The 70,781-nt window shown below is 46.2% G+C and overlaps 5 protein-coding genes, 1 non-coding gene and 1 pseudogene across 6 annotated transcripts; 5 read left to right on the top strand and 2 right to left on the bottom strand.

The window, feature by feature from the left end:
* Positions 1-1,957: 1,957 nt before the first annotated feature.
* Positions 1,958-2,817, top strand: LOC127319204 (uncharacterized). Its single transcript, XM_051349432.2, has 2 exons — positions 1,958-2,135; positions 2,245-2,817. The coding sequence occupies exons 1-2, from the start codon at positions 2,046-2,048 to the stop codon at positions 2,641-2,643; spliced, it is 489 nt and encodes a 162-aa protein (XP_051205392.1). The 5' UTR covers positions 1,958-2,045; the 3' UTR covers positions 2,644-2,817.
* A 1,065-nt stretch (positions 2,818-3,882) lies between these two features.
* LOC127319203 (protein ENHANCED DISEASE RESISTANCE 2) lies at positions 3,883-14,217 on the bottom strand. The gene is made up of 21 exons (XM_051349431.2): positions 13,645-14,217; positions 13,480-13,533; positions 13,218-13,283; positions 12,856-12,962; positions 12,033-12,106; positions 11,827-11,943; positions 11,715-11,755; positions 11,535-11,635; positions 11,341-11,436; positions 10,915-10,979; positions 10,734-10,805; positions 10,472-10,627; positions 8,193-8,419; positions 8,079-8,118; positions 7,848-8,002; positions 7,632-7,733; positions 7,065-7,109; positions 5,167-5,307; positions 4,913-5,008; positions 4,512-4,613; positions 3,883-4,429 (listed from the first exon to the last, which is right to left on the bottom strand). Exons 1-21 carry the CDS (start codon positions 13,873-13,875, stop codon positions 4,331-4,333), a joined length of 2,187 nt encoding a protein of 728 aa, XP_051205391.1. The 5' UTR covers positions 13,876-14,217; the 3' UTR covers positions 3,883-4,330.
* Positions 14,218-23,987: 9,770 nt separating this feature from the next.
* On the bottom strand, positions 23,988-24,840 carry LOC127319193 (uncharacterized). Its single transcript, XM_051349420.2, has one exon. The coding sequence runs from the start codon at positions 24,706-24,708 to the stop codon at positions 24,022-24,024; it is 687 nt and encodes a 228-aa protein (XP_051205380.1). The 5' UTR covers positions 24,709-24,840; the 3' UTR covers positions 23,988-24,021.
* Positions 24,841-35,674: 10,834 nt separating this feature from the next.
* LOC127319212 (uncharacterized) lies at positions 35,675-36,886 on the top strand. The gene is made up of 5 exons (XM_071824449.1): positions 35,675-35,722; positions 35,831-35,941; positions 36,084-36,152; positions 36,402-36,681; positions 36,753-36,886. The coding sequence occupies exons 1-5, from the start codon at positions 35,675-35,677 to the stop codon at positions 36,884-36,886; spliced, it is 642 nt and encodes a 213-aa protein (XP_071680550.1).
* Positions 36,887-43,512: 6,626 nt separating this feature from the next.
* TRNAY-GUA (transfer RNA tyrosine (anticodon GUA)) lies at positions 43,513-43,596 on the top strand. Its single transcript has one exon. It is a non-coding gene; the product is annotated as a tRNA-Tyr (tRNA).
* Positions 43,597-46,500: 2,904 nt separating this feature from the next.
* LOC127319171 (putative 12-oxophytodienoate reductase 2) lies at positions 46,501-48,087 on the top strand (annotated as a pseudogene).
* Positions 48,088-49,115: 1,028 nt separating this feature from the next.
* Positions 49,116-50,220, top strand: LOC127319225 (uncharacterized). The gene is made up of 3 exons (XM_051349458.1): positions 49,116-49,284; positions 49,433-49,642; positions 49,790-50,220. The coding sequence occupies exons 1-3, from the start codon at positions 49,147-49,149 to the stop codon at positions 50,003-50,005; spliced, it is 564 nt and encodes a 187-aa protein (XP_051205418.1). The 5' UTR covers positions 49,116-49,146; the 3' UTR covers positions 50,006-50,220.
* Positions 50,221-70,781: the final 20,561 nt, after the last annotated feature.

The raw sequence follows: 70,781 nt of genomic DNA, 5'->3' as shown, positions 1-70,781 counted from the left end.
TCGCGCTTTAACACCTTTGAAACACCATTTAGCCAGTTCACAAATATACAATGCAAGTCTGATATCCACTGCACCTTGTGAGCATATAGCACATTGCGCATTCACTTTAACGTGTTTGTGAGCCAACTCTATTTGTTCTCAACATTTTTCGTCTGTGCTGGTGATCCCACTCTACATGATACGCAGATCTCACCGAAAAAATACTCAAATTAGAGTATTGCCACTCCATGAAGTCCTCCATCCCATCTGACAATGGTATTTGCAATATACGCATGGCATCAATCGGCCAAACAATATTCCTCACCATCGCTTCATCCCATTGACCCGTACTTGGATGAATCAATTCATTCACGTGTGTTAACACAACCTGTCCTTTTGGAGTCAAAACTTTCCTTGAGTTTCTACTTGGAATCCATGCGCATCTTCCGATATATATATTGACCTTGTTCCCATCTCCAATTCTCCATATGCAAACTTTTTTCAAACATTGTACCCCACCCAAAATACTCTGCCAAGTAAAAGATGCTCCCATCTTTAATTTCATATTTAGGAGCTCTTCATCCGGGAAATACTCAGCCTTCAATATAGTTGCACAAAGTGAATCTGGTTATGTTATTAGCCTCCAATCTTGTTTAGCTAACATGGCCAAGTTGAAACAGTGGATATCACGAAAACCCATAACCCTTTTTCTTTTAGAACACACATCTTCCACCAAGCAAACCAATGCATTCTCTTTTGGTTTTCCTCGTCACCCCACCAATATAGAGACATCTATAATTCCATTGCAAATGGTCGTTTTGCTGGGGAGGTGGCATGCGGTTGCGGCGTGATCCTTTGATTCCGCCTTTGCCTCCTCCACCGTCGCTTGGCGGAGTGGGGGAACGGTGCGGAGGTCGATTGCTTCCACCTCCATGTCCGCTACTATGACTGTGGGGAGTCGGGGATCTACGAGAGGATCTCCTTCCTCCGGCTCCTCCGGCATCCTTGTCACTAGGGGGTGATGGAGAGCGGTGCGGTTGCCTCTTGGAGTTTCCACATGGCGAGTCTCTGTTTTTCCGCTTGCTTGTGCTTTGGCGACTGCCCCTGTTATCTTTGCCTTGCTTATTGTTTCCACCATCATGTTGCCGCGGATGTTTATTCCACCCGGGCCATGTGGCTGGGCGTTTCCAGCTGGAATTCGGAGGTAACTTTTTTCCAATATTTTTTTGACATATTATACGTTTTTTTCGACGTCGTATGCAAAAGTTGTTGCGGTTTTACCATTTTTTAAACATTTTTTGCAAAAAAAGTGAAAATTCAAATTTGTTAATTTTCCCTAATAGTAGGTTGAATAACATACAGGAATCTCAAAAGATTTTATTTTTTGAATTTTCTATCATTTTCTTTTCTATTTTACAGTGTTAAAAAATGCGATCCACGGGGGGGGTGGAGGTACCCCTTTAGTCGCGGTTGGTCCGCCGGCCGCATCCCACCATGGCCCTTTAGTCGCGGTTGGGGACACCAACCGCGACTAAAGGGGTACTCTTTCGGCGCGGATGGAGCATTAGTCGCGGGTCACCTCCCGAACCGCGACTAAAGATCGCTTTAGTCGCGGTTCAAAGTATTTGGCGACTAATGGGGGTGGACGGAAGCCTCTTTTTCTACTAGTGATAGATGCATTCCTTTTTTATCTTCGTGCACCATTTTTGTTTGGTGATTTTTTATGATTGATGATTTAATTGACATATGTGGTATCCCAGTAAAAATGGGGGCCAAAACTAAATGGCATGTCCAATAACGAGCATGCATGCTGTATTTAGTATCTTCTCTGTACAATGCAATGCAAGAAATGAAAAGATAAACGTGCGCATGCCTCCACAAACAGCTTGTTATGTTGGCCAAATTTAGCCTCCCTATATTTAGTTGTGGCCCACAAGTTAAAAGATGAATCACAAATTAAAATTTCTCCTAACTTCTATTCTCCTCCCCTGCTACCTCCTTCCCCATCTTCTGCGAACGAGGAAATCGGGTGTTGGAAGATCAAAGCAGGATCACATTTGAAGGAAATGGGGGAACCCTTGCCGGCCTTGGCGGTAGGGTTGCTGGGACTGGGAAGCTGCACATGTGGGTTCATCGCCGGTGCCACAAGGCTCAAGGTAATTAAGTAAGCACACACATCGCACCAAACTATGGTGTTATATAAACCACACACACGTACGTTTCCCTCGTGTTAATTTGTCTGATTGACAAAATGTTAATTTGCAGCGGGATGATATCATCCTGCAGGGCGGCGAGTGCGTGTACCCGACGAACCCCGCCTTCGCGCTGGGGTACGTCGCGGTGTCCCTGCTGCTGCTGACCATCGTGTTGATCACGGCACGATGTTTCTGCAAGTGTTGCAGCTGCGGTTGTAATATGCTTTCGGTGGTGGGCATCCTTAGCACCGTCATGGCATGGTACTCCGCGTTGCGCGCGGGATTACTCTTCTTTCTAGCCACGGAGGCGAACCGTCCCGGGGGGCGTGGTAATGCCCCTAAGTGCTACGACTATGTTCGCGTGGGCGTCCTCTTCGACCATGCGGCCTACCGGGCCTTCCAAGTCACCTTCTTCGGACTCCTGTCCGGCGGTGCGCTTCACAAGGGGGCCCAGGTCCCCGCCTCTTGATCACTATTCAACATCTATGTACAATTTGTGAAGGACTACGATTTTTTCGTAGCTGCTATTTTCTTTCTTTTAAATTCTCAAAGCAACACAACATTTTAGGCCGGCTTCTGCATGAGAGGACGATATGTATGGCAAATATAATATATATATTCTAGGGGCCTCTTTTGGATCGCATGATTGAGATCGATCCTGGCTGGGTCGCTCTCGTATGCATGTGTTAGCTAGCCGATGCATTCTCAAAAACAACCCAGCATTCTGGGGTCCCCTATGAAACGCTGCCGCCGGCCAACTAGATATACCTCTATAAATCTGATGGATGATGGTGTAATCAACCAAACCAAGCCACCTCTCTTAACTCTCGCCGCCGCACCCAACAAGAAATCAACGATGGCCCTCATCAGTGCCCTGCCAGTCCGCTGCTGCTACTCGATCTGCCTCCGCCGGCGCTGGCGCCGGCGCCGGCACAAGCCACATGGCTAGCTAGAGGCTGATGAGCCGTGCTTGGGCATCGGCACCAGCAACAAGTCGATGGCTCAAGCTGCTTTGAACGAGTTATTTTCCAAGTGGATTGTGCTGTGTTGACCAAACACTGGCAGGATAGACGCACAGATTGATCTTTGAGCTGTCCGAGTTTTACAAGAGATTAGCGAGCATAGTGTTAGCCCTCATACATTTAGCATTTTTCATAACCGACGTGAGGCAAACATGACAGCTCACTGCATGCTTAGTCCATGTCATGGAACGCCGAGCCTCCAGATTTCTTAGATCACTCTTCATTTGACTAACTGTAATCCTGTTGTGGATCTTTTATTTTAATAAAAGTGTGATTAGTTCTGAGTTAACTAAACAGTAACTAAATTCTCAATAAGATGACGTTATTAAATTTTAATTGCAGTTTATATTGCAACTCATGGCTAGCATGAATCAATGTCACGATCATTGTTTTCAGTGCTTGTAACTAAAAAAATCTCTGTTGCAACCCCACTTACATTTCATACGCACGGATCACAATGCAATTGAACAGTGTAAAACTTGACTGCGCACTAACTTAGTTGAACTAGCAAAACACTTGAATAATGCCCACAAGTTCTCAAAAAAGGGGTAAGCTACACCCACAGAAATAGACACACAAAATAATGCAAAAGAGTAAATACAATAAAGTGTACATTTTATATACTACTAATAATTACAGCATGGTAAAGGGTATAATCACAACAAGAAAAAAAAGATACTGATCTCTGTGGCTCACAAAACACCAGGTGAGCATCCTGCAAATCAGTGACATCTTATATTGTAGTCTCAAGTATCATTACATGAATAACGGTTTGTGTGGTTTTCAACTTTGAACTTGCAACTATCATCCCAGCCCATTTCCTACAAGTTCCATACGAAGCAAAACATAGCTGTTTATTCACCTGGGCCTGGGTCTTAAGTATCCTAGTCCTAATTTCGACATCTTTTTTTCTTTGCCAACATTAATCTAACAACTACGAGATCGTCATCACATCACAGAAACATGAGGTGCAATACATAATTACATACACGATAAAATTAGCAGTATCTTCATGTACGTTCGGTGTGTTGTTTGGCATGGCGCGAGCTGGTCTCTGCCTGTATGTATGTATCCTACTGTCCTGTCAAGACTGAAATAGAGTAGATGGATGCTAACATTGCGAGCAGCACTTGGTTAATCCTCAAGAACAGGAACAACTGCAGATGATAACTCTATGTGCGACATCCGAACTGCACCAATCAGTCGTTCCGGGAGATCCTCATATGCGTTGCCCTGCCAAGAATAGTCGGTTTAGCAATGATTACATCCTGTGTCAACCAAGTGATTGAGCATTTCTTAGATGGCCAATCTGTACCTGGACAAGAAAAGCCATGTCGACAACTAGAGTTGTGATGACGCCACAGACGAGCCCCAAGACACCATTTGCCACTGTAGACGAACCAATGTCCACATCTATCTGCACGGATCAATCAAAATATTGTACCATAAGACGTAGTGGCGGAGCTAGAGCAAAACTAATCGGGTGCACTAGTCCAGGCAAACCTAGAATTATAAACAAATTTAATCTACACGGGTGCACATATCACACACTGGTAACTTCAAGTAGCTCCACCCCTGGTAAGACATTTATTTAGCCAGACCATGTTCTAGTTTATTTGCCTATTCTTTCAAGAAATACAGGGCAAAACCATATCCTAATTTTTATTCTAAGAAAGGAACCCCGAGGAGGAAATATAAGATGTACTGAAATCTTACTTCCAAGTAATTTGCACCACGGATATAGGTGATGTCAACTGCTTTGCCTAACAGACATGGTGTGCTGCCAACGCTTTGTCGGACAATCCATGAACCCTGAAATGCAAACTGCAGAGTTAGACACAGACTATAACCTACCACACCAGCAAGTAATAAGGAGACATCTTACCCTTCCGTCTGTTCTACTAAATAGAGCATTTATTAGTTATATATTGCATCAACCCATAGAGCATTAAGGATGGCCAGACACATACCTTTGGTACAGATGGGATCAACTTGAACCTACTATTGCGGAATTCATCATCGCCATCAACAAAGCGTTGCAACAAGGAGTTCGGTATCAGTTTCTTTGTAACAAAGTAGAAAACCATACTATAGTTTGTTGTGCCAGGAACCTGCAATAGCAAACTTAATCAGCAAAGAACTATATATGAAATGCAACAGTATGGAGTATTGTCTATTATTACAGGCTCACAGTAAAGGCAAACAATGATGGTACAAGACATCAGTGGAGTGACAGTGTTATGTGGGTCAGCCCATCAAACGTGGTTTTCTATCCCTTAATTAGAGTCCTAGTTGATTAAGCAACTTTGTTAGGAAAGAATCCAATCAGTTTAGATATCGAATTAGAGTTTGAATAGATTTACCTTCTTGTTGATCAAGTCTTGTCTACTATATAAAGGGATCGACCCCTCTCAATAAAGCAGAGAAGAATATTGTCATTTACTTTTATCTACTTTTCAGAGCCAGGTGAAAATGCAGTAGTGTCACTCTCTTTAAACTCCATGGACTAATCCGTAAATTTTGAGAAACTTGACGGCTCTCTAAAAAGTTGTAGGGCTGACTAACCCCACAGATTACACGTACTTTTGTCACTGCAAGATATGCTGATTAACTGCAACCATGGTTAGCAGATTTTACAGCTCTTCAGCTCTGGGATTCGCCACTCAGAAGTAGAATTCGTCAAGGGTATACAGCTCCGACTCACATGTGAGAGAATTATTTTCATCATCCGGAAAATGGGGCACCAAAGCATCTAGTAAAGGTCAGATGAAACAAAAACAACCCACATGGTTTATTACCCATGCTAGTTCCCCATAGAAGGGAAAAGGTAAAGAGATAGGCCCGATCCACCCATCAATAACCCTTCAAGGGGGGTGAACTATAAGGTAACAACATAGCCTTCACTCCCCCCAACGTCAGCACCACAGCCACATGTTGGCTCATGGTTTTTCGATGCAAATAAAGTCTTCTGATCTGTTCCATCCTCTACAAGTTTATGTCGGTCATTTGACTGTAGGATTGTTCTCCCTCCGTCCTGATGGAAGTGGCGCAAAATTTGAAAATATTTTTCCTGCAAAAGCATGGCACAGGCTGACAGGACAGCCCTCTCTGATGCTCTGTTTTTCCAGTTCTACCCCTAGATGTGTGGTGAGAACTGTGGCTCTGCATGCAAGGAAAGGCAGTAAAATACGGAGCCATTATTGTCTTACAGCAGCGTGCATGCAGACTGATTGCTTCCTATAAAAACCCTGCGGACATGCTGAGAGAGAGAATAGAGAGAAATTTCGCAGAGGGTGGAGAGCCACTGGGATTGAACGGGCAGGGCATGTGAAGCAAATGCTGCTACATTGTCTGATCAATGGTATTTAGCTCCAGTTTTATGCCCCAGCTTGCTTTACTTGGTATTGGCAAAAATTATTTGTGTGCCACCTGCAGTGGGACGGAGGGAGTAATCGATAGGAAATTTTATAATGAAAAGTAGGAAACATTCTAAAGTCCAACCGCTTGGAAAGATTCTTATGTTGTTTCGCATGGTGTACTCAAACAAACTGGTGGAAATTCAAGCGGTAATCGATCCTATATATGATTCAAGATGGTTTGATTTTGCAATCTATGTTTTTTTCTTATTCCCGCATATTCAAAACCATGCAAATTAGAGGCCGTAATAAGAAATGGCCATACATACCTCTATTATAAGACATACTACATCAACCTAATCCCTCCGAAAGCATTGAAGTAGGCATATAAAGTGGAAATGATGCAATAAACAGAATCATTGGTTTCCTCAAAACAGGAATCTGAAACAGGCTAGCGAGCATGGGGACAGCTATACTGAAAAGGGAGTGGGAAATTTTATAGGAATGCTTACTTGTAGATTTATTGCCAATGAAAAAAGACCCTTCTCAGCGGCAACCTAAAACAGAAGCAAAAGGTTATAAAGAAGAAAAGGATCAACTAGAAGGTGACCAGTTACGGACTTCACCTCATCTATCATTTTTCATGGTTAGACAACATAAGAAATCTACAAAAATGAAGCAGTCTGCAACAGAAAATATTGAGGATATAGATACAAAATATACATTTGCACAATAAAACATGACATTGTTATTGTAATGAATGGCTCTTGGGAGTTTATTTTCTTCTTTGTTATTAGACAGCAGGCAGAGCTGTTATCTTCGTTAAGAGAGTTTTCCACTGACTATCAAATATGAAAATTAACTCTTGGTACTAAGAAAATGACTACCATCTACAACCCTGACACACATTATGCAGAATACAAATCCATGAAAGGCTGCAATGTTTAGTTCTTCACGTGCTAATCAATATACTGTCCCGGTAATAATCACATCAAAAATTCAGATTCACAAGCATATGGTTATTTATTTTCTTTATCGTGGACTAATCAATAATTTCAAGACTCGTATTTGAAACTCACTTGAACAGCGCATCCTTTTCTTCTAGAAACATGATCCATTCGTTTCACGTCTTTAAACCAGTCAACAGCAACAAGCTCCATAAGAGGTTTTCCAGCAGGAACCTACAAATAAGTAGTAAAGATTCATTATAATCATAATCTAGAAACAGCCAAAATTATTTTAGAACACTAGTAGCAAGATGATGAGTGTGGTCTACTGATGGGGAGGATCAGAACCTTGCTTTTATCATATATAAAGTTCTTGCTCCGCACTCTGAAGTTATTTCCATCAGATATTCTCCAGCAATCACGACTGTTATCACGGTCATCCCGGCGTAAATTTCCAGAAAATACAGAAAAATCAATCTCATCTGAACCCTCCTCATCCAACCCTGCAATTGAAGATTTTTATATGGAAACCAGCCCTGTTTTATAGTAAACCTCAAGAAAGATGGAATTACAACATACCTGGCAGTTTACCATCTTCATCCAGCCCACGAGTTGATGGCTGCATAGAAAAATGAAGGGTTTTTAAAAATGCAAGGAGAGGGGAACTGGAAAATGTATCAGCATGTCATCAACCTCTTGCTCAGATTCAGGTAACTGAAAATCTTCATCATCATCTTCATCAGATTCCTCCTCAAGCTTGGTGGAATGTCTACTTTGATCCACTGGAAGGCTGGTTTGCACAGTATTATCCTGCGCTTTTGTGCCTTTCTTAGAAGAAACTGATAGGGCCATATTATCCATTACAGGAATTCTAGGGAGTATTTGACTTTCATCACTTTGTGAAAACCATTCCCTGAGCCCTGGCAGCAGTAAAAATGCGGCAAAATGTAAGTGGTAAAGCATAGATCAGCTACCCAGAATATCATAATTCATGTTGGACATCCACAAATGTGTAGAAACAAAGGAAAGGGGTAGCCAAAGTAACAGCAGTGACAGTAAAATATGTACCAAAATTCTCTTCAAATAGACATATAGTACCAAGTTACATCTTGAAAATGATATGCTAGATGATTCCAGGATTAAGACATCAATTTCAAGTTAATCATATAGTAGAAAACATGGAAGATGCCTTTATGTCATGCACAAGTTTCTTATTGCAAATATCTAGCAAGCAAAAATATTATTCTTAAGTCTTAATCCTCAAGAAGTCAAGATAAAAAAGGGCCTTAGTTGTCAGATGTAGCCAGTGAATGTTAGTCTACCACATGATGCAGAATGAGAAGCCTATGAAAGCTGTAGGAATTCTACAGTGATGATCTGATGAGACCAAAGGTGGAAATATAGACTTGGAAATATCTATAGCAAGCAGATTCTCAAATTGAACGATGAACTAGCTAAGGTAAGAGGACCCCAAAGCATAACTCAAAAAGAGAAGACACTGCTGGTGTGAGTAAGACAACATAATTTTCGCAAACATCGCCACTTCATTCAACCAGGACAGAAGAGATTTTGTCGACACCTTACAATCACTTAAGTAGCAGGTAGTATAAACTGAATATAGCCATCCATACAAGGGGTACTATGGGGAAAGTAGCAGCGTGGACCAGGGTATGTGTGCTCTTGGTAAGTTATCTGATTTGTAAGTTTCAAAAGGTAATCTGAAATCAATTGTGGATGTAAATTATCTGATGACTTGTGAAGCTGCAAAATTTCATCCAACAATATGTCCACTTTCATCAAAGTTTTAAATAGCCGGCTATAGCCTGGCTATAGCCCGGCTATAGCCTTTCGGGAGACCTGCCGCTGCGGCTATGCCAGTTGTAGGCTAAATGAGAAAAAACCGCTAATAGCCGGCTATAGCCCTATTTAGCCTCAAATTTAGCCGCTAAACCTCCCGCATTTTGAATTTCTCTTCTCTTTTCTTTTTTATTTCTTGTTTTCCAAATTTGCATTCAATATAATTAGATAAAACTTGTGAATTGAATAATTGAATATTTGTTTGCCTTGAATAGTTGAGTAAGTTGTATCACAAATCGTATTTGAGTCATAAGTTTCCTATCTTTTGGTAATATATGACTAAAATATTCTAATTTTTTGAAAAAAGGCTAAATGGAATAGCCCGCTATAACCCGGCTATAGCCTTTTATAGCCTCCAAAAAAATCGCGGCTAAATGAGATAGCCCGCTATTTTAAACTATGCTTTCATGCTCACGCAATAAACGAAACAAGTACATTTGTGCCAAATCCTAACAGCACAAACATGTGTCTCATAACTAATATTTGTGCCAAATCTGACATGTCTAACCTAAAGATGAATCGACCGCCACCACCAATTGCATCTTTATAGGAGTAAAGATATGTTCAATAGGAACTGAATATTTGGTCGTGTTATGGAGTAAACTAAAATGTGTCATGTGTGAAACATCATTATCATGCATGAAGACATCATAGAAATATAACTTCAATCTAGCACAGGATGACGAAAGTTGTACCCTAAAACATAGCATTCAATATTTGGCTGTGGCATGAAATTTAATAATGCTTCTACAACTGTTCTACTATATAAAATGCCTTTCTTGTGCAAAGATATGCTTAAAATGAAGATGTGCGTGCACAATATGAAGTGGTTAGTGCAAGGAGGCATGCATAGTGCCGTTTAAAAAGGATCTAAATTCAAGTGTTCTTGATAATGCATAAGTCAATTAAAATTTAAAAGGAATTACCCAAATGTCTGGACACCAGTAGCAGCCTAAGATACCGTTCTAATCAAAATCACTCGCTCAGAATATTTACTCAAAATGCTAAACTATGCTGCCGTACTGCATTACTTCTTACAAATTATGGCACAAAAACTTATAAGGATATCTTGGAAATGTTGTTCAAAAGTTTATTCCAAAACAAAAGAACTGTACCAGCAACACTGTTCAACATATGAAGGAGGCAATGCTGCTGAAATGAAGGTAAGTAGCCAACCCCCCACCCCTTCAAATCAATCTGCATAAGATGTTGTACTTGTGTTCGGACTCTCCCATTACGGGATTTTAGTGGAGAAATATTGAATCCACCACCTAACATAAATTAAAAAGAAAACATTACACATAGGAAATCTAGAACCTACAGTAAATCAACATACAAGCAAATGTTTTATTGAATTCATCAGAGCCAGTTCGTTACTCTCAATGTGTGCCCTCACAAATCCTGGTTGTGGACCACAGTTTGGGTGCTCTCTGGATTGAAACAGCACAACTGCAGATGAAAATTATAAGATGCAGCCATTAATGGGACTCGCGAAAATGGGTTACCATATGTCCAGTGCAACACATGATGATATGGGTAAAAACACAAGAATACAAACCATAACTTCCATCATCATTACGCCGCCAATATCGTACATAACAAAGATCGCGAGGCCAAACAAACCTGTTAAGAAGTTCATCAAAGACGTGACTTCAGTAATTAAATAAATGGCTGAAATTTATCAAACTGAGATATATGGTTTAATGATGAAACATAACAGTAACCCTAAATCTTAAAGACACAATATCAGAAAATGTGAAGTTGTATTAGCCCTAGTTTCCCAAACTACATTCAATTAACTTAGACAAGAAATCGTCATAGTTAGCCTAGATACAATTACAAGTATCAGCTGCACGACAAAGTAGGTGTCTGTTAAGGATATAAGATAATGACATCAGCATTTGTAGATCAAAAAAGAATTTCTTGTGACGTTCATCTTTCAAGTGGTTCACACTCCTTGTGCATAACAAGAGGTACAACATACCCTGAAAACCAATCCAATTGTAGCCTATGGTATAGTATTGCGGTGTGGCCGTCGACCTCCTCCACTAGACTACCATACTGGAAGCTGCAGTCCCACCTTAAATAACAAAGAGAAAAACAGCAAGTCATCTTTTTGTAAGGAAAAGGGGAATACACAATTGATGAGTTGATTTGTCAAAAAAACAGAAAATATACTCAAAGCGGGTGGTGTCCATGCTCATCACAAGCTGAAATATAGCCTCACACGAGGCCTCAACCACTCCAACAGCCTTCATTGCTCTACTACAGCTTCTTGCCTATGAAAGGAACACAAGCATACATGGTTGACGCCAAAATATTACAACTACCAGTTCATGCCCACAACAAACAACTTACAAGGTAATCAACATCCTGGAGCTCCTCAAAAATGCGGAGACCTGAAGCAAAATTCAAATTTGACATCCCACCAAACAAGCAACCAAGTTACAAAGAAAGATCATGATCATACCATTCTGGCATCTAACAAGGCGCCAGTGTCCTCTAGAGAAAACTTGGGCAGGGCTTCCCTGATCAGATATTCCCGTATCATTTCCACGAGTCCAATCATGCAATGATTCCGGGGGACCTACAAATGGCAAGAATATAACAATCATTTAAGCACTGGAACAAAAAGCATATATGGAGGGGACAATCAACAAGCACCATGTCACTGACCATTCCCAATTGTTGTTCTCCGCATCAATGCTCGGTGATTGTCCTCCTCCTCTTCTTCCTCTTCATGACTATACCTGACAAAAGAAATTAAGGAAACTGTCATTTCATAACAAATAATATTCCACCACGTTCTGATTGAACAAATGTAAACAAAGCTACACAGCAGAAGCATCACCAGATATAAATGAGGTGTGCACAAACTTGAAGTGTTCAGATGTTTTTTAGAATGGATCGACAAAGGGTTTATAATGAATTTTCTAAAAGAAACAAATTACTAAAGCATTTTAAAACGTTTCCAAGTCCTGCTTCCCTTCTTTCTTCAGCGTTGATCAGATCCTTAGGTTAATAATTTCATAAACTACAGAAATAACTGCTAGAAGAGATAAGAGATATAACAGCCCGTATGACCACGTAAAAAGTTGACAAGGTTAGATCACAATAGTATTTCACAACAGGATATCATGCAAATGTACCATGGAAGTGCAGAATCAAATTCCTCGACCACTAACAACAAACATTAACAAAGAAGAGAACCATCGAAGTGAATCATGTGCTAACTAGAATACTAGTTGTCAACTGACAGGAAGACAGGTGACACAGCCATTGCATTTATTAATTGGTAACAAGAAAAGGCGGGTAAGTGTGCATAAGAATTATCTATCAGGAGAAAGCTCGTTATAGTATAACAACAGAAACTAAGAACACATAGAAGTACAGCAGAAAAAAACTAGTATAAAGGAACTAACATGGACAAAGTGTACAACACGTAGAGTACAAACAGAGGGCGTATCAGGCAAAAGAAACACGGCAATCTGCTACTTACTGACTGTCACGATCAGAGGAAGAAGATTTCCTCCCACTTTCTACGTTAGCCTTTTGATGCGCTGAGTTAAAGGTTGCATTACCATCAGGCAGAACCACACCTTGTTGCTGCATCAGTTCAGGTAAGACGAATCAATTTAGGTGCATTTGGGCACATGCAACGAATTCGAAGGTGTGGAGGAAAAATCCGGTAAACAAATAGCGTTTGCCACAGCCTCCCGATTAATTTCATAAACACCGATGTGGGTGACAATATTGCGTATGCCTGCATGTTCTTATTTGGGGGCCCTTAAGCAACAAAGAATCTCTGAGCAACTGGCAGAAGCACATATACGCGAGGTTCGGGATTTGCGAATGTTAAACCTGATCGATGACCGACTCGATTTTCTCCTTCCAGATCAGAGCCTCCTGGATGTTGAATGCCGCCATCTGGTGTAGAAGTCACAGAAAGGTAGCGTCAACTAGTTGCAGGATTATTGACTTGGGCATCATGTAGAGTACAAACAGAGGGCATATCAGGCAATCAATGCATCGCACTTGTTCTTTTTTCTCGTCGATAACATAAGTTCCTCTAGACGGATAAATCATACAGCAGTGGCCGATGAGAGGAACAAGGAATGGTTACCGTGATGCGGTGGTGCTTCTCCCTCTTGTTGTAAACGCTGAGGACGTAGAGCATCTGCGGTGAGCAAAGAGAATAGCTGGAGTTCAAGGTCGCGCCGAGACTAGAGGAAGGAGGTGCGAGCAGTAACAGAAGAAGAGGAGGAGATTGGGTGGCGTGCGTGCGTACATGGCCGTGGTGCATCTTGAGGCCCCGGTCCTCGACCCTGCAGTTGCCGTCGATGTGGAGCGACTTGATGGGGAGCTTGGGCGCCTTGTGCTGCGGCTTGCGCTTGAAGTAGGACAGCAGCCGGGTCTCCAGCACGAAGTAGCGCATGTGGATGAAGGAGCGCCCGATCTTGCGGCGGCCGTGCCGGACCATCCACCCCTCGTAGACCACTGTCGACGAGGACGACGACATCTTGGAGACGAGGGCGGGGAGAAGGGCTTGGGGGACGTCAAGCGGGAGAGGAGAGGGACGGCTGGCTGGGACGGGGAGTTCTTGGGGCCGCACGCGGGCGCCGGCCGGGGTCGTCCAGATCCGGAGATCCGCTGGCGAGGCCGCGCGGCGGGGTTGACGCCGGCGCGCGGCACGGAGACGGGGAGGAGGGAGGGTGGAGGGAGAGCGTGGTCAAGTCCAAGACGGGAAAGGCCGGAGCTTGGGCGGCGCCGGGAGGTAGGGGGCGGCGACCGGCGGCAGGGGGAATCTGTTTGACAATTTGCCCTCCCCTGCCACTGTGATTGACTACCGACTCTCTTTTTTTTTTTGGGGAGAGAGACTAGTGTGACCCGATTTAATTTTGGTTTTGTCCCCAATTTTGACTTTTGATAATTTGCCCCTTCTGAGTTTTCTAAATCCTTTGACATTATCTCACTATTTGAGGCAACATTTCAAAAACAAAAATCTTCCTAGGTGAAGAAATTTTGTGTTGCTTGTGTAAAAGAAGCAAGCAAAAAATGTTGGAGCACCGAAAATCCATAGGCCAAAAGAATATCATTTTATGGAGGAAATTATGGCAGAATATGGAATGTCCCAATGTGCATCTAGATATGTAGTTGATCAATTTAAAATATGGTTTTTGGTTAATGAGTGTATGTACACCTACGAGCTAAAATGGCATGCCCTCCCACAAAACAAATTAAGGGTACCCAATGTCTCCTAATTGTGAACGAAATAGGTGGGCATCCCACCATCAACAAGCTAGCCAGCTATGAGTGCTTAACCTGCACTCACTCTCGAGATTGTTGGTGCCCTGGCCGTCTTCGATTGAGTAGTCGTTCGAAGAAGAGGATCTACAAGTCGTCTATCAAATCTAACCAACTCTAGCTGAATCATTGTTCCTGCTCTAGCAGAATAATCCTAAAGTCAAATATTCATGTTGACTCAATTAAATGCTTGGGTTATTTCGACTGGTTATACTGTACAATTTTTACTTTTTTCCTTGAACACTAAGTTGAGCAAGGATTTACCTGATTTAGGCCATAAACATGGTACGTAGACACTGCCGGTAATTGCCAAAAAGTAACGACCGCGTGCGCCCTCTAATTTCAAATTAAGTGTCGCAACTTTAGTGTAGGTTCGATCGTTTAAAAATATGGATAATTAATTTGAAGTAGAGGAATTACAAATCATGGCGTGCAAGTGAGCGCAAGTGAAGTCATTTTATATATACTTTATTTTGCTTTGTGTTACCGTCGATAACTTATGCTTCTGCCTTCTTAATTCCGGGTCAAGAATAAATAATCCGTTTTAAACATGAGTTTCCATCGAGTGGCTCAAATGCGAGTCAATAGCATAAAACCACCACTTTGATGGTGAAATTTACCGTATGGTACCACTTTGCGTTTGCGGGACAAAAAACCACCACATTTTGCTCTGTTTTTTCGGGAATGCACTAAACACGAATTGAACGCGAATTGACAGGGAATTTGACAGGTGGGTCATATTGTCAGCGCTGAGGTGGCAACACTATGCAGTAAGATGTGGACACAGGGTCCACATGTCCCAGTTATCAGGCTGCTTTAATAAAAAAATCCCCAAAAAAAAACCCCCATCACCTCCCCCACCGGCTCACCCCCACCACAGGTACCCGCCGCCTCCCCTACTGGGTCACCCCCACCACCACCGGCGCTCGCCGCCGCCGGCGAGGTAAGACGCCACCCTCCAAGCACGACGGGAACTGCCCCTACATCTCCCGCGCCGTCGCTCCCCTGCATCTCCCGCGCCGCCGCCCCCTGCAGCTCCCGCGCCGCCACCCCTGCATCTCCCACGCCGCCGCCCCCTGCATCTCCCGCGCCGCCGCCCCTGCAGCTCTTGCGCCGCCGCCAAAGTGGTGAACCCGTCGGGCGGTGCACATGGGTTCTTTCTCCGAGGCGGCCGCCGCTGGGAGCCTAGCACCGTGTTCGCGCCATCCGGGTCGCGACCCCTTGCTCCACGGCCATGCGCCGCCGCCGCGTCCCCGATCTCGCGGCCAAGCGCCGCCGCCGCGCGGCCGTGCTCGTCGACGACCCCCTCGCCCCATGCTCTTGGCGTTGTGGCGAGCTCCCCGACGGGGCCGGGAAGAGGACGGCCGGGGGCTCGGCGGCGGGAAGGGCCTCGGAGGAGGGCGGCCGGCGCGACGGCGGGCACGTCCATGGCGCGACGACGGTGGTGGCCAAGAGAGCGGCGCCGCCGCTCGACTCCCAGCAAGGACGAGAAGGGGACGACCTCCCCATTTTTGTTTTTAATGACTTTTAGATTTTTTTAATTGATCTGACACCTAGGACCCAGTCCAGATCAGCAAGTTACTGCGTTATGTTGCCACCTCAGCCCTGACTAGTGGGCTCTACCTGTCAGATTTCCTGTCAATTCGCGTTCAATTCGCGTTTAGCGCATTCCGGAAAAAAACTGAGCAAAATGTGGTGGTTTTTTGTCCCGCAAACGCAAAGTGGTACCATACGGTAAATTTCACCATCAAAGTGGTGGTTTTATGCTATTAACTCCTCAAATGCCAGGCTTTAGTGCCATGAGCAACTAAAATACTCGTGTTGTCCGGTTCTAACTTAGCAACCATGTTGTGCTTAGTTTACACAGCTCTCATTGCGTTGGACACACGTGTTAACTGAAAAAAAAAGTTCTGAGTCATTGGAGGTATATGCAGGACAGAGATCAAGTGCCTTGTTACGGTATGCCTCGTCTCTAATATCCAACGTCCAAATAAATCCAACGGATGACAACCATTCGAGACCAAAACAAGGTGAAGAAAATGCATGTACGCTGCAGCTGCACATCTCCGTCAACTGTCAGTCGGGCACTTTGGTTCATGTTCCTTTATCAGCGAGCTTCCTCCCTTCCACAACTTCTTCATGTGTGAGCTGTGCGTGAGACTTATGCTCTGAACCTCACTCCTATGGTGACCCTAGTTTTCAACCGGCGACGACGTGCCTATTGCAATTTCATTTTTTGTCTCTCTGGATGTCTCTCTCATTCTAAATATATATTTCATGCCTTTAATTTAGGTGTCACCATGAATTTTTTTCTCCCTTGCTCCACCCAAATAAGGTGGCCACGACAGCTACTTCCCAGGCACGCGTGGTGGACCTAACATCGTGAAAATAAACTACACAGAACAAATTCAACAATTAGGAGAAAGAATCGAAGATAATGGAGAACGTCGATACTATGGAAAAATCATGTTAGTAATTATTTTTAAAAGTTTGGAAGTCCCGAATAAAATGGAATAAGGTAAAGGTACTAATCGTTTATCATTCTAACTTTTCTTGTTTTCCAAAATTTTCCAGTTCCCTAGTTTTAGAGTGTTTTCCTGTTAATTCGGTACTCAAAATTTTCCTGTTAATCGTTTATCAATATATGGTACTCAAAATTTTCCTGTTAATTCGGTACTCAAAAATATGGTACTGTATATGATTTCTTTCTTCCAGTTACCGAAAGGAGTCCTACATAGATTGGATTATTTTCGATCAAAATTCTTTTGGCAAGGGGATAGTGAGAAGAAAAAGTACCGGTTAACTAAATGGAGTGTTGTATGCCCGTCCGAAAGATCAAGGTAGACTTGGAGTTCACGATCTTGAAGTTAAGAATAGATTGGATTTTTCTTTCAACAATTTTGACTACCATATATTGATATCTGAGATATTAAAACAGCCACAGGTAATAATAAATTGCAATCGCTATTTCAATTTCACTAGTACTACTACAACAACATGTTAACTATGGTAATAAATTGTCTACCGCATCGTCCAGCAAGAACAAATCACACAATTAGTAATCTACTTCACATGATTCAAACAGAAATAAAATCACCTACTTGGCTACTTTCCCATCATCCAGCAAGAACATAGTCACCTTCAATGGACGGGGAGAACAAAGGTGAAGCAGATGCAAGTCCACCTGACGTTCTTCGAGGTGCGCCGGTGAAGCAAACGTAGCTCTGGTAGCCATCCAAGTTCCTACCAAAGGGGCCCGGCGGTGGTAGATAGAGGGATGCAGACGGCACACAGGTAGAGAGAGAGAGGGCAGAGGGTGGCGCACGGTGTAGCACGAGAGAAAGGACAAAGAGACGGCACGGGCACGAGCGGAGGAGAGGGATAGCCATGGGGAGGACGAGATCTTCAGCGCCATGGACGGTCATGGAGAGGGACAGAGGGGGTGGCGCGCAGGAAGAGACATGGATGGAAGACGGTGGCGCACGAGATAGAGGGGCCAGAGCGCTAGCTCAAAAAGCCCGGGCGGCAGAGGAGGCATGGGAATGCAGCAGACGAGGGTGGCTTAGACTGGTCCTAGTGGGGAGTAACTTAGACTAGTAACATGGATGTTGTAGACTCATCTTGCCTTGAGGTGTGTGATGTTATGGTAACATAGCTAGTTACCACCACACTCGCTTTCTTCATTTATTAGCATGCCATATCACCAAGATGCCTTAAAATGTGTGATGTTACTAGCTATGTTACTCCCACTATGAGCAGTCTTAGGAATGGGGCGTGCTATTTTTCATCCCTGTTCCAACAGGTAACTATATGTGCCGGCAGATAACTAGATAAGATGCCACCATACGTATAGAACAATGCCGGCAGTCAATTGCCCTTGTTACTGTATTTCCGCCGGCAGCAAACGTGCCTTCTATGATCTATACCGGTAGTTAACATGTCCCGGCAGTCTAATTGCCTAGTTAAGTACGTGGATTTTTGCCGGCAGTTCTTTGCCCTCTCGTTTGGTCCGTGGTGTCTCATGCTTATATGTGTGCATTACCATCCATTAATACTAGGATGAAAGCTTCTATATATATCCCCAAAGGTTTCATCGTATACTTTATTGTATGTCAAGACCTCCAGCTATGTTATTCTCCACCATGTTATTATTTGGTTGTACTAGTATATTCTAAATGTTGAGTTGAGAAATTGGAGAAAACCAAAAGGCAATCAACCCCATTCTTCCCACCGCTCAGGGACGGCTTGCCATACCCTAATGGCGTCGCGGTGAGCCACGGTAGGATGTGCGTGGTTGTGGCGCAAACCGGGGGCCGGCCAGACGAGTTGCTGGTCGATCTGCCAGGCTACCCGGACAATGTGAGGCCCGACAGAAAAGGTGGTTAATGGGTTGCCCTGAACCAATAGAAGGGGCAATTAAACGGCTCTAGTGAAGAACTTGGTGGGAGTCCAGCTTGATAGCAACGACGTATAGGCGGCGGGGCTCTTGGAGGTCAAGGGTGTGACGCTCAGCGAAGTGACCAAAAGGAATAGGACGATGTTCTTGGTTCTCTCGAACACGACTACATCGAACTAGTTTCACAATTTCAGGCATTATTGCTATGTTTTAGCAACATCATTGTTCCTGCTCTAGCAGAATGATCCTAAAGTCAAGTGCTCATGCTTACCCAGTTGAATGGTCGGGATATTTTGACTGGTTATACTGTATAATTCTTATTTTTTTTCCAAAACTCTAAAGTTGAGCAAGGATTTATCTGTTCTAGGCCGTAAACATGGTATCACAGACACTGCCGAAAATTAATGACCGCGTGCCCCCTCCAATTCCAAATTAAGCATCGCAGCTTTGGTGTAGGTTCGCTCATTTAAAAAATGGACATTTAATTTGGAGCATAGGAAGTACAAATCATGGGGTGCAAGTGAGGCCTTTTTATATATTTTTTCTTTTGCTTTGCGTTACTCGGGTCAAGAATAAATAATCCTTTCAAACATGAGTATTTCCATTAAGTGGCTCCGGAAAAAAAAATGCCAGGCTTTAGTGCCATGAGCAACTAAAATACTTGTTGCCCGGTTCTAATTTAACAATCATGTTGTTCCTAGTTTAAGCAGGTCTCATTGCATAGGACACATGTGTTAACTGGAAAAATGTTCCGAGTCATTGGAGATATATTGCATAGGATACGCTTCGGGACAACCTGCTGGCAAAAAGAAAAGGAGAGAGGCTCTCGGCTCGAGGCATTCCCGCTGCAGGCCCGGCAGGCGCCAGGTTATCCGGCGTGGAGGCCGGTGGCGCCGGGCGGGCCGGCGTAACGGCCGGTGTCGCCGAGCGTGGCGTCGACCTGGACTTCTTGTTTTCTCTCCTTCGCACATGCCTCCCTCTCCTCTCTCGCGCGTCCATGGGATGCCTTCATGTCCAGCTCATGTTCAGCTGCTCCTCTCCTCCTCGTATGATGCTTGCTCCATCTTCGTGCCTGATCATACATAAGTAAAAGGATTTAGACAATATAAAGTTCTCATCGATCAAAATACCATTCAGAAGCGAATTTACCTGTTTTTTAAGTAGCTTCGTACGAGCCTTGTAATAGGTCCAATCCTAACTTTATTGGACTTGAGCTTCACATCAGCATCATTTTTATCTTGCAATGATAGAGGTAGTAGTCCGGTAGGGATGTCCTCATCAGTCGTGCTCGGCAGCTGCTGGCACGTGGGTTTGGGATCGTCGTAGGAGATTATCTTGGTCATGACACGCCCGACCGCTTGCTCTATATATATGTAATAGGACGTTGCTACATAGTGCTATAGCACCGGATAGTCTACCAGAGTGCCCACCCAAAATAGAAAATAAAGTAGTCCGACATCCCCGCGCTCTGAAAATAGAAACATTCCGATCCAACACGTCTTCTCCTGCCGTGTGCGAAATGCGAAAAGTTCCGATCCAACACGTTTCCTCCTGCCGCGAGCGAAATGCAGGAAACGCTTTCCTATTCCTTGTCTCCGTCGCAAATTCATGACCAGAAAGCCAGCTCGTCTTCCATGTGCAAAATTCACACATAGTAAATGCATCTGCCATCTTTTTTTCTCCCTTTAGTTCATAACAAATATTGACATGTAAAAAATTAAAGTATGACATTCAAAAAAAAAATTAAAGTATAGTTACACAAAGTTGATTCCTAGAAAAAATAGCAGTGTTTGTGATTCTAATTGGGGATGTACAAAAGGGCAGCGTGAAAGTAGAAAAAAGAAAGAAATTACATCTAAAATCTGGGGAAACCTGCTATTTTCAAGATCTGGATGTAAAAAAAGAAAGAAATTACATCTTAAATCTGGTGAAATCTGCTATTTTCAAGATCTGGATGTAGAAAATGGAAAAAAAAATACATCTAAAACATGGGGAAACCTACTATTTTCAAGATCTGGATGTAGAAAATGGGGGAAAAAATTACATCCACCGCTGCCATCATTTCGGATGTAAAAAATAAATAAAATCAAAAAGAATATCCCAGCTCCAACATTTACAACTAGAAATGTAGAGAACCTACTATTGTTACATCCTTTGAGCCAGCGAGATGCGGGAGTTGAGGGAAGACGAGTCGATTAGTTGGCAGGGCCCAACGGCGTACTGAATCCAATGACGCGCGGTAGGGCGAGGCCCTTCCCGGCGGCACGCCATGGAGATGAGGGGTGGGAGGGCTGCAGCGCGAGGTGGAGGTGGGCATCCTCCCAGTGGCGCGCCATGGAGACGGGGCCAGCAGGGCGCGGTACCCTTCCCGTCAGCGCGCCATGGAGATGGCCCCAGAAGATTCGTGTGGTGGCGCCGCCCCTCCCATCTCCCGTTGAGCTCCTCCCCAGTCCCCACCATATCCGGAGTATATTTAGAGAAGAGATGGGGATTTAGACGGGATTGACAACGAGACTAAAAAAAGCACGGACATCTCGTGATGTGGTGCTCCCGTGGGTGAGAAACATCCCACGCACCAAAGATGCCACAACTTGCGGACCGTCAGATCTTAATCGAACGCACGCTGGAGGTGGGCACCCTGTAAGACGCCAGAGTGCTCTAGCACGAATTAGAAATCGGGTATGTAATAACTAGGTTAACTAGATTTTTCTGCTTCTGGTAGTATAATCGATTTAGGAAAAGAGAGGTTGTGTGGCTGTATGTAGAAGTAGGCTGCGATGTACGTAGGCAAAGAGAGTTATATTTACTGAGTCCGGCTGGTGTACGTTAAACTTCTCACTTGGGTATAATTATTAGGTCCGTTCAGTAACATAGTCGAATACGTTTAGTCGTTTAGAAAGCAGCTTCAGATCCGAGCTAATCAACTCTCCTTGTCCAAACTAGATAGCTGGAGTACCACCCGTGACCCGTCTACCTACGTATTTGATGCGTCCCTTCTCACCCTATATGGTGCCAGGATCAACGGGTCGTCACCAATTATCCATCAACATCATTTTGATCGTCAGCGGAAGGAACGGCCTGCGCATACTAGTCCAATGTAATCAAGTTCGACGCGACGGATCCGAGCCACAACTCCTCTTGGTCAATTCGTTGAGCATTACCTCTAAGAAAATTATAAAATTAGTCCGATGTAATCAAGTTCGACGGATCCGAGCCACAACTCCTCTTGGTCAATTCGTTGAGCATTACCTCTAAGAAAATTATAAAATTAGTCCGATGTAATCAAGTTCGACGGATCCGAGCCACAACTCCTCTTGGTCAATTCGCTGAGCATCACGCCCTTATCCGTTGTGGGCTCCTCCACCTCCATGCCCTAGTTGTCAAGCTGGACTCCCACCAAGCGCTTCACTAGAGTCGTTCGGCCACCCTTCTCCCACCTTCTAGTCGTGCCTCATATTCTCCGAGTAGCCAAGCATATCGGCGAACAGCTCATACTAGCCAACCTTTTGTCCCTGGAGATAGTACATATGTGCTTGGCACGCGTCGTCGTTTGCCACAACCATGAACGTCCCATCCTAGCTCACCGCGACGCCGTTAGGGTATGGAAGGCCATCCTTGAGCAGCGAGAGGAGAGAGCTTTTAGCATTTTGGTTTCCTCCAATTTCTCAACTCCCATTTAGAATATACTAGTACAACCGAAATATAACATGGTGGGGAATAACCTAGCTACCCAACTTGACATACAATAAAGTTGAAAATGAAATCGGTTGGGGATACATATATAGAAGCTTTCATCCCGGTACCAATAAATGGCAATGCACACATATAAACATGAGCACAGAGAAAAGTGAAGTGCATAGAGCATGACAAAGTCTAAATTACATGAGTACATCACACAACCATCCTCCAATAAGGCGATGCTGATTAGATGCGAGAAACTAGCCATCATTACTCTACAATATATATATATCACCCTCTTCGTACTTCTTCTTTGCTTTCATCCAGTTCATATTTCAACACGGAAGTGAGACATGCGATATACATGCAAACACAATGTATGAGAAAATAAATTACTCTCTCCGATCCAAATTCATTGACTTCACTTTGTCTAGATATGAATGTCTCTAGTTAACAAACGAATCTACATACATTCGTATCTTGATAAAGTGGAGTCAATTAATTGGGATCGAAGGGAGTAACAGATTTCATTCCGCAATGTATCATTAATGACAATTGTATAACATTTTTATGGGATGTCTTGTATATGTACATGCATTGATGAAAGATAATTAATTCAATAATGCAGTTGCTTTTGTCACCATAAATCATGATCTATGTTGGCCGAGATTTTAAATTCTGTATTGAACAAAAAATCGAGCTCAGCCCAAATTTGGGAATTATCACAATCAAATTGCATCATGGTAACCTAGAGTTGTAGACACATAATACTTTCTAGGGACTGAGATCGAGTGCCTTGACATAGACAAGGCACCTATGAACAGTACAGTGCCTTGCTTCTACTTCTAACCGTTGGATCTAAAATCAATGGATGGATGGATATGAATAGTTGACTGCTACAGGGGGCCATCTACAGGACTTTTGCTACAGCGTGTTGTCCACAGTACATGCGCTACAGGACATCTACAATGCATCCGCTACAGTACTTAATCATGTCTCTTCGTTTTTCATCTAACAGCCAAAACAGCAAGGCACCATACTGTTCATTTGTGCCTTGATAGAGGCAAGGCACTGGATCTCAGTCCACTTTCTAGATACATCAAAATTTAATCAAACTTGAGACAATTATTATGGGATAGATAAGTGTATCTCAAACTTAGACATGCAGACGAACGGCAAGACAACATGCAGCAGGAACACGTTCTTATGCATAAACTGTGAAGCACATAAAAAAAATACACACAAAGTAGTCTCTTTTTATTTGAGGAGGTTTTTTACAAGTACTCCCTAAGCACGTAACTCCTCGACGACTTTGATCTCCTCGTGGGTGAGGTCGGCGAGATTGCTGATGCCAACAATGCTATCATGGACCCCAAAAGTGTAGCCGACGTTGTGCCGGTCGACCTCGCGTAGGGCGTCCTTGAACGTTGCGTAGCGGTGCTCCTCCTCGGCAATGGAGCTGTAGGTCTTGCCGTTCCTAGCCCTCCACTCCACGAAGATCCGCTGCGCCTCCTCCTCGCTCCTCTCCCTGTCCCAGGACCAGGCAGGGTAGCCGGCGTTGTGCCAATGGAGATCGATGCGTTGGAGGTAGTGACAGAACCTGTCGTACATGAACCCTTCGTCGAATTCGTCTCCGCCGCTGATTCCCTGCTCCGCGCTCCAGTCCGTGAAGATCCGTCGCATCTCCTCCTCGCTCCTCTTGTTCGTCCAGGCCCAACCAGGCAGGGCGGGGTAGTCGTCGTTCTGCTGGTCGAAGCGGCGGAGGCGGCGCTTGAACAAGGCGTAACGACGCTCCTCCTCAGCGGCGGAGGTGTCGGTCTTGCGGTAATTGGCACTCCACTCCGTGAAGATCCGCCGCATCTCCTCCTCGCTCCTCTCCCTGTACGGCGTCCCGCTGCTGTCCGATGTGGTCGTAGCCGCCGCCGCAGCCAGCGACACCAGTAGCAGCAGCGCTGCCGCCACCATGAACCTCATCGACGCTAGCTATATCGAAAACTGATGGTGAGTACTATATATAGATGAGGTATGTGCAACGAAGAAAGCTAGCTCGATCTCGCGCTGCCGAAACACTCACGGCGATTATTAATCGGTAGATCCCAGCCGCGCTCGATCAATCTATTTTTTGGACTATCGATGTGGTCGGTGTCGTATTTAAAGGCCTGGAGAAGGGACGTACGTAAAAGAGACCGAGACGTACACGAATCGCATGCACATCAAATACGTAGGTAGACGGGTGGTACTCCAGCTATCTAGTTTGGACAAGGAGGGTCGATTAGCTCGGATTTGAAGTTCCCTTCTTTCTAAACGTATTCGACTATGTTACTGAACGGACCTAATAATTATACCCAAGTGAGAAGTTTAACGTACACCAACACCGGACTCAGTAAATATAACTCTCTTTGCCTACGTACGCCGCAGCCTACTTCTACATACAGCTACACAACCTCTCTTTTCCTAAATCGATTATATTACCAGAAGCAGACAAATCTAGCCTAGTTAACCTAATTATTACATATATATAGAGCAAGCGGTCGGGCGCGCCATGACCAAGATAATCTCCTACGATCCCAAGCCCACATGCCAGCAGCTGCCAAGCACGGCCGTCGCCGCCGGCGACCAGCTTCAACGATGGAGGGAGCCAAAGAGCAGCCATCCTCGCCTCGCCTCAACGACAACAACAAGTACATGATTGTCAACGCATTTGATGCTTCACTTCTACTTCATCTCAGTCTTAATGCTATGGTGGGTAGATTACCATGAGTTCGCCATCACCACCATCGCCTTCCTCTACTCCACGGTGATGCTGAACCTGCTGTTTCTCCAACGCCGCAACGAGGCCATAAAGAAACGCGAGCTTCAAGAATGCGCGTGGATTACCACGGCCAAAACGCCAGAGGTATGCTTTTGCACATCAGTCAACGTTCCACTGATAGCTTTCCTAATTAGCATGGCTTTCTTGTCAAAACGCCAGAGGTATGCTTTTCTTGTCCATGCAGCCGACATCGATATTGATGATGGTCGCCACAGGGATCACATTAACATCCTTGGGGGTCATGGTTTTCGGAAAATAATCCTATACGACCCTGGTCGTACAGGCCGATGGCTGGACCAACTCCCGCGCCTGACGCGTGGCAAACCCAATCTCAAATCAATCAGCCCACGGTACTCCCAATTAGCAAATAACGATTTCCTCGAGCAGTCGTTCCTAATTGCATATCATTCATCTCCGGCGAGGGTGGCAGAGCGCGCCGGTGCCAAAGTTGATGTCTCGCTCCTGCAAGACTGACTCCTCCGCGTGGCGGCGGATGGAGAGACCGACGGGCATGAAAGCGGCGCCGTCCCGAGCTTCGGCGACATGGCCATATACCTGGTCCTTATTGGTCTTCGCCTTTGATCCCATTGCCTGCAGATTGATTGAAAATCTGGCCGCGGTGGTCCGATGGCAACCAAATACTTCTCCTAGTCTGTTGTGCCGCGCTACCAAGGTTCAGCAGCGATTCTTGAGCCCCTTATGTGCTAGTCTGCTGTACGGCGCTACCATCATCGTGGGTCTGTGATAGAACTATTTTAATTGAGAATCGAAGGAAGAAGACAACAATTGCTTTGAGATTCGGTTTGCCACGCGTCAGGTGCGGGATTTGGTCCAGCCATCGGACCTGTACGACCAGGGTCGTATAGGATTATTTTCCATGGTTTTCTTCTTCCGGCCTAAGTGGCGTGAATTGGCTCTCATCACGCCAATAAGACCATGATATACCAGTGGGTATATTTTCGCTGCGAGAGTCTAATAAGGTCATAGGCGGACCCAGCCATCCCTAAGCTCGGGCACGCGCCCAACCTTCCAGCGGCGGCGCAGCCTATTTTAATGAAAATTTGATGAATATTTTGATAAAAATTTAGCCAGGCTTACAGTGCACCAGGCTTGATAAAATCTTTGAGTCCGCCACTGAATAAGGTCATCTCTCTAGCGAGTTCACATAGACAACACTATCCCGAATTAGGAAGTGAACAAGATATGAATTTGAAGATTAGAGGCAGGGCGTTCTTCAGTAAATGGAGCCATTCTACTTTCCGATGTTGTCAATCTCCATAGGCCGTCCTTGTTCCACTGTAGCGCCGACTGAACTTTCAGCTGCTATGAAGCACACCGTGCACGTACTCTCCCATGTGCATCTACGTTGCATCAACTCTCGGACAAACAGCTGGTGTTCAAAGAAGCATGTACAGCGAAATAAAAAAAAATATTGAAGCAACAGCATGCATGGTACGGTAGGGTGACCACGCTCCGGCCGGTACAGGAAGAGCATGTCGTCGCAGCCGTAGCAGGAGAAGACAACCGATGAGGTGTTGGCGTGGACACGAAGCACCAGCGGGAATGCCCTCCAAGAAAGAGAATAACATCTGAAACCTGTCATGGGCTCTGTACCCGTTCGGGTTTCGTACTCCAGGCTCTAGGGCGGCGAGTTTGTGGCGATCGCTAATACGATCCGATCTCGTCCTGGTTTCCTCTGTTGATTCCCTCTCCGGTGACTCCCCCTCGGTTACAAAGGTCGATCGCGATCGTCCCTGACCGGCTGGGTCTTCCGCGACGGTGAGGTTAGGGTTTTTGCCAGAGTTTTCACCATGTCTGAGTCGAAATCGAGCTCCAGCGGGGCTGCTGCTGCGGCTGCAGGGAACGGAGGCGTTGGTAATGGTACTGGAGGGGAAACCCTAGGTGGAGAAAGCTCGGCGGCCAGTGGCCCCATGAGGGACAATGGAATTGACGCCATGTTCGAAAACCTTGAGATCGGCGAAGAGGAGTTTGATGATCTGGTGCTGGAAGAAGAGGATGTTGGCCTGGCCGAGAGTACACGATGGCTTGCTGTGGCGAGGGTGCACTGTGGAAAAAACTTCAGCCACGAGGCGTTCTTTCAGCAGATGTATTATGCCTGGAATTCGGCGAAGGAGGTCAGTATTCGGCCTGTGGGAGAAAACAGATTCGTGATTCAATGTCAATGTCTTGGCGATTGGGAGAAGGTTACCCAGCGGGGTCCATGGTTGTTCCGGGATTGGGCGGTGCTCATGGCACCCTATGATGGAGTGTCTGACCCTTACTCGGTGGAGCTCGAGTTCATGCCTGTGTGGATACAGGTGCATAAATTGCCGGAGGCGTACCGTAAGAAGGAGGTGATCACTAAGCTAATTGAGCGTACCGCGGGAAAGGTGACCACAGTGGAGATGGTACCGGCGGGAGCTTTTCGTGGTGACTTTGTTCGTCTACGGATTAACCATGATGTCCGGAGGCCACTGACCAGATTTGTATCCATCGTTATGAGTGGTAAAAGATATCTCTATGCAGTCAAGTATGAGAAATTAGGCCAATTATGCTATTCTTGTGGGCTGATTGGACATGAAGTTAAAGAGTGTGGTGATGGTTTACATGAGGAGAAAAACCTCAAATATGGTGAATGGATTTACGCAAATGGGCGTGGGCGAGGTAGCTCTACATCTATGCGCCGTGGTACGCGAGGAGGATATGGTGGCGGTCGTAGTGGCAGAGGTGGTTTTGGAGATGACCAGGGAAGAGGCAGGGGCAGCTTTGTCGACTGGCGAATACATCCAGAGCGGAAGGCCCAAACTGATGTTGGCGCCCTGGACAGTGATCTAGCAGATACTGCTTCAAGCCCAATCAAAACTGGTGACACGGTGATGACAGAAGCAGAAAAGCAAGCTAAGAAGAGGTTGGCCTTTGGGGATGATACGGATACTGACCTGGGTAAGCTCACTGATATGAATGCAGCCATGGCCGTAGACGGAACTCTGTCCAACATGGAAAATGTAAATAAGAGAGGTGATGAAAACACTAAAAAGAGGCACAAGATTACTGATGGAACTTCAGTTTCTACAGACACCGGATCGGCGGCATCCTTCGAGGATGACCGCCGGGCACAATGAGTTGCCTAAGTTTGAATTGTCGCGGTTGCGGGAATGCTGCGACAATTCGAGAGATTGACGTCTTGACTAAGACGCATATTCCCAAGGTGGTATTCTTATGTGAAACTAGACAGAAAAGTGAACGGGTGGCTAAATTGAGGAATCGGTTGGGCCTCCGAGGATTTACTGGTATTGATAGCGATGGATTAAGCGGGGGACTTGCCTTGTTTTGGGACGAAAGTATAAACATTGTTGTCCAACAAGTAACTAGCAGATTCATACATGTTCATGTGAGGTTGGCTCCATCAGAACCAACATGGCAGGCGACATTTGTGTATGGGGAGCCGAGGACCGAAAACCGTCATCACATGTGGAGCACGTTATGTGACCTCAAAGCGACTACAACATTGCCCTGGAGTATTATGGGGGATTTTAACGAGGCACTATGGCAACACGAACACTTCTCGGTCTGTCCTAGACCGGAAAGCCAGATGGCAGCATTTCGAGATACGCTCATGATCTGTGAACTCAAGGATTTGGGTTTTTCCGGCCTACCTTTTACATATGATAACAGGAGGAGTGGACGTAATAATGTGCGTGTAAGGCTTGACCGAGCAGTTGCGGATGATAGATGGAGAAATATTTATACGGATGTGTCTGTGGTACACTTGGTATCACCTTGCTCAGACCATTGTCCTGTTTTGGTTCAGCTTGATAAGGAGAATCGGACGATTCAGGGACGAAAATGTTTACACTATGAGATACTGTGGGAGCGAGATAATGGCTTACCAGAGGTGATAAAAAATGCATGGGCTGGTTTAGGTACCAAATCGGACTTGGGTGATATTCATGGAGCTCTGAATCAGGTTATGTTGGCTCTTCATAAATGGGGCAACAAGAAATTTGGCAACGTGACTCGTCAGCTAGCAAACATGCGAAGAAAGGTAGAGAGTTTGATGGCAGGTGGCGCACCACAAAGTGAAATTAGGGAAGCTATGGATATGATGAATGATTTGTTGTATAAAGAAGAGATGTTATGGCTCCAGAGATCGCGCATCATGTGGTTGAAGGAGGGTGATCGCAATACCCGTTTCTTCCACAATAAGGCAGTATGGCGAGCTAAAAAGAATAGAATCAAATACTTGAAAGATCAAGATGGGGTTGTGCAGGATACACCGACTGATATGGAAAGGATGACCCGAAACTATTTCCAATCGGTTTATACCCGAGACCCAACGTTGCAGTCTGCTCCAGTGGTGAGCCTATTTGAGGAGAAAATTACAACACAGATGAACGAGCAGCTGTGTAAACCGTTCACTGAAAATGAAATATCGGATGCACTTTTCCAGATTGGGCCTCTCAAGGCGCCGGGACCAGACGGCTTTCCAGCGAGATTTTTCCAAAGAAATTGGGGGGTGTTGAAGGATGAAATTATACAATCTGTGATCTTGTTTTTTGAAACAGGGAGTATGCCGCCAGGGGTAAATGACACATCAATTGTGCTGATACCAAAGGTAGACAATCCGACAGAATTGAAGGATTTCCGTCCGATAAGTTTATGCAATGTTGTCTACAAAATAATTTCGAAGTGTTTGGTGAATAGGCTAAGGCCTCTATTAGATGAAGTGATATCAGAAAATCAAAGCGCCTTTGTGCCCGGTCGTCTTATTACAGATAATGCATTGCTTGCTTTTGAGTGTTTGCATTATTTGGAGCATGGAGCAACAATTACCAATCCTTTTTGTGCCTACAAATTGGATCTTTCAAAGGCATATGATAGAGTTGATTGGACTTTCTTGGAGGAGGTGATGCATAAAATGGGCTTCTCTCATCAGTGGATACAATGGATAATGTTGTGTGTGACCACGGTGAGGTACTCCGTCAAATTTAATGGAGCCTTATTGGAAGCGTTCTCCCCCACACGAGGTTTACGTCAGGGTGACCCCCTTTCCCCTTTCTTATTCCTTTTTGTTGCTGATGGTCTCTCTACTCTGTTAAAGTCAGAAGTGAATGCGGGAGGTTTATCACCGGTTAAAGTGTGTAGACGTGCCCCTGGAGTGTCTCATCTACTCTTCGCGGATGACACACTGTTATTTTTCAAGGCAGAAGGTAATCAAGCGACGCGGGTCAGACATATCATTGACACCTATGCGTCGAGCACAGGACAACTATTAAATCCGGCCAAGTGCTCTATATATTTTAGCAAGCTCTGTCCAGCGGCTGTGCAAGATGAGGTGAGACAGATCCTTAATATCCAGAGGGAGCAGTTTGAAGATAAATATTTGGGTCTTCCCACTCCAGAAGGTAGGATGAACCGTGGTAGGTTTCAGAATCTACAAGCTAAATTAAGTAAGCGGATTATGTTATGGGGTGATCTATCTCAAGGTGGGAAGGAGGTCATGATCAAAGCTGTCGCCATGAATTAGCTAGCCATGAATTAGCTAAGTATGGTAGATTGAATGACCGTACGTATGTATGGTTTGGGTCTGGGCCAGATTGCATTCTGGATGCCCTTCTAAGGGATTGTAATGACACCTACATTTATAATTAATATAATCCCTTTGCCCCCGCAAAAAAAAAAAGAAGCACCAGCGGGACAGGCCGTCTGGCCCTCCGCATGAAGGCACAACAGCGCTAGCCTCCAGCCCAGCTGCACGTACGCCACGCTTCCGTTTCGCCGTACGGGGCAGGCTCCACCAGCAGCTGCATGCGTGCGGCCTCCTTATCATGCACAACTTCGTAGCCGGGATCAGCTCCGCTAGGATGGCCTCGATTACAAGCGTGTTGCTCATGGACTTGTTCTGCTCGTCGAGGTCGAGCACGGGCTGGGGCTGCGCCGCTGCGGTGAAGGCGCCCCCGCCGCCGTAGATACAGCGGCGCCTTCACCGCCAACTCGACAAAAACTAGAGCTACTATATACACTATTGGCACCGACGTCTCGCCTCCACCACTTCCCGAGGACAAAGCCACCGAGGATGGCTTCGGTTCTACCCGAATTTCGAGAAGAAGGGCTCGAGTACTGTCGCGGAGGTGGGGGGGAGGAGAGGAGGAGGGGGATCTACTATTAGAGCATCTCCACGGAAGCCCCGATAGCGGTCCCGATAGAGTTTTGGAATCCGCCATCGAAATAGGCTCACACCGGCGCGCTCCAAATAGCGCCGGCGGTTTTTCGAGCCCAATAGAAGCACCGACAGCCCCGTGCCGGTCCCTTCGCCAAGGTTGCGAATTGGCCGCGTCAACGCCTCGCGGCACGACGGTTTTCGCGGATGGGGGCGCATTGTCAGCGAGAGGACGCGACGATTCGCATCGGAAGCGACGCGAGAAGGTTGGTCATCGGCGTTCAATGGTCTCCCGCGTGGAAACCGAGGCAGCGACGAGGGCGGCGACTGGCCACGCGGCGTCCACTCACCTACGCCGTTGTAAATGCGGGTAGTTGGCACCCCTATTAGTACGTACGCCGTCCACCGCCGCGGTGCTATCCTCTCATCTCCACCAACGTAGTCGCGCTGTCCTCTCTCGTCTCCACCGCCGCCGCCGCGCCAGTCTCTCCTCTCCACCTCAAAATCGTTGCCTCGTCTTAAAACGACGTACTCCATGCTTGGCCTCAATGGTCGCGCGCTGCCTGCGGCGCCTCAACCACCACCGCAGCAGGAGCCGGAGCCGCAGCCCGACGCTGACTATAGCTCCCGACAACGCAGTTGACCCACTCGCGGTGTGAGACGAGGCCTACGTCGCAGACGCAGAAGCTAAGGTGGCGGAGGAGGCGGCACAGTGGGGCGAGCAGCCACAGGCCCCCACCGACCCGGAGCAAGCAGCGATCCTAGCGTCGTTGAACGCGCGCGCTTCCGGAGGTTGAAGGAGGAGGAACGTGAGTTCGTCAATGACACGAACCTCGAGCACGCCCTCGAGATCTCGTGCAAGCGAGCGGCCACGGAGGAGGCGGGACGAGGCAGACCGACAGAAGCTCATCGCCACGCTGAGGCGTTCGCCCGCGAGCAAGAGAGGGGCACCGAGAACGAGACTTCTCGGCAAAGGTTGGCAACGCGGGGACAGCGCCGCCGGCAAGCTCCTGCGATGTCGGCCGCCATGCGCCACTGCCAGATGCGCGAAGCAAGGGCCGAGAGGTGGGCACGGACTTAGGCGGTAAAGGGGAAGGACGACAACGAGGCAGCCCTGTCACGCGCCCCAACCGACGGCCAGTAGATTAGGGTTAAGTTTAAAGTTTATTTAGATTTAAATTCAAGCAACTTTTGTATAAATTTCGTATGAATTTCATATTAATTTCAATTTTTCATGTCATTTCAAATTTAAATTTTTATTGGAGCTGCAGTATGGGAGGCGTCGGTGTGGGAATAACATCACCAAATAGAGGATGTTCTGCCGAAGCTCCCATATGGCAGCGCCAAGGCCGTGCCGACGACTATTTATGGACAGTCAGTGGAGATGCTCTTAATGTGAAAAATGCCTTATGAGATGAGGCCATTGATGGAATAATTTTAGTTGTCTTGTGTTTTGAGCTTTTCATGCCGTACTATGAGCCTGAAAGATTGGTGGAAAAAACTAATCTTTACCTACTAATCTATATCTATATCTATACCTAATAATAAAGGAGCTAAGGTTTCTGCCAAATTTTTCGTCCAACTTTTTTTTGGACGGTTTTGCCCTCCCACCAAATCGCATATTACAGCAAATGCCACCGTGGTACCGTTTCGTTTGCTTCCTCCACCGTTCTCAACCGCGACCGTTTCTAGGGGCGCGGCTGGCGACGGGCACACGGAACTCGCCGCCGGCGGGCGCTGCCGCGGTCACATCCCGGGCGGCCACATAGACGGGCACACGGAACTCTCCGCGGGCGGGCGCCGCCGCGGCCACATCCCGGCGGCCACATCCCGGCGTGCGGCCACATTCCGGCGCGGGCGTCGAGCGTCTGCCACATCCCGGCGCGGGCGAGGCGCGGCGACGTCGTCGAGCGTCTGCAGAGCGCGGCGCGACGGGCACACGGAACTCGCCGCGGGCGGCGCCGCCGCGGCCACATCCCGGCGCGCGGCCACATCCCAGCGGCGTCGAGCGTCGGCGAGGGGACGGCGCGGGCGTCGAGCGTCTGCAGGGGACGCGGCGGGCGGCCGCGGCCACATCCCGGCGCCAGCAGCGTCGCTCGCCGCGGCCACATCCCAGCGCAGTGCTCGCCGCGGCCCAGCGCCGGTCCTGAGATTTTGAGGGCCCTGGGCGAGAATAAAATTCCGGGCCTTAATATGGACACCACGATAGCAATAATGAATATATACGTAAAAAACGTTTTGCAAATAACATTTAAATACATCCAAACACAATAGCATATCTACTAATTTATATATATTACCTTAAAATTTTCTTGTAGCCACCTCTTTTGCTCTTTTCCTTTTAGTGTGACCAGATGGACCCTTTCTCAACGAAGACGATTCGACGAACTGACCATAAAAAATTCAGAATTAGAGGAAAATTATTTGGAAATAAAAGAGTGTGTTACATGAGCAGTCGTGAACGGTACCGATAGCGGACGGCAATGGGATCGCTGATCAGTGCGGGCAGCCGACAGTGTTGTGCGCGGTGCACCGCTCGCTACGTCTATGGGGTGATTAATGCGAGAGATGATCTCCATGAGATCGATCGGAAGATCGATCCCTGCCGGAAGATCGCTGATTGGCGTAGGAAGAGAACACGAGTAGCGGGAGATCGATCCCTGCCGACGAAGTGCGAGGTGAAGAAAAGTTCGTGAACTACTCTCAATTAAGGCTGCGTGGAATACGAAGCGAAGTACGAAAGTAGCTAACTAATCATCTACTCCCCAGATCAATGGATCGGTTCTGGCGTTATTATTTAGACTTTTAGTCTAGCACGTTCGCGTCAAGGTTCTCTGGTCAGGTCACATGCTTTTTCTTTCAGCTAAACGTAGTTAGATAGGCTCGTATATATACATGTATATATATCTAGGATTGGGCCCCAGATTTTTAGGGCCCTGGGCGGTCGCACACCCTGCCCACCCATCAGGGCCGGCCCTGCCGCGGCCACATCCCGGCAGCAGCGTCGCTCGCCGCGGGTCAACGCCGGCCGCCGCACACGTGCAAGGCCCGCACAACCTCTTGAGACAGCGCTTCGTCCACGAGCAGAAGAAGAATCATCCGCTTCGTCCGCGACCTGAAGCTCAATCGCAGTCCTGGCGCAGCAGCACTCCCTGATCCCCTTTCCTTGCAAAGAAGAATGTACGTGCGCCAGAGTCTTGTGTTTTTTTTTCCTACCTAAACGTGGATAATAACTTCTGGGCCGAAACATTTGACGCGTATGTGGGCCGAAACATTTGACGCGTATGCGGTCTGGCATTTTCGGTCCATATCAAACACGTACAAGAGGAAAACTCTGTTCTCCTGTGCACCGCTCTCAACTCTCCTTCCTGAATATCTGTATGTATGGAAACAGATGATCGTGCATCTCCCGTTCTCCTCTCAACTTCTAGACGCATCGTGCACAGATGGAAACATACGATCGTGCATCGTCCGTTCTCCTCTCAACTTCTGCACCAAGACGGAGTTGTTCCGCAAGCTGAAGCCTACAAATAGTACTCCTACTCAACTCCGTCGACAGAACAAATTTTACAATCTCGTGAAGCCAACTTTCCGCCCCCCGTGTGCGTCATTGCATCGTTCTGCCGAGTACTTCAAGACTATGTCCGCCAAAGTTGCACCCGAGGTAGGGCATTAGTCCTGATGGATTTATTGAATTCGAGTTATGAATTGTTCAGCGTTTGTTTCTTGCAGAGAGTTGAGATAGAAGCAGGACAAGAGATGGCAGCAACCACTATAGCCAAGTCATCTGTTTCTGTAGATGTAGAGGTAAATTTTTAATAGATTCTATTAGTTTTTCTGGACTGCAGATTGATTATAGTCTACAAAATTAGGAGCCACAGTTTTTCAGTATATCTTTATTTGTAGCAGACAATGAATTTTTCAGCGTTTGTTTCTTGCAGAGAGTTGAGATAGAAGCAGGACAAGAGATGGCAGCAACCACTACAGCCAAGTCATCTGTTTCTGTCGATGTAGAGGTAAATTTTTAATAGATTCTATGAGTTTTTCTGCCTACTTTCATCACTACAGATTGATTAGTCTACAAATCATGCCAAAGTTTTTCAGTGTCTCCCGTTTATCTGTAGTCAGACAATGAATCGTTCAGCATTTGTATCTTGCAGAGAATTGAGGCAGGAGCAGGAGAAGAGATGGCAGCAATCACTGAAGTCAAGTCATCTGTTTCTACGGATGTCGAGGTAAATTTGCAATAGCTTCTATCGGTTTTTTCTGAAAACAGCAAAACAAAATTACAAAAGGTCTTGATTATTCTACATATCGTGGCAAAAAATATCGGTATAGCAGCCAGCCACTGAATATTGCAGCGTTTATTTCTTGCAGAAAAGTGAGGAAGTATCAGGAAAAGATAATATGCCAGCCAGCAAGTCACCTGTTTCTATGGATGAGGAGGTAAAATTTGAATAGCTTCTGTGAGTTTTTCCTAGCATGGTGTATGCTGCAGAAAGTATGAAAGTATGCCCTATCCTTCAGATGTACAGTAGTATAAATTGGAAGCAGAATATGTGGTGAAGTGCTATAATAGATGAATTATCTGACTGGCTAAAAAAACATTAATTACAAATAACAACATCCCTTTTTATGCATTGCTTTCTGAATAATGATTTGAATAATCTGATTATAACTTTTTTGTTATTTCAGGAAATGGATCTCAACATTGAATCAACCACTGTTGATTATTTTGATAATAGGCCTATAAAAAAGGCCAAAAGTTCTAAAACATGTGTTTCAGACGATCCATTGTCATCTTTTACCATCTCCACCGCATCTATCGTTTCGGAATGTTCTGACTCTGTTAGTTCAGAATTGATGAATGAAGATCCATTGCCTCCGTCACCAAACCAGCTGGCCTTATCTCCGGTTTCAACGGAAGATGATAAACATATAACAAATAATTTAACATACGAGTATCTCCCACAAGGTAAAATATTGCATTGTTTATGTTTCTGTATATTTATCCAACATATTTTACTTAACTTTTTTTTTTTGCAGATTATACATTGACTCAATTGGATGAATGCGCTCATTGTGTTATACAGTACTCCAATGAAGATGATGTACTGGTAAAGATAGGTGACATATCTATCAGAAAGCGTTATTTGGAGTGCCTTCTAGCAAGGGTCTGAGGGATGTGGGCTGAGTGAGCAGCAGGTGCCCAGGTTCGCGGTGGAGATGTTGCGTTCTATACAAAATTGATATTCCATACTGCTATATCTACCGTATGTGTGTGTGTGTGCTAGAAAATATTGGTGTAGATCCAATGAAGTCGGATGCTTTGTCGTTTGAGCCTCACAAATGTGTCTATTCAGCCTATATTCTTTGCTGATTAGATCTGACAGTTCTTACAAATTAGGACCATAATTGCCTATTCAAAACTGATTGAAACTTCTAGAAAAAAAACAGTGAAAATAGCATATATGGAATAAAGATAAGCTCCTTGGTGATGTCCAAGTGTACCCAGAAAAGAGGATTGTTGAGTTTTGTGCTGAAATTTTGCTAAGATGTATGGCTTCAAGTTTGCAGTTGATAAATCAAAGATGATCCAGAGGTTGTGGCGTGAGAACTTTTCTGACCCAGCCAAAAAGAAACGGCCTTGCTCCTCTGGCTTAGCTGCGTGCAACATGTGTTTTATTCAGTTCTGCTATTAGCAAATCAAGAAAATCATCAGAGTCTAAATGAATGGTCAGAAGCATAAGGTGTGGCCTCATGTGTATTTCCATTCACTCCATTTGTGTTAGCGACTTGGCCCTTCCGGTTCACCGACGAGACAATAAGTAAGAATATGAAGTAGTTTTCTTTTTGTAGTAAACGTTCATTGAGATGGTGCTTGCTTTTGCAGTTTGGGTTGCTCATCAACACATTCTACATGCTTGCTCTTTCCTCTACATTTTTGAAGAACACGATCATGGGGTTATGATGTTGTCAGTCATCGTCGTGTCAGAATCTAGAAGAGATAATTTTTTCTTCAGATTTTGAAGGCTACTGACGTCCAAATTAATTAGAGTGGAAGTAGTGTTGAATACATGATCATCGATTTTGCTCGCTCTTCTGCAGTTCCGCCGCAGCGCGCGGGCATTGTCCTAGTCTATACCTAATAATAATAAAGGGAGAAGCGTTTCCTCGGTTTGGTCCGTATGATCTAAGGTTTCTGCCAAAAAGTTTCGTCAACGCTTTTTTTTGACCGTTTTACCCTCCCACCAAATCTCATAATCTATATCTATCTATACCTACTAATAAAGGAAGGAAGGTTTCTCCCCAATTTTTTCGTCCGTTTTGGAACTACCCCCAGTTTTCAGTCGAATTTACGGAGCAATGCCACCGCTTATGTAAAGTACCGGTTCGCTTCCTTGTCGCACAAAACGATCCCGCTCGTGATCACCCCGTCACCTGGTTGTCCTGGGTCCAGCAGCCCAAACGTGAAAACGATTCGCTCCGTCCATGGCACGAACCAACTCGCGGGAGCTGATCGCCCCATCGCCTGGTTGGTTGGGCCTGGTCCAGCAGCTCCCACTCGAGCGCTACAAAGGCCGGCCCAGGTAAATATCCCGTGTGCGGATCGATCAGTACGTCCCAGTGTCGTTTAGATTCAGGTGAGCGAAAAGGAAAAGAGAAGCTGCAAACGATTTTTGAGTACAAACCGTGTCGTACTTGATTCTGCTCAGCATCCCCTATATAAAACATACACGGTAAGGTGTTCCAGAGAAACAACTAGACGACTTTGATGTGTTTTCTCCACAGCGCCGTCTCGTTGTTCCGCGGCTTCTGCCGACCTGTCAACCCGCATGAAATCCAAATAATTTCGCTCATGTGCTCGAGATTGTTGTTCGCTGGAACAACTACCGCCCACCTCTCACCGGCAGCAAGGCTGCTGCGACGGGCAACAGTCGTTGGAAATTTGTTCCGGTTCTTTGGAGGTAGGCAACAACGGCATTATAGAGGGAGTCAGATCCGGTGGAGCTATGTACTTTTTTAAACACTAGGTCGTAGCCATGCTTTAAATTAATAAGGTTGTTACCGGTAACTTGTTACAAGGTGATGTAAACCAGCTAACAGGAACCGAAAACATCAAGCAAAGCAAGAAAATGAATGAAACACAGCTTGCGCTTGTAGACCATTGTCCAGCCTAACAATCCGCCTAAAGAGGCATCGAAGTTGGTGAAGAAGACCGTCATTAAGGAACTCGCACCATCGTCAACCTCGAGAGGCCAAGCCAAGCCCAAGCATCATATGTTTCCACCTCCAATGAAAGCTCCATGTTTTCTCGCCCTAGATCGGAGGGCGCCGTACCTGTCGGAGGTAGACAAGTTACCACCGGGGAGAAGGACTCCGAGCACTCGCCTCGCCACCACCAACGAACCTCACTGCCATCCGTAGCCCAAACCACAACACACCAGACCAAGCTGCCAGGAGTAAGCAAAGATGATGCCTACCAACCTCCTCGGAGCTCATCCACCCAAACCCGCTATGTCAAAATGGCGCCTCCAACGAGGGAACGACACCGTCTAAACCAAATTTTTGGGTTTTCACCCGGGACAGATATGGAAGGGAGGGCGGGGATACAACCTCGATGTCGCCTTCAAGAAGGATAGTGGCCCCGTCAGCGTCGTCGACGTCGTGGCCACCACCGTCAGCCAAGGGTTTCCCCAAGTCCAGAGCCCACATCCGACCACACACCACCACCGGAGGAGTCTCTGGGGCCGGGGAGGTGCGATGAGCACCGCAGGAAGAGCGAAGTCTTCGGATCGATGCTAGACGTCCATCGGGGTGACCTCCGCACTATGCCTACACCCGCCGCCCCTTCACCGCCCGCACGGCCGAAGAACGCGGACTGAAGCACCGGCAACCGCCTCCCGCCGCACGGTCAACGTCGCCCCACCCTGAGCCAAGGCCGCCACTCTGGATCCATGGCCCTAGCCCGGTCGCCGAAGGGCACATAGACACCAACCACCACTCCGAAGCACCGGCGAGGCCTTGCCAAAGAGGGGGGCGGAGGGAGGAGGGCCGTCAACTCCTAGCGGTGGAGGCCACATCAATTTATCCCACATCAATTTGTCATCTAAATTTTATTTTCTCACCCGTTGCAACGCACGGGCAAATTTCCTAGTCTATATCTATACCTAATAATAAAGGAGCTAAGGTTTCTGCCAAAAAGTTTCGTCAACGCTTTTTTTGGGACCGTTTTGCCCTCCCACCAAAACGCATAATACTACAGATGCCACATACCGGTTCGTTCGGCCGCGCTCGATGGAAACGTAATCGGTCCTCACACACCCGTGCCCGACCCAATCTCCTCCGCTGCCGTAAGCCTCTACTTATGCACGCGCCTGGCCCTGTCGTCTGTTCAGCCTCGCGTCAATGGCGTGGATCCTCGAGGAGCCTGCACAGGATTCATCCCCCATCTTCATCACCTGAATCCTTCACTACATGAAGAAATTGGCCCCAAATAGAGGCATCTGAGGCATGGCGCGCAGCAGACCTTCTGCCCGCATCCCGGTCCTCCTCCGACCACTGCGGTTAGGCGCTCTTATGTTGCGACAATGAAGGCAGCCGATCCGAACTCCTGCCCAGCTTCTGGCAAACACGAACAACGCAGCGCAGCGGCAACGAAGGCCATCGCCAACGGCCGGTCAGCGGCATGGCGACGCCCTCCTGGCTCTTTCCGCGCGCCGCTGCCGGAGGAACCCACGCGTCGTCCCCTCCCCTGCCCCTCCGCACGCACGCCCGTCCCGAGGTGTTCCGCTGCTCACGAGGTGCTCCGTTTGGAGGCGATTGGGGAAGAGCCTGGAGGATGGTGGTAGGGGATGAGGAGTGCAGGCGGAAGATGAGTTGCTCCTTGATCTGGATTCACCGGTTTCTCCTCTTTTCCGGCAGCAATCGATGGGGGAGGCGCTGGACGGGAGCAACATCGATGAGGTTTGTTCCTTGCTCTCCCTCTTCAACGACGTGTACGAGGATGGCCATAGCTCTTTCCAGCCAGGAAGTGCAAGCAAAATTTCCTAGCAAAAATAGTACCAATAAACTGTAGCAACACGGATTTCAACGGTGAAATTCTAATCGAACCAAGCAGCTCGAGAGAATCGACTCGATCTATAGAATCAGTTTCATACTAAAAGTTCGAAAACCGAAACGAAGCAAATCCATCTACTTACCAGATAATACTGTCGCGCAGGATCTAGATAGTACGCCTCGTGCTATCTAGCTCCGTATTATGTATGCCATCATTCACTGAGTTCTTTGACTGTATCTTCCAAGAAAGACTGTATTTTCGAAATCTAATACTGTATAAGAACGATTGTATGTTCGAGCTTTGACAATATCTTCCAGGTCCTTCCGCCGAGTTATTTGACAGTATCTAAGGACGACACTGACATGTAGTGCCTTGAGAGGGAGACTGTATCTTCCAACGATGGAGTATTTAATCAATTCTTCAGTGTTCATTGCATTCAAAACTCAGGAGCATTGCGTCGTATAATTGGGTTGCTGAGGTACGTCAATTACTACTATTTTTGCTAGGAAATTTTGGGATATCCTGAAACTGAACTAAGTTGGCAGTGCAAAAGTTAGTTATGATTTATTGATGATAGATAGTTTCGTAGAATACTTTACATGATTTTATTGCGTGAAGATGTCGTTGTTTCTTTTGTGAAATAGGTGCAGGCTGCAGTGGAATGTCATTCAAAATACATAATACTGCAAATTGCCACTACCGGTTGGGTTTGCTTTCTTTTTCCCGAACCTGCGCCCGAAAGAACGCATCTACCTCGCAATTCCCCCCAGAAACATCTCACCGGGGCAGGCGGATTCCCCGCAGAAACATCTCGCGACCACCTTCATGCACGGCGGTACGGAAGCTCCAGGCCGGTTGATGTACGCGCAGGCGAGGTCGAGGATGGCCTAGAGGAGGAGGCAGGTACATGGCGCCGGGTTGCAGAGGTGGTTAAGGACGCGCGGTCGACGGCGGTCGAGGCCAAGCTCGTGGAGGCACACAGGCACACACGAGGACGAGGAGGTGAACGGCGCCACACAGAGGTGGGGGGGGGGGGGGGGAGGTGGAGGAAATCGGTGGCGACGCTCGAGGGAGCGTGGGAGATGAGATATCGTCCAACTGCGTACGCTGAGAGCAGAGTGGTGACGTTGGAGCGAGAGGAATGCATGGCGCCGAGGGTCCAAGCTGGTGCAGGCAATGGGGACTCCGGCGTCGGGATCTTAAACCAGGGGTGGTGCTCGATCGATCCTGATTTCATAATTATCCACTTTGATTCGTGTGTTATATGTGAAAGTGTATGATTTTCTTGTGAATGTATTTTGCATTGTTCCTACACGTATTCTTTTCAAATGTATTTTATGAACATTTTGTACTGCTTGTGGAACATTTTGTGGTGTCGCACACTTGCGTGATGGCTGCTCGAGTGCGTGCACTGCTGGAGATTCGAGTGCGCGCAGTGGAGACTTGGACTACTAGATGTGTTTGCGAAAATTGACCAAAGGTAGCTAGCTGCCGTGTGTTTGTGTCCTTGCAGAATTGTGTTTTCTAATCAAATCTAGCTTCAGGTTTAATTTGTCTTTAAAATCATCTTCTAATTTATGCCAATTTATAATATGCAGATTTTAGTAAAGCTACTTGGTTTTTGTTTTGCCGGTCTCGAACTCTCCATCGGCGCCACCACCGTACGGTGTTGCTCGGCTCTTAAATAATGTCATCGGCTAACTCGCTCCACCTCCACTTCTTGGGCTATCAACTCAAGGTGTACCCAGCTAGCCCCGAGAATTAAATAAATTCCGATCAACAACATCACTAGCCTAGATGTAGTTGTTCACGTTTGGTGGACTTTGTTGCCCGTCTTCGTCGACCGGTCGATCGTTACTCGAAAGCTATCACAGCTAGGTTCTCAATCAAGGTCTGCTAGATGCAACTAGGAAGCAAACTGTGTTCAACGACCTCACAACGAGATCACACAACCCAAGCAATGCACGACTACAAGTGCACCACATCAAGGTGACATAGTTGAAACGGAACTTGCGTGACCACAAGCGCAACAAGATCGTGTCTGCTTCATCACTCAATCGATGACTATGGAGGCGGCTAATGTTGGCACAAAGAGTAGCTGCATTCGTTCCCAAGAAACAAAGTGTATATGTTGTTTTATTTTATCCCGATGCAACGCACGGACACTTTTGCTAGTACATCAAATTGCCACAGTACCGGTTTGTTCTGTTTTATTCCTTCGGGCCTCCGCTTCCGGAACGATCCTTCTCCTCCGCCCGCCGAATCGATTTCTCCGCGCGTGCGAGGACCCGTGCGAGCGCAGCCTCTGAACTCCACCGAGCTTCACCTGCGCCATTCAACGAACCGAAACTGGTCGAACCGAAACTGGTCAATAGCAGAGCGGTCGGCGAGCTGGAGTGTAGGCGAGAGGGGATTTGGACCAGCAAGCGGTCGGAGGTGGCGGCGGACGCTAGAGGCAGCATAAGTGGTGGTCCAGGCGGCAGGAGAGCGCAGAGCGGGCGGCGAGATGGAGTGTAGGCGAGAGGGGATTTGGACCAGCAAGCGGTCGGCCCCCTCGGCGCACAGAGAATTAGCTTCTCGGACAAGTCCATTACGACCAAGAACAGCTTCCATCAGCCGCCCGCACTCAATTATTAGCGATTTGATTCAAGGAGGCAGCGGGGATTCGACTTCCCCTGGGGGTAGGGAGTATTTTGAAAGGAGATTAATCATAGATTATCAAAAATCCTAGAATAAATTCTTCCTGGGTCGATGCCCGAGCGGTTAATGGGGACGGACTGTAAATTCGTTGACGATATGTCTACGCTGGTTCAAATCCAGCTCGGCCCAAAAATTTAGGACTTCGTGAATATGAACTAAATCCTTTTGATTTTCTTCCATTCCATAAAATAAAATGTCAGATCTCTGATCTATAGAAATAAAAGATAAAGAAAAAAGGGAGAAATTGGATTTCTAACCCATATCTCTCTCATTCCTTTCTTACAAACAAAATAGTTTTTCTTATTGAAGGGTGAATTATTATCCATTTTTAGTGAGAAAAAATCACGACATACTAGATTATGTCACTCTCACTATAACCACCTGATAATATGATTCGTCTATTTCTTAGACCTGTTCTAATAGGGAAGTCCTATATCTTAAAATTAATTCATCAAGTTGATGAGAAAATTCATGGGCGTTCGACTGGGCCCTACTCACTTGTTACACAACAACTCGTTAGAGGAAGAGCCAAGCAAGGGGGACAACGAGTAGGAGAAATGGAAGTTTGGGCGATTTCGAAAAAGAACTACTAATCCTTAACTTTTCGAGGAATCCTTCATCAGTGGTTGTGAATGACTGACTTTTTCAATCCTTTCGACCTTGGTTCCGGAGGAGCAAGTCAGAAAGGTTGAGAAATAGAACCATCTGATTTGAGCGGGCAGAGGCAACCCAGGGCTGACGTGTGCAGCGCGGAAACGAAGACGGCCCACGGAAGGCAGGAAAAAAACCATGGCGTTGACCAAGCACTGCCTGAGAGAGTGAGAGGCACTGACTGGCACAGAAAGCAACAACCGGATGTATGACCGTCCGGACAAGAACAATAAAGTACTCGCTAGCCGTTCACAACGGAGGTCGAGGTGGTCACGTAATAACCTCCCGACCAATATTTTGTCAATCTGCTCATTAATCGGGGAAGGTGCTAACTTAGCTCATGCATGCCTATTTTTTTAAGAGAGAACGAATATCTATAGCTTTCATGAATGTCTCTATATCTCCTCCGTATGATTATATAGAAACTGACTTAATGTTACAAATTGATAAAACAGTTTGTATCTTTTGCTCTGCCTGCTAGAGCTACCTTGGGTGATAACTATAGCCATCAAAAAGTCAACGGGTAGACCATTGTACGATGTGCAAAGAGTACCTCCGTGAAGGATAAGCTCGGTGTCATGATGGCGGCGCTCACCTATGTTATCACCTCCGTGTGCCAGCCAACTGTCACTTGTGCTGCAATAAAACTGTTTTTCTCCCGGTGCAACGCACGGGCACGTTTCCTAGTACTAATAAAGGAAGTAAGATTTCTCCCCAAAAAATTCGTCCGTTATGGAATAGCCTCTGTTAATCTGGAAAATTTACTAACCTGCCACCGCTTAAGATCCGTCCTCAGAGTCGGCCGCTTGTCCGTCGAGCGGAAGCCTCCGTAGATAGCGATATCCTCGCCTGGTTTGTGCCCATCCAGCAGCCCAAGATAGAAAGGCCGGGCCCGGCTCCATCTGTCCATTAATTCAGTCCGCCTGTTTCCATCCAACCGCACCCGGCTTCCGCATCGTCGCCATCAGGCCTGGTGGTCAGCTGGTGCCTGGAGCCCACCCGGCTCCTCCTAGATTCGCATCGTCGCCATGGGCCTGGTGGTCAGCTGGTGCCATCCTCGCGGTCAGGAGCCCCTCCCTTTCCATCCCTGAAATATTAGTACCACCTCGGTTTCCTATATGAATTCACATCAGTTTATATACGTCAAGTTTCTGGATATCAGCAAGCCACCTCAGAAAAATAAAAAGTAGCAGCACCATTCATTGGCCTAAAAGATTTAATGATGAGAAAGGAATTAAGCCCGCTACTATGGTGTGAGACGCGAGAACAGCCACAGACTGCCGTCCGAGATCTGGGAGGAGCGAATGAGCGCGACTTGGAGAAGCGGAAGACCACTAAGGTACTGTCGGAGGCCGCGACATTTTCCTGCTAGAACGTGAATAGGATAATCGGGTGAGAAAGGGGGCCACTGTAGGGTTTCAAGATTTTAATAGGATTTAACAGAAACATGCCAAAAACATGCAATATAATGATAGGATGATGTCATAACGATGTAAAAATAAAATCACAACCGAACCTAATAAGGGTATTAACCAAATTGTTGTAGTAATTTACTTACTAACGATTGTACGAAGTAAGAAACACAAAGTAAATGTACGATACAATTATTGCATGAAGTAAGTAATACAAAGTGAATGTACGATAAAGTCACACTTTATCATTGCACCCAATTCATCTAACCCGGTGCTACCCACGAGGCATATTGTAATGGAAAATGTGAGTTGTACATATGTTTTCTACTAAATTTAAGAACCATTAGAAAAATATTATGTGTACTAACTATAATTTATTAGAATTCATATCTTAATAAAATTTAAGAATAGGGCACCCCATTATTACCGTTTTACGGTATTACAGGTGGGTGCATGGATCGGCTTGGAATCTAATCTTATTAGGTATGATCATGTCAATAGGAGAAAATGTGACCAGCATCAGGGATGGTGACAAAGAGAAAAAGTGTTAACACTGATGGTCCTTTTGGAAAGTTTAATTATTTGTTTTATCCGGTGCAACGCACGAGCACTTTTGCTAGTGCTTTGATAATAATTAATTTTCTTAAGTGAATCCACACCTGGCAAATGTACAAGTGCACACGCTAGCCTGCGGTTGCTTGCCGTGTGGTGCTAGCTGCGCAAAGCTCTAGACACGGCGTGGCTGTCGTACAAGTCCCGTGCACTACCTAGTTGGATAATAATCTTGAAACCAGATAAGAAATAGGCTGTGTGACTTGCTTCCGTTCATGCCAAACAAACAAACGCAGGTGTCACATCCATATCATATCTCCCGTGGATCAACCACAGCGTCACGGCTGGAGAAAAGGAAAATGAATCCGCCGGCCACCAGCTTTCTCATTTCACTATCTTTCTACGCGCGCAACATTGCAACAATGGACACGTACGTTCGTAGAATCACAATCTAACGTAGCGCCGCCGCGCCATTGATGACCTTGTGAAGATTGCCTGCCACGAAGAGATGAAGTCCACTATCCCACTGCTGACACCGTACAAGATGGGCCAGTTCGACCTCTCGCACAGGGTCGTGCTGGCGCCGTTGACGCGGCAGCGCGCCTACGGCGGCGTCCCACAGCCGCACGCCGTCGTCTACTATGCCCAGCGCGCGTCCCCCGGCGGCTTCCTCATCTCGGAGGGGACCAGGATCTCCGCCGGCGAGCCGCCTGCCCTGCCGGAGTCCCCGTCGTCGTTCACGGACGTGCCCGGCATCTGGGCGCGCAGGAGCAAATGGAGGCGTGGAGGCCCTGTGGTGGACGCCGTGCACGCCAAGGGCGCCGTCTTCTTCTGCCAGCTCTGGCACGTGGCGGGCGACGTCGATCGTCCGGCAAAGGCAGCAGCAGGTGAGTCCGCATATGAGCTTCGACGGCCGACGCGAGGAGCTTTCGTCGCCCAGGAGAGTTGCCGAAGAGGACGCACCCCGCGTCGTCGACGGGTTCCGACGAGCCGCCCGGAACGCCGTCGACGCCGGCTTCGATGGCGTCGAGATCCTCGGGGCGAACGGCTACTTCGTAGACAACGGCGGCCAAGGAGAAGGAGGAGTCAACGGCATCGATAGCCGGTGCAGGTTCGCGATGGAGGTGGTCGACGCCGTGGCGCGGGAGGTGGGCGGCCACCGCGTGGGCGTGCGGCTGGACCAGTTTGACGCCACCGCCGAGGAGCACGCGCTGGCGCTCCACGTGGTGAGCCGGCTCAGCGACCGCGGCGTGCTATACTGCCACATGATCGAGCCGAGGGTGGACGGGCGGCGGCGCGTGTCCCGGCGGCTGCTGCCGTTCAGGGAGGCGTTCGGGGGCACCTTCATCGTGAGCGGCGGGTACGGTCGGGAGGAGGGTGATGCGGCGGTCGGCGAGGGGTACGCCGACCTGGTGGCATACGGACAGAGATCAGGTGACATGCCTATGGCATGTCACCGATGAACAGTGCCGTAACATGCACTCCAGGCCGTTGGATCGAAAATGAGTAGACAAGATCAAGCACTGTAGCGACGACTGTAGAGGACCCCTGTAGCAGATGTACTGTAGCGACGCACTGTAGATTTGTCCCTGTAGCGGTGCACTGTAGATTGTTCCTGTAGCGCTACTGTTCATGTTCATCTGGCCATCCATTTTCAATCCAACGATTAGAACATGGTTGCATGTCACAGCACTGTTCATCGGTGACATGCCTATTGCATGTCACCTGATCTCTGTCCGTGGCATACGGGCGGCTTTTCCTGGCGAACCCGGACCTGCCGAGGCGGTTCGAGCTGGGCGCGCCGCTCAACGAGTGCGACGTGGCCACCTTCTACGGCGCCGGTGCCGCTGATCCTGCCGTGGGGTACACTGATTAGTGATTACCCGTTCTTCGACTGATATCGAGCTCAATCTTGCGGTCGCCATTGGTGGTCGAGCTCGAATCTTGTACTGTATATATGTTTGTACATGCATCCGTGAAAGATCATTAATTTGCCGATTCAGTCGTGTCTGACACCACAACTCGTGATCTCTATGTTGCTCGGTTTAGACTTTTTTTATTTTGAGATGCGGTTCAGACTTCTCTCTACGTGTGAGGAAAAATGCGTCTGAAGAGGTTTCTCAGAAAATATTACGAGGACTAATAGGATCACTTAAATTTCTATGACAATTAAAAAGGTTTAGATTTCATCAAAGTTCTAAAATTTCACTTCAAACCATTTTTGAGCTTATGCATAAATCATAAGCAGGCTTATAGCTTTCGGTGGAGAGAAACAATGGTCGGTAGAAACTCATAGAAGCTAGTCTCCCTCCTCTTTAGGCTTCTAGAATTATGGCTTATTATATTATGGGCTTCTAGAAGAGAAACAATGGTCGGTAGAAGCTCATAGAAGCTAGTCTCCCTTCAGGCTTCTAGAATTATGGCTTATTATGGGCTTCTAGAAGAGAAACTATGGTCGGTAGAAGCTCATAGAAGCTAGTCTCCCTCCCCTTTAGACTTCTAGATTTATGGCTTATTATGGGCTTCTAGAAGCTAGTTCCCTTATGATCAACATGAGGATCACCAGCGGTGGAAAGAGGTCGGACACCTGGCTCCGGGACTGCGGGGAGTCCAGGTCTTGGAGGGTCTCCTCCTGTTCCTCCTCGTAGGGGACATAGTAGTGCTGCTAGTGCACCGGCGGCAGCCTATAGCGGCCACGGCTGCAACATGGTCTTCGTTCTCCATGTTCGTAGGTCGTACTCGTAGGTCGTGTGTGCGTATGAAGAGAAGGAACGACGGCAGGATTGGAGGACAATTGATGCCTTTGCACAAATAGCATCGGGCACAAACAGCCGGGCCTGCCCACAACTCCGCCAAGCTAGCTGTGTCACCGATCTCAGCATCCTTTATTTATCTGCGAACGAGGTGGTTCGCTGTTGATTAATTTCTACCATATCCTTTCTTATACGGTTTTTTTTATTGAGAATTATCTCCTTATACGTTTGATGCAGAGGCAGTTACGGCAACGTTGAACATAATCTCCATAAACAAATACCTAGGCAGAGTAGTTACGGCAACGTTGAACATGATCTCCAATTACGCGACGTCCGCCTACCATGCGCTGCCGAGCAGTAGCTCAACGACGAAGGCCACCAAGCGGCAGCCGTTGCCGGCTGAGGCATCAGCGGCGTACCTCCATGACAACTGCGAGAAAGTCTTCCTGGTACCTATCGACCCTATTTCCATCTTGATTGCACGTCTGTGCTTCTGTGTGTTAATGGCGGTTAACTAATGTGTCCGGATCTGAATGAGTACTCCGTCAATTAATCCATGCATGATGATGTGCAAATCTGCTTGTTTTGGGCATGCAGCACGTAATGGTCTGTTTAATGATGTCCGTCTTCTTCGCCATCTCTGCATCTGCTGTATGGCAAGATCGGCACGACGTGATGATCAACGCCATCGCCTACCTCTACTCCACGGCCATGATCCACCTCGTGCTAATCAAACGCTGGGAGAACGAGAAGAAGCAAGCGGAACTCAATGCATGCAGCGCACCCGGTACAGGGCTACACTCCATGGTACGTACCCCCATGATTAACCAATAGACATATTTTGCGTTGCTAGTTAACCGGGAGTCATTCATTCGTTCATACTTGTTCCATCATCCGTGCATAATTGGTTTGTTATTCGCTCATTTTTTTTCGATAATTGTTCTTTAAATGCAGTTGGCATCGATGATGATGCTGGTCGCCACCGGGGCCGTGATAATCTCTTTGGCGGTCGCCCTCTCCGTCTTTCGCCCTGATTGGCATGACTTGGTCTTCATTGCTATCATGGCCTTAGCATCGGTGGCGGGGATGTTTTGTTTGCTTGGATCTGAGGAAAGTAGTCGGAAGAAGGGGAGACGAGATAATTTTGAAGATGCCTCGAATCGAGTCTAGTATGCAGAGCCTTCCTTTGGTAGTTGCAGTATTTGATGTTTTTATTTGGGTGTATAAAATTAGAAAGTAAGACATGTACAAACCTCCCTTATTACAGAGGGTATCTTATCATGATCATATAGTCGAGAAACCATAGGGAATATCTCATATCAGTGAGTTGTGTATTTTGGCGACTATCTTATATAGAACTTCAAAATGCAACAAAATTCCACTTTTGATGTATTCGATCATCACAATGTTTTTCCCCAGCTTGCACCGTAATGTGTATAATCCAATATCCATGTGAGATATTTCAATTCTTTGGGCCAATGCTACATGAGATCAGTTATTTGTTCTCTCATACATTGTGCATCTATCTAAATATACTTATCTCTTGTCTCTAGTTTTGTGCTGAAACATGAATTTGATGAAAGCAAACAAGAAGTATGATAGGGTGATACACATGCTGATTAATTTCTGGAAACTTTCATTGATGGCCTTTGTGGATAATGTTTTGTCATGCACTCATGCAACTTACAGTTTATCATCCTCTACGCACCTCATGTTTCTTCATGATAATGCTTTTATGTGTATATTACCATGCCATTGATGCATGGACAACAGGTTTTCATACATATATCCCGGAGTGATTTCATTTGGTAGTTTCTTGCATGGCAAGATAGCTAGCAAGCAACTAATTTGTATGCTTAGGTTTTTTTTTTCCGAAATGAGGGTATACCCCGGCTTCTTCTGCATCATGATGATGCATACGGCCATTTATTAAAAAAAATACAAAATAGTATCTTTTACACCTCACGCATCACCGATGATTGATACAAAAATCAACCATCAGAAACAACACATACTATGACTACGCATCAACATAGTCTTCTAGTATATTGCCAACCAGCGTGGCATAAGATATCCTGAGCGACCATCAGGAGCCGTGTGCATCCAGAAGCTATGGCATCCCGCTGCTCCACCGGAGAGAGTAGGGCCAAAGCTGGACCCAATGAGAGACCATATGGATAACCTGCAAGAAATGAAAAGAGGCTTTTTTATTTTAAAAAATTATATCATTTCTGACCCTTCAAATAGACCAACATAAAGCAGAAACCCCAATCCGGATAAAAGCCTTAGATTGTCTATCTACTCCATTTAACCAATTACCAAACATAATGGTAATATTGGTCGGAGGTGGAAAATCATAAGTGAAATTAACCGTACACCATACGAGTTTAGCTAGAGGACAATCCATAAAAAGGTGCTGAATGGTCTCCTGTTCCCCACAAAAAACACATTGTGTACACCCATTCCAATGGCGTTTAGCTAGATTGTCTTTAGTTAACAGAACCTTATTACTCAAAAACCACATGAAAATCTTAATCTTAAGTGGAATTGTAACCTTCCAGAGATACTTTCTCAGAAAGGGGTATGGTCACACATAAGATCTTCATACATCGACTTCACTATAAACAAACCATTAGATGTCAAATTCCAAACAAAACGGTCATCTTCTTCATTCAAATGTACCATCATGAGTTTCCGACATAATTGTAACCATGAAGTCCATTTGTTACCACTCAACACCCTTCGGAAAGTAATATTGAGTGGTGTTTGGGCTAACACCTGTGCAACGGTGACATTCTTATGGTGTACAATATTATATAATAACGGATACTGTTGAGCCAACGGAGTATTTCCTAACCAGGTATCTTCCCAGAAGCGGATACTCATACCATAACCCACCTTGAAAAAACCCCTAGCAAAAAACTCATGTTTAACCCCTAACAATCCTTTCCAGAATGGGGAATCGGTAGGCCTAGCTTGCACCTACGATAACGTCTTCTGTCTTAGGTATTTGTTATGTAGCAATTCTTGCCACACTCCTTCTTCATTAAAAAGTTTAAAGAGCCTTCTCCTCAGTGCTATGATTTGGTATATGTACAAAAATACTTAGAAAGTTGAGGTGAGTAATCGGAGAAAAGCATAATGCTAGCAACAACCCACGCTTCACCACATCCTATAGGTCTCTATAAATTGCCGTGTCTCACACTCATGATCATGTACGCGACACGACCGATTTCGTTTGATGGAGCAGCACACAGATGCATGCAAGCACCACCACGCCACCATGGCACCTGTCGCTCAGCTTCACCGAGAGGCATTACCTCTTCAGGTGAACACATACCGGGAAGGTAGGAAGAAGTGAATGATTCCCTGCAGATGGTCCAAATTTTAAACCAGCTCTTAAAATATAACTCTTCCTTGTCTGACTCACAACTTTTTGGAATCGGCCATGTATTTGCGCCGGCTGCAATGCTTCTTTTTTTCGAGGGCGGGTTGTTTTTGGGCCGGCACACTAATAATTGGAGACGGTTACAACATTGTAGAAACTCTAAAATTTATTTATTGGAAACATTTATTTATTTATTTGGAGGTTGTGTTTAAAAAAATAACTGGGCTGAGAGGACACTCTTTGGATTTGGTCCATTTTTCAGCCAGAACCGCGCGCCTCAGCATAGTCTCTAATTGTCGGAATTCTACTAGTGTGTACACCTTTTAATATATGCCTCAGTATTAACTTATTGGCACAATAATGGTATTGTTGTATAATAAATCACAAAATGTGGAGGGGCCGAGGGGCTTCTAAAGATATTTACGGCTTCATTTTTTCTTAGGTGTGTTTCTCACCGGGCAAATAGCTAATGTGGGACACATTTTGGTGGTATTAGACAAAACATGACATCGTTCGTAGCAATCCCTCTCGTGCGGAGATTCTCAGTTCCTAAATAGCCTAGATGCGACACAGGTGGTTAAACGGGCTTAACACTCTGGTTCGATGTTTTTTAAGAAAGTGCGAGGTTAGATTAAGACTGGTGAGTCCCACGTTTTTTCCCACGATATTGTACTAAACATTTAACCTTCCCACATTGATCGATATTGCATGATACTCGTTACCGTAGAAACTAGAAAAAAATGTGTGTTATCACCAGAATTTGACCAAGTCAGAGGTGGGCCGCGATCAAGATGGAGTTGAAGATTATATTTGGAAGAAATACGTGAATCGGCCTGTTATGCAAAGTTTAGGCTAATGTGCCCGTGTATCTATAGTTAGTAGATCGCATCTTACATTGCAAGATAGAGTTTAACCCATGCACGGTTAGGTGCACGCCTAAATTAGAAAGTCCCCTGGACTATAAATATGTATCTAGGGTTTATGAAATAAACAACAACCAACGTTCACCACAAATCAATCTCGGCGCATCGCCAACTCCTTCGTCTCGAGGGTTTCTACCGGTAAGCATCATGCTGCCTAGATCGCATCTTGCGATCTAGGCAGCACAAGCTTCTTTGTTGTTCATGCGTTGCTCGTACTGAAGCCTTGTTGATGGCGAGCAACGTAGTTATCTTAGATGTGTTAGGGTTAGCATTGTTCTTCGTATAATATGCTGTCGTAGTGCAACCCTTACACATCTAGCCGCCCTTACACCTATCTTAGTGCAATCCTTACACATCTAGCCGCCCTTACACCTATATTAGGTGTAGGGGCGGCACCCCGCTTGATCATTATTTAGTAGATCCGATCCGTTACGGTTGCTCCTTGTTCTTCAAGGATTAGTTTAATATCTGCAATAGTTAGGCCTTACAAAGGGTTGGAGGATCCAGCGGCACGTAGGGTGTCGTTTGCTAGTCCTAGACAGGATGTTCCGGGGATCAACCTCGTGTTGGTTTTTAGGCCCTATCTAGGATCGGCTTACGATCACCGTGCGTGGCCGCGAGGCCCAATCGTGAGTAGGATGATCCGGTTATGCGGTGAAAACCCTAAATCGTCGTAGATCGTGTTAGCTTTATCTTGATCAAGCAGGACCACCATATATTCGTGCACCTTGTACGAATCATGGGTGGATCGGCTCCTTCAGCCGATTCACAGGATAACCTGAGAGCCGATCGAGGCTCGTATTTAATGTTTACGTGTATGCCATGCAGGAAACTAAGCGAGGCATCTCCATCACCTTCCTGACCAGGTATAGGTCAGGTGGCACGCCCTTGCACCAGCATCGGACGTGCGTACCAGAGGCTTTGCGGGCCGTCGCTCGGAGGGACCAGGGCCAGCCGCAGCCCTAAGTTGTTCCCGGCTCTACTGTGTTGCCCGTCGCTGCCCGCCGGTGGGTTTCTGACCGCAACACATTCTGGCACGCCCGGTGGGACCATCTTCTACATCAACCACATCGCCATCTACATCTGAGATGGCGGACAGCACTCCGGTCACGTACGAGGATCCGACCGACGAGCTCAAGAAGAAGTATGACGAGGTCAACGCTATCCTCGAAGCCGACCTCATCGGCTTCTTTCGCAGAACCCGCTCACGTGGTATTCACTGAACGACTTGGGCCTCTCCCATCCAAGAACAAGCAAGTTGACTCCTCTCGGAGAGAAGACCTCGAGGGGATGAAAGATGACTGTGAAAGTAAAGAAGACAGGTACCACCGGCCAAGGTGGTGCCCTGATGGACTCGGCCGTTCCCAAAAGCGTAGGGTTCAGCAGCTGTGCGGCTTGGAAGAAGCTGAAAGGTAATACCTGCACGCGCTAAGGAAGACGCGGCCTGATCTGGCCGCAAAAGTTCGACGAACCCTGGACAAAGAGGGTCGACCACGAAGGAAAGCCGGTGATGAGACATCGGCTGACACAACGAGATATAAGCCTCTTTTGAGCAATACAATCGAGATAGGGGCCAATTCCAGCAATCACCCCGTATTATCCTTGCCATACGCTTCGCCTGCGTTCAGCGTCGATCTAACAGGCGACGGGAATATGGGTTTACATCGGTTGGCGAGCTCGAGAAAATCAGCATTAGTCATGACTGCAGAGCCGATGTTCAGGTATAGTCCCGTCGGTAACCGCAGAGCCGATATCTGCAGTAACCTGACAGATTCGGCTCGGGGGGCACATAAACAGATAGACAAACGCATGGACAATAAGATATTATGAGCCGATGGAGAATCGGCCAGCAAAAAAAAAAGCCGATGGAGAATCGGCCAGCAAAAAAAAAATATACATATATAGCAAGTACAGCCGAAGCAGAATCATCGACTTTAGAAGATCAAGTCAGTCAAACATTGGTCTCTGAAAGCCCTACTGAAGAAACGCGCCGAGGGCGTGAAGGGCGTCTGCACGGATGCGATCCACCTCGGCAATCTCAGCCTCGTCGTCCTCATCTTTACCCGTCACCAGCTGACTGCTCAGGGTACGAATTTCAGCCAGATCGGTCTTCAGATCGGCTGTGAGACCTTTTGCCTCCTCTTGAGAACGGGCAATAAGGGCTTCCTTGTCTTGGATAAGCTGCTTGGTCACCCTGACCCTCTCTTCAAGGCTCTCCAGTTCCTTGCGCAGGGCTTCGAGTTCGGCGCTATTAGCAGAAGTATCCGTTTTGGCGTCCAAAGCAGCCTTCTTCTCGTTGAGCCGTTGACACTTGTCTGCAATATCGGCTCTCAATGAAAGCTGGGTGCGGCGGAGAGCAATCCTTTGTCGAGCCGATTGCACCCTTGACTTGAAGACCGACAGAGTAACAGCTGGCCAGAGCTTCACTTGCAGTGTCATAGGGAGATGGGGCTGGATATCCTCGAGGATGCCTCTGACTTCCTCGGAATTCTCAATCAGGGTCTCAATTGAGGAGGAGAGCAAATCCTTGAGACGCTGGAGTGGGCCATGGACCATGCTAGGACTGGTCTCTCCACTTGCCTTGGAAATAGTTGGCTCGATGGATTCTGGATCGAACGTCAGCAAGCTTGAGAGGTCACAACCCTGACAAGGCAAACAAAGCGGGTTTAGCATACGACGAAGGAAGCGATAGAACCAAGGGAGGGGGTGTACCTCTCCCAAGACAGGAGGAGCAGCCGATGAAGTGATAATCGGCTTTTCTGTGGACTTGGCTAGGTCAGCCTCTTGGTCAGCTACGATCGTCGAGGTGGCCAGGTCTAGCATGGCGGACGGCATCAGTACCTCCTCGACGTCTCCGCTAGAGGTTTCTTCGGTCTGCAGAAGGAAGTGGTTAGCCGATTCAATTGACAATGGGTTAGCATGAGGTGTAACCGGGAAGATTATTACATTTGAGACCTCCTGGCTTGATGGAGAAGCTCGTGGGTTTCTACGAGCCCTTTTGACGCATCGACGCTTTAGGCGTGACCCCGATTTGGTCGAGGCTTGGGGAGCAGGGGCTCGGGAGTCGACCTTTTCTTAGAAGCCGGCGCTGGTGAAGCCGTCTGGCTCTGGGTGGTGGACCTCTCGGAATTGCCCGAGCTCGAATCCCTCTGGCTGGACTCTGCGGCCCTGCTGGAGGTTTCTTCGGTGGAAGTCTGTAGAAAAGAATACAAGCATGTTGCAAGAGACTGGGAAAGCGGATAAAGGTGGATAGGGCACGGATCAACTTACGTGCAAGCTTTCTTGGACGGGAGCTTTGCGCTTCAGGGTCTTCCTGGCAGCCACCTTCCTCACTGCCGTCCTCGCCTGAGTCGAGGCTCGGGGGGCAACTGGCCCCGAAGAGGCTTTACCCTTGGGAGCCGATTTCGGTGAAATCGTCTGACTCTGCATTATGACTTTCTTCAGGGGTGGTGAACTCTGGCAGAAGAGAACCACTGGGGCCGGAGGAAGGAATACGAAGGGGGAGCCATCGGCTTGCGTGGGAGCTGGGCCATCTTGTTGCTGCCAGGAGATAGAGTCAGGTTACAGACAATCACCATAAGCCATCAAAAGAAATGTTTAAGTAATAGTACCTGGTCTGCAGGGACGTCATACTCGGCATCAAGTTGTCTCAGCAGCGGTCCTAGTGCCCTTCTGAAGACATGGGTCTTCCACATGGACCACCAAGTCTCGAAACCATCGGTAGTGAAGGAGAAACGGAGGTTGTGGGGAATCGGAATGGCCAAAGCATCGAAGAAGGTATAACACCTTTGGCCAGTAAGGATGTCAGTCAGTTCAGCTCTGCTCGCTGTCAGGTGGTGTAAGAAGAAGTGTGGAGGCACCTGCCCGAGACCAAGCTGTCGGGCTACCACTACCGGTTGGTAACACTCATAACCAGGCTTGATGATTCGGTTCGAGGTACTCATGCCAACAGGGAGGAAGCAGGGACGAATCATGATAGAGTACAGATGCTGGGTACTGGCGTCATCGGCAAAGTCATCCAATCGAAAGGAGACTGGATTTTCAAAGTTCGCCGATTCAGCATAAGGAAAGAATAGGGGGTTGTCCAAACCTTGAAAGAAAATCTTGAACCACCCTGCTGCTTCCTTAGGAATCAACCTGTTGCCTGGGAGACCATACAAAGCTTGGCCATAGCTGGTGCATCGGATATCCTTTCCATTAACATCTGGGAAGGTGCAGGTGGTCAAAGGTGGGAAGTCTGGGATCTGGTTCTGAAAGTATAGCTGGGCCCACAACTAAATAAACCACCAGGGGCCGCCAGTTTTAACTGTCTTTTGAGAGAACAGCTTGACAGACATCAATTGAAGAGATCGATAAACCTCTCCAAGGAACAGTTTGCCTAGGCCAAGTTGGGTGCCTTTAGCGAGTTCATAGGCCAGGGAAAGGTAATTCTTGGTAGGGGCGAGTGATGGGCCACAGAATATGAAGTGCCCCAACCAGAAGTTCAGAAAGGCTGTGTGTTCTCTCTCTGTCACAGGGCCTTTGCTTTTCATATAACGATTGAGGTAGGCACCCCAGCTGGTACATTCTTTCTTAGAAGAAAGAGTGAAAGGGACTTTCGGCAGTTTGAATGCAGAAGGGCTTGGGGATGCAATGTCTAGGCCCGTGATCATGGCCACATCCAGCAGAGTCGGTGTCATAGGGCCGTGGCCGAACATGAAGCAGTTCAGTGCATCAGACCAGAAGTAGCCGATGGTTTTCAGAATATTTTCGTTCTTCTCAAGGGGAGATAATGATAATGACAAGGCATCGGCTATCCCTATGGTTTCCCAGGTGGCATAATGGGTTTTAGATACTCTATTGTACCATGCCACCCAACCCTCAGGAGGGTTAGGCTAGGCTCGCAGGCAGTCGGCCCAGGAAGTCAGATCTAAGTTCTGATTCACGAAGGGGATTCTGTTAGCTTCGCATGAAATTAAGAGGGCGGGACTCTCGGAAGAACGAGGACCGAGACACATAGAATTTGCGAGAGAAGGATGTGGCAGTAGGATGTCTGAAACCTAAATTAATAGCGGAACAAAACATTAATTCAGGTGTTTGTTCTTAATCCTATGATGATTCGAATGGCGAGAGGAGGTTGAGGATTACCTTCAGACCAGAGACCATGGCGTTAGTATTGGATGATTCCTCCATTGGATGCGCTGTAGAGTTGGGGGCGGCGCGGTCAAGATCTGGGATGCAGGTGGTCGTGAGTTGGAACTGCTCAGGCGGCGATTTGGGGATCTGAGTTTGCGTTCTCAGACGGAGGTCACAGGTTACCGTTTGGAGGGGCGGCTAGGTCGACCTTACTCATGTTTTTATAGTAGAGACCGATGCGATGCCATCGGCTTTTTTGGGAGATCGTTTGACTTTGACTATCGGCAAAAAAGTGACTGGAAATACTTCTTCATTAATAAAGGAGGGTTTTTTTACAATGAAGAGCCGATTGCTCAAGGAAAGAGGAACAAAAGAAGAGCCGATTGCTCGCGTACTACTGATCCTATGTTACTAATCCTCGCTGCCCTCGTTGTCGGCATCATAGCTACCACCGGCGCTGCTTCCGGAGAACTCCTCGTCACTGCTGCCCCAGCCTTCGACCGGAGCTTCTCCCTCTTCGTCATCATCGTCCTCTTCGCTGTCCGCCCAAACACGGAGGCGCTTCGCCGGCGGGTACCCAGCGGAGGAGGAGGAGTCGTCTTCCTCCTCTTCTTCCTCTACCTCCTCGTCTTCCTCTTCCTCCTCCTTATCAGAGGAAGTGGGGTTCCTCCATGAGTGGAGGTCATCCTCGCTTTCGCTCTCCAGCGCCCCTTCAATGAGGAACTGGAGGTCGCCCTCCCCATCAGTCAGGGGCATGTCGCCATCTGACATGAAGTCAAGGTCCCACTCGGGCTCCGACATCGGCTCGCTCGAGGAAGAAGATTGGAAAGAGAGGCCGGAGGAGACGGAGGAAGAAGAAGACATTGCTACAGGGAAAGAGGGCTTTTCGGTGCCGATAGCTAGAACGGAGGAAGGGGATAAAAAGCGAGTCGGTCGGCACAGTTAAATAAGGAGGAGCCTGATGGAGATTTAATGCTATTGCAGTTTCCAAGGAAGTGGTGCTAAAGCTATCAAATTTTACAGAGAAGTTGAGAAGACAAGGCATCATGATGAACGATACTGCGACGATTCTGCTCTGCCACGACATGACCCGACGAAGAAAAAGCAGAGTGATTTTGGAATTATCAATTCCAAAACAGGGGGGCATGTGTTATCACCAGAATTTGACCAAATCAGAGGTGGGCCGCGATCAAGATGGAGTTGAAGATTATATTTGGAAGAAATACGTGAATCGGCCTATTATGCAAAGTTTGGGCTAATGTGCCCGTGTATCTATAGTTAGTAGATCGCATCTTAGATTGCAAGATAGAGTTTAACCCGTGCACGGTTAGGTGCACGCCTAAATTAGAAAGTCCCCTGGACTATAAATATGTATCTAGGGTTTATGAAATAAACAACAACCAACGTTCACCACAAATCAATCTCGGCGCATCGCCAACTCCTTCGTCTCGAGGGTTTCTACCGGTAAGCATCATGCTGCCTAGATCGCATCTTGCGATCTAGGCAGCACAAGCTTCTTTGTTGTTCATGCGTTGCTCGTACTGAAGCCTTGTTGATGGCGAGCAACGTAGTTATCTTAGATGTGTTAGGGTTAGCATTGTTCTTCGTATAATATGCTATCGTAGTGCAACCCTTACACATCTAGCCGCCCTTACACCTATCTTAGGTGTAGGGGCGGCACCCCGCTTGATCATTATTTAGTAGATCCGATCCGTTACGGTTGCTCCTTGTTCTTCAAGGATTAGTTTAATATCTGTAATAGTTAGGCCTTACAAAGGTTTGGAGGATCCAGCGGCACGTAGGGTGTCGTTTGCTAGTCCTAGACAGGATGTTCCGGGGATCAACCTCGTGTTGGTTTTTAGGCCCTATCTAGGATCGGCTTACGATCACCGTGCGTGGCCGCGAGGCCCAATCGTGAGTAGGATGATCCGGTTATGCGGTGAAAACCCTAAATCGTCGTAGATCGTGTTAGCTTTATCTTGATCAAGCAGGACCACCATATATTCGTGCACCTTGTACGAATCATGGGTGGATCGGCTCCTTCAGCCGATTCACAGGATAACCTGAGAGCCGATCGAGGCTCGTATTTAATGTTTACGTGTATGCCATGCAGGAAACTAAGCGAGGCATCTCCATCACCTTCCTGACCAGGTATAGGTCAGGTGGCACGCCCTTGCACCAGCATCGGACGTGCGTACCAGAGGCTTTGCGGGCCGTCGCTCGGAGGGACCAGGGCCAGCCGCAGCCCTAAGTTGTTCCCGGCTCTACTGTGTTTCCCGTCGCTGCCCGCCGGTGGGTTTCTGACCGCAACAATGTGATGATCGAATACAGATAAAAACAGGAAGTTTGTTGCGTTGGGAAGTTCTTGGAAGTTCCATATAAGATGCATACAAATATACTCAAATTAAAGGCATTCTATATGGTTTCTAGACTACGCGGAGGATGACAACATCCCCTATGTAATTAACATGGGGTGTGCGTACATGTCTAATTTTTTAAGTTTATGTACCCTAGTAAAACATTATAACTACCGAAGAAAGGATTTGTATGGTAGACTCGATTGGAGGTATCTTTATGTCCCTTCTTCCGACTAATTTCCTCATATCCAAGCAAACAAAAAATCAACACCGTTGAAAATGAGACCATCATAGCAATAATGATCATGTCGCCCGAAGCATGATGAAAGATGAATAGGGCGACCGCCAAGGAGATTATCACAACCCCGGTCGTGACCAGCATCAACATTGACGTCAACTGCATTCATAGAACAAATATTATGCATGAATGAACGATAGCCAAACAAAACATGTCTATTGTTCAACCAGGTACGTACCATGGACTGTAGCCCTGCGCTGAGTGTGCTGATCCTTTCGCACGCTTCGAGCTCCCCTTGCCTCTTCTCGCCATCCCAACACGTAATGCAAATTTCCCTGTGTTGTGCATATGATGCATGTAATGGTCTGTTTGATAATGTTTGCCTGCTTCGCCATCTCTGCCTCTAGGGTATGGCAGGATGGGCACACTGTGATCATCACTGCCATCGCGTTCCTCTACACCATGGCCATGATCCACCTAGTCCATTTCAGACAGTGGGAGGATGAGAGGAAGCAAGCAGAACTCGAGGCATGCAAAAGGATCAGCGCATCCGGCACAGGGTTATAGTCCATGGAACCCTCATGATTAACCGATAAACATATTCTGTTTCGCTAGTTAATCAAGCATGTCATTAATTCGTTCATACTTGTTCTGTCATTGATGCGTAATTGTTTTCTCATTCGTGCATAATTGTTCTTTGAATGCAGTTGGCATCGATGTTGATGTTGGTTGCCACCGGAATTGTGATACTCTCCTTGGAGGCTGCCCTCTCCGTCTTTCATCCTGATTAGCCTAACTTTGTCTTCATTGCTATCATGGTCTCAGCATTGGTGGCATGGATGTTTTTTTAGCTTGGATCTGAGGAAAGTAGCCGGAAGAAGGGGCCAAGAGATAATTTTGAAGATGACTCGAATCAAGTCTAGTATGCAAAGATTGCCTTTCTTTGGATAAAGATAACATGCTGGGTGAACAAATTAAAGCTGGGCAATTGACAGAATACCGACCATACATGACACGATGATTACTATGAGATTTATTTGGGCATTACAACATAATACATAGACAGTAATCCAACTGCGTCTATGACTAATAATCCACCTTCTAGTTATCTGCTGCGTGTGATACGTCTCCGACGTATCGATAATTTCTTGTGTTCCATGCCACATTATTGATGATATCTACATGTTTTATGCACACTTTATGTCATATTCGTGCATTTTATGGAACTAACCTATTAACAAGATGCCGAAGTGCCAGTTGTTGTTTTCTGCTGTTTTTGGTTTCATAAATCCTAGTAAAGAAATATTCTCGGAATTGGACGAAATCAACGCCCAGTGTCCTATTTTGCCACGAAGCTTCCAGAAGACCGAAGAGGAGACGAAGTGGGGCCACGAGGCGGCCAAACCCTAGGGCGGCGCGGCCTGGCCCTTGGCCGCGCCGACCTGTGGTGTGGGGCCCTCGTGCCGCCTCTTTACCTGCCCTTCCGCCTACTTAAAGCCTCCGTCGCGAAACCCCCAGTACCGAGAGCCACGATACGGAAAACCTTACTGAGACGCCGCCGCCGCCAATCCCATCTCGGGGGATTCTGGAGATCTCCTCCGGCACCCTGCCGGAGAGGGGATTCATCTCCCGGAGGACTCTTCACCGCCATGGTCGCCTCCGGAGTGATGAGTGAGTAGTTCACCCCTGGACTATGGGTCCATAGCAGTAGCTAGATGGTTGTCTTCTCCTCATTGTGCTTCATTGTTGGATCTTGTGAGCTGCCTAACATGATCAAGATCATCTATCTGTAATACTATATGTTGTGTTTGTCGGGATCCGATGGATAGAGAATATTATGTTATGTTAATTATCAAGTTATTACCTATGTGTTGTTTATGATCTTGCATGCTCTCCGTTATTAGTAGAGGCTCTGGCCAAGTTTTTGCTCTTAACTCCAAGAGGGAGTATTTATGCTCGATAGTGGGTTCATGCCTCCATTGAATGCAGGACGGTGATGAAAGTTCTAAGGTTGTGGATGTGCTGTTGCTACTAGGGATAAAACATTGATGCTATGTCTAAGGATGTAGTTATTGATTACATTACGCACCATACTTAATGCAATTGTCTGTTGTTTTGCAACTTAATACTGGAAGGGGTTCGGATGATAACCTGAAGGTGGACTTTTTAGGCATAGATGCATGCTAGATAGCGGTCTATGTACTTTGTCGTAATGCCCAATTAAATCTCACTATATTTATCATGACATGTATGTGCATTGTTATGCCCTCTCTATTTGTCAATTGCCCGACTGTAATTTGTTCACCCAACATGCTTTTATCTTATGGGAGAGACACCTCTAGTGAACTGTGGACCCCGGTCCTATTCTTTACATCGCATACAATCTACTGCAATACTTGTTTTACTATTTTCTGCAAACAATCGTCTTCTACACAATACGGTTAATCCTTTGTTACAGCAAGCCGGTGAGATTGACAACCTCACTGTTTTGTTGGGGCAAAGTACTTTGGTTGTGTTGTGCAGGTTCCACGTTGGCGCCGGAATCTCTGGTGTTGCGCCGCACTACATCCCGTCGCTATCAACCTTCAACGTGCTTCTTGACTCCTACTGGTTCGATTAAACCTTGGTTTCTTACTGAGGGAAACTTGCCGCTGTGCGCATCACACCTTCCTCTTGGGGTTCCCAACGGACGTGTCAACTACACGCATCAAGCAAATTTCTGGCGCCGTTGCTGGGGAGATCAAGACACGCTGCAAGGGGAGTCTCCACTTCCCAATCTCTTTACTTTGTTTTTGTCTTGCTTTATTTTATTTACTACTTTGTTTGCTGCATTATATCAAAACACAAAAAAATTAGTTGCTAGCTTTACTTTATTTACTGTCTTGCACTCTATATCAAAAACACACAAAAAAATTAGTTACTTGCATTTACTTTACTTGATTCATCATGTTTTCTTTTAATTTTACCACGAAAGACATACCGGTAGGACGTGGGTCTATAGTTGGGAGAAATAATATAGAAGAATTTTTCAATCATGTTAGTACCATTGAAGATTTTGAAGATAGACACTTGATAGACCTTGCTCCTACTTATGAAATTGCTGCTGCTGCTGCTTTAGTTCGTATGTTGGAAACTAAATTTGTTAATCTCAATCCTATAATCCAACACATTTTTCTCACACTTGGTGATATGGAAGAAGGGGAAAAGAAAGATTTTGTTTTAGAAACCCTTCTTAGAGAATTTGGTGGTATAGCAAGAGAGGCTAGAAAGGTCTTTGCTAAATATAATATGCTTGGTTCTTATACCAATTTTGTTAGTCTCCTTGAAAAGATGGATATGGATAGAATAAAGTACACTAATAATATTAATGATGGTGGGGAGATCAAAGCACCAATACCATGTAAGCTCCTAGCGATGAATGATTCACTAGAAAATAACTATGCTTGGCTTGTTCCTGAAAATTTGTTTGATGAGAGTAGCAAGCCTAAGACTAATGAAAAGGGAGACGCTAAAACTTATGTATCCAATATACTATGCTTGGTTGAGAAAACTCCAAACCCCGCTGTAGATGCACCACCCTTTGATAATACTTGATACACACTTTCTGCGCCTAGCTGAAAGGCGTTAAAGAAAAGCGCTTATGGGAGACAACCCATGTTTTTACTACAGTATTTTTGTTTTATATTTGAGTCTTGAAAGTTGTTTACTACTGTAGAAACCTCTCCTTATCTTAGTTTTGTGTTTTGTTGTGCCAAGTAAAGTCGTTGATAGTAAAGTTCATACTAGATTTGGATTACTGCGCAGAAACAGATTTCTTTGCTGTCACGAATCTGGGCAAAATTCTCTGTAGGTAAATCAGAAAATTATGCCAATTTACGTGAGTGATACTCAGATATGTGCGCAACTTTCATTCAATTTGAGCATTTTCATTTGAGCAAGTCTGGTGCCTCAATAAAATCCATCTTTACGGACTGTTCTGTTTTGACAGATTCTGCCTTTTATTTCGCATTGCCTCTTTTTCTATGTTGGATGAATTTCTTTGATCCATTAATGTCCAGTAGCTTTATGCAATGTCCAGAAGTGTTAAGAATGATTGTGTCACCTCTGAACATGTTAATTTTTATTGTCCACTAACCCTCTAATGAGTTGTTTCGAGTTTGGTGTGGAGGAAGTTTTCAAGGATCAAGAGAGGAGTATGATGCAATATGATCAAGGAGAGTGAAAGCTCTAAGCTTGGGGATGCCCCGGTGGTTCACCCCTGCATATTCTAAGAATACTCAAGCGTCTAAGCTTGGGGATGCCCAAGGCATCCCCTTCTTCATCGACAACATTGTCAGGTTCCTCCCCTGAAACTATATTTTTATTCCGTCACATCTTATGTGCTTTGCTTGGAGCGTCGGTTTGTTTTTGTTTTTTGTTTTGTTTGAATAAAATGGATCCTAGCATTCACTGTATGGGAGAGAGACACGCTCCGCTGTTACATATGGACAAGTATGTCCTTAGGCTCTACTCATAATATTCATGGCGAAGTTTCTTCTTCGTTAAATTGTTATATGGTTGGAATTGGAAAATGCTACATGTAGTAATTCTAAAATGTCTTGAATAATTTGATACTTGGCAATTGTTGTGCTCATGTTTAAGCTCTTGCATCATATACTTTGCACCCATTAATGAAGAAACACCTAGAGCTTGCTAATTTGGTTTGCATATTTGGTCTCTCTAAAGTCTAGATAATTTCTAGTATTGAGTTTGAACAACAAGGAAGACGGTGTAGAATCTTATAATGTTTACAATATGTCTTTTATGTGAGTTTTGCTGCACCGGTTCATCCTTGTGTTTGTTTCAAATAACCTTGCTAGCCTAAACCTTGTATCGAGAGGGAATACTTCTCATGCATCCAAAATCCTTGAGCCAACCACTATGCCATTTGTGTCCACCATACCTACCTACTACATGGTATTTCTCCGCCATTCCAAAGTAAATTGCTTGAGTGCTACCTTTAAAATTCCATCATTCACCTTTGCAATATATAGCTCATGGGACAAATAGCTTAAAAACTATTGTGGTATTGAATATGTACTTATGCACTTTATCTCTTATTAAGTTGCTTGTTGTGCGATAACCATGTTTCTGGGGACGCCATCAACTATTCTTTGTTGAATATCATGTGAGTTGCTATGCATGTCCGTCTTGTCTGAAGTAAGAGAGATCTACCACCTTAATGGTTGGAGCATACATATTGTTAGAGAAGAACATTGGGCCGCTAACTAAAGCCATGATTCATGGTGGAAGTTTCAGTTTTGGACATATATCCTCAATCTCATATGAGAATAATAATTGTTGCCACATGCTTATGCATTAAAGAGGAGTCCATTATCTGTTGTCCATGTTGTCCCGGTATGGATGTCTAAGTTGAGAATAATCAAAAGCGAGAAATCCAAAATGCGAGCTTTCTCCTTAGACCTTTGTACAGGCGGCATGGAGGTACCCCATTGTGACACTTGGTTAAAACATGTGTATTGCGACGATCCGGTAGTCCAAGCTAATTAGGACAAGGTGCGGGCACTATTAGTATACTATGCATGAGGCTTGCAACTTGTAAGATATAATTTACATAACTCATATGCTTTATTACTACCGTTGAAAAAATTGTTTCATGTTTTCAAAATAAAAGCTCTAGCACAAATATAGCAATCGATGCTTTCCTCTTTGAAGGACCATTCTTTTTTACTTTTATGTTGAGTCAGTTCACCTATTTCTCTCCACCTCAAGAAGCAAACACTTGTGTGAACTGTGCATTGATTCCTACATACTTGCATATTGCACTTATTATATTACTCTATGTTGACGATTATCCATGAGATATACATGTTATAAGTTGAAAGCAACCGCTGAAACTTAATCTTCCTTTGTGTTGCTTCAATACCTTTACTTTGATTTATTGCTTTATGAGTTAACTCTTATGCAAGACTTATTGATGCTTGTCTTGAAGTGCTATTCATGAAAAGTCTTTGCTTTATGATTCACTTGTTTACTCATGTCATTACCATTGTTTTGATCGCTGCATTCATTACATATGTTTACAAATAGTATGATCAAGGTTATGATGGCATGTCACTCCAGAAATTATCTTTGTTATCGTTTTACCTGCTCGGGACGAGCAGAACTAAGCTTGGGGATGCTGATACGTCTCCGACGTATCGATAATTTCTTGTGTTCCATGCCACATTATTGATGATATCTACATGTTTTATGCACACTTTATGTCATATTCGTGCATTTTCTGGAACTAACCTATTAACAAGATGCCGAAGTGCCGATTCTTTGTTTCTGCTGTTTTTGGTTTCAGAAATCCTAGTAAAGAAATATTCTCGGAATTGGACGAAATCAACTCCCAGGGTCCTATTTTGCCACGAAGCTTCCAGAAGACCGAAGAGGAGACGAAGTGGGGCCACGAGGCGGCCAAAGTACATAGACCGCTATCCAGCATGCATCTATGCCTAAAAAGTCCACCTTCAGGTTAGCATCCGCACCCCTTCCAGTATTAAGTTGCAAACAACAGACAATTGCATTAAGTATGGTGCGTAATGTAATCAACACAAATATCTTTAGACAAAGCATTGATGTTTTATCCCTAGTGGCAACAGCACATCCACAACCTTAGAACTTTCTGTCACTGTCCCAGATTCAATGGAGGCATGAACCCACTATCGAGCATAAATACTCCCTCTTGGAGTTACAAGTATCAACTTGGCCAGAGCCTCTACTAGCAACGGAGAGCATGCAAGAACATAAACAACATATATGATAGATTGATATTTAACTTGACATAGTATTCCATATTCATCGGATCCCAACAAACACAACATGTAGCATTACAAATAGATGATCTTGATCATGATAGGCAGCTCACAAGATCTAACATGATAGCACAATGAGGAGAAGACAACCATCTAGCTACTGCTATGGACCCATAGTCCAGGGGTGAACTACTCACACATCAATCCGGAGGCGATCATGGCGATGAAGAGTCCTCCGGGAGATGATTCCCCTCTCCGGCAGGGTGCCGGAGGCGATCTCCTGAATCCCCCGAGATGGGATTGGCGGCGGCTGCGTCTCTGAAAGGTTTTCCGTATCGTGGCTCTCGGTACTGGGACTTTCGCGACCAAGGCTATAAGTAGGCGGAAGGGTAGGGTTGGAGGCGGCGCGAGGGACCCACACCATAGGGCGGCGCGGGCCCCTCCCTGGCCGCGCCGACCTATGGTTACGGGCCCTCGTGGCCCCACTTCGTATCCTCTTCGGTCTTCTGGAAGCTTCGTGGAAAAATAAGACCCTGAGCGTTGATTTCGTCCAATTTCGAGAATATTTCCTTTGTAGGATTTCTGAAACTAAAAACAGCAGAAAACAGCAACTGGCTCTTCGGCATCTCGTCAATAGGTTAGTGCCGGAAAATGCATAATAATGACATAAAGTGTGTATAAAACATGTGAGTATCATCATAAAAGTAGCATGGAACATAAGAAATTATAGATACGTTTGAGACGTATCATTATCGTCCGAACCCCTTTCAGTATTAAGTTGCAAGCAACAGATTATCGCATTAAGCAATATGTGTAAAGTAAACAATAGAATTAACCTTGGATAAAACATTGTTGTTTTCTCCCTAGTAGCAACAACACATCTACAATCTTAGAAGTTATTGTCACACTCCCAGAAAACTAGAGGCATGGACCTATTATCGAGCATAAATACCCCCTCGTGAAGTCACAATCATTTACTTGGCCAAAGTATCTACTAGCAACGGAGAGCATGCATGATCACAAATAACATATGACAAGAATATATAATCGATCTCAACATAGTATACAATATTCATCGGATCCCAGCAAACACAACATGTAGCATTACATAAGGATGATCTTGATCATGTAGGGCAGCTCACAAGATCTAGACATGAGGCACAAATTGGAAAAGACAACCATCTAGCTACTGCTATGGACCCATAGTCCAGGGATGAACTACTCACGCATCACTTCGAACGTGGGCATGGTGATGTAGATGCCTCCAACGATGATCTCCCCCTCCGGCAGGGTGCCTGGAAGAGCTTCAGAACCCTCCCGAGCTAGGGTCTGCGATGGCGGACGCGACGGAACTTTTCATGGATGAAGGCTCGGGTGTTCAGGGTTTTCCCGAGATAGTGATTAAATAGGCGAGAGGCGATATTGGTGGAGGCCAGGGGGCCCACACCACCCCTAGGAGCGGGCCAGGGCTAGGCCCTGCTGCCCTCCTTCGACTCCCCTCTGGACTCTGTCTTTGTTACGAAAAAATATTGACTTCAGTTTTTGTTTCGTCCAATTCCAAGAATATTTCCTGTACAACTTTTCTGAAATACAAAACAGCAGAAAACATGGAACTGACATTGTGGCATTTTGTTAATAGGTTAGTACCGGAAAATGTATAAAAGTGCAATGAAGCATGAGCAAAACATATATAAATTGGTGTAAAACAAGCATGGAGCATCAAAAATTATAGATACGTTTGAGACGTATCAATTTGCATCTCCAGTTTGGTCTTTAATGCTTCCGCTTTGCGCTAGTCCTCCTGTGCGTTTTGCTGAAAGATGCGGGCTTGCTTGTACTCCTCGCCGGTAGCCATCTTGCTTCTGAGGATTTGCGAGTTGAGGTTGGAGAGGTGTTGAGCTTCTGCCAAAAGGCTGCGGCGCTTTTCCTCGAGGATTTACAGATCCGCGACATGATCTAGTGTAAGAGGATTGGTAATGATCTCCTTGTGCACAATCTTTTCTCCATTTTCGCCTGCAAGCCGCATGATTCCTTCTGCTGTTGTTTCTTCCGCCCCCGCGAAGTCAATGTGCCTATTTACTGGCGGATCCGCGCAATGATCGTAGGCCTGTGGCAGAGCTCCCGGGACATCTGGGTCGGGGATTCATGAGTCAGACGGGGTGTGACCCAAGGAGCCAGATATGTCGTCATCATAACCAACAAGGGCCGCGAGGACCTGTTTTCGTGGAGTCGGGTGGCTATCAGCCTGGTTGGCAGCATCGGCTTCAGAATCCTGCTCTCGGCACCAAGCCTCATATTCTTCCGACCTCATTGGGTAGACATCATTTGCCAGTGGGCTAAGGTTATCGAGGACAAAATTGTTGATTTCTCCGGCACCCTCAATCTGGTCGGATCCGTCACCCTCCTCAGGAGGGGCGGGTCCTGACGTATGTGCAAGGAAGTGCACGAAGTGACACCTCTACTTTTCTAACACATGGGAAACTGCTGGCATGTAGTTAACACACGTCCGTTGGGAACCCCAAGAGGAAGGTGTGATGCGTATAGCAGCAAGTTTTCCCTCAGTAAGAAACCAAGGTTATCGAACCAGTAGGAGTCAAGGATCACGTGAAGGTTGTTGGTGACGGAGTGTAGTGCGGCGCAACACCAGAGATTCCGGCGCCAACGTGGAACCTGCACGACACAATCAAAGTACTTTGCCCCAACGTAACAGTGAGGTTGTCAATCTCACCGGCTTGCTGTAAACAAAGGATTAAATGTATAGTGTGGAAGATGATGTTTGTTTGCGAAGAACAGTAAAGAACAAGTATTGCAGTAGATTGTATTTCAGATGTAAAAGAATGGACCGGGGTCCATAGTTCACTAGTGGTGTCTCTCCGATAAGAAATAGCATGTTGGGTGAACAAATTACAGTTGGGCAATTGATAAATAGAGAGGGCATAACAATGCACATACATATCACGATGACTACTATGAGATTTAATCAGGGCATTACGACAAAGTGCATAGACCGCTATCCAGCATGCATCTATGCCTAAAAAGTCCACCTTCAGGTTAGCATCCGCACCCCTTTCAGTATTAAGTTGCAAACAACAGACAATTGCATTAAGTATGGTGCGTAATGTAAT

The sequence above is a fragment of the Lolium perenne genome, chromosome 7, assembly GCF_019359855.2.
Source record: "Lolium perenne isolate Kyuss_39 chromosome 7, Kyuss_2.0, whole genome shotgun sequence".
In the NCBI taxonomy this organism is placed as follows: Eukaryota; Viridiplantae; Streptophyta; class Magnoliopsida; order Poales; family Poaceae; genus Lolium; species Lolium perenne.
The sequence above is the reverse complement of the archived record's forward strand: the minus strand, read 5'-3'. Positions and strand labels throughout refer to the sequence as shown.

Excerpts from the sequence above, each read along its gene's own strand:
- LOC127319193 (XM_051349420.2), bottom strand. The coding sequence starts at position 24,708 with ATGAGGTTCATGGTGGCGGCAGCGCTGCTGCTACTGGTGTCGCTGGCT.
- LOC127319212 (XM_071824449.1), top strand. The coding sequence starts at position 35,675 with ATGGCAGCAACCACTACAGCCAAGTCATCTGTTTCTGTCGATGTAGAG. Across the intron at positions 35,942-36,083 it reads CTGTTTCTACGGATGTCGAG|AAAAGTGAGGAAGTATCAGG; the intron begins GTAAATTTGCAA and ends TATTTCTTGCAG. Across the intron at positions 36,682-36,752 it reads ATACGAGTATCTCCCACAAG|ATTATACATTGACTCAATTG; the intron begins GTAAAATATTGC and ends TTTTTTTTGCAG.
- LOC127319204 (XM_051349432.2), top strand. The coding sequence starts at position 2,046 with ATGGGGGAACCCTTGCCGGCCTTGGCGGTAGGGTTGCTGGGACTGGGA. Across the intron at positions 2,136-2,244 it reads CCGGTGCCACAAGGCTCAAG|CGGGATGATATCATCCTGCA; the intron begins GTAATTAAGTAA and ends GTTAATTTGCAG.
- LOC127319203 (XM_051349431.2), bottom strand. The coding sequence starts at position 13,875 with ATGTCGTCGTCCTCGTCGACAGTGGTCTACGAGGGGTGGATGGTCCGG. Across the intron at positions 13,534-13,644 it reads TCAAGATGCACCACGGCCAT|ATGCTCTACGTCCTCAGCGT; the intron begins GTACGCACGCAC and ends TGCTCACCGCAG. Across the intron at positions 5,009-5,166 it reads TGATCCCATCTGTACCAAAG|GGTTCATGGATTGTCCGACA; the intron begins GTATGTGTCTGG and ends TTTGCATTTCAG.
- LOC127319225 (XM_051349458.1), top strand. The coding sequence starts at position 49,147 with ATGATCTCCAATTACGCGACGTCCGCCTACCATGCGCTGCCGAGCAGT. Across the intron at positions 49,285-49,432 it reads ACTGCGAGAAAGTCTTCCTG|CACGTAATGGTCTGTTTAAT; the intron begins GTACCTATCGAC and ends TTGGGCATGCAG. Across the intron at positions 49,643-49,789 it reads GTACAGGGCTACACTCCATG|TTGGCATCGATGATGATGCT; the intron begins GTACGTACCCCC and ends CTTTAAATGCAG.